The sequence below is a fragment of the Parasteatoda tepidariorum genome, chromosome 1, assembly GCF_982258835.1.
Source record: "Parasteatoda tepidariorum strain Cologne lab strain chromosome 1, Ptep-v5.0, whole genome shotgun sequence".
NCBI classification, from domain to species: Eukaryota; Metazoa; Arthropoda; class Arachnida; order Araneae; family Theridiidae; genus Parasteatoda; species Parasteatoda tepidariorum.
In genome coordinates, this window is record NC_141755.1 from 136,124,208 (window position 1) to 136,196,296 (window position 72,089).

Genomic DNA, 72,089 nt, shown 5'->3' on the forward strand with positions numbered 1-72,089 from the left:
TAACTTTACTCTCAAGAAAACAGTATTTTCTTCCTTGTATTTATTTATATTTTCGCATTCAATCAGAATAAGCTGTCCCTTAGTTTAGTTATCTCTGTTTTTACTCATTATCAATGTATAATTAAATTGGTCACTAGGAGGTAACAGTTTGAATGAAATATGAATAAATAACTAGTATGACTCCTTATTCTTCTAATTAGAGTGAAATCTGATAAATTTTCAGAATTATAGCTTCTGAATTAGCTTAAAGGAAAAAATATTTTCATGCGTCTTCATTACTTCTCCCTTCTATAAGTAAGTTTATTTAATATTTTATAATTAATCATTCTTCGAAAGGTTTTTTTTTAAAAAAAAACTTTGTTATTACGCCTAAATAGTTTTTGATTAAATACTATTTTTCAAGAAAGATTTTGGCAATTTTGTCCCGGTCGCTACTACCTCATAAAAATATGTTTTCCCTTCTTTAATTAATGTTGCCGTCGGCCATTAAGGTGCCATCCAGTGGAGCCATCTACGGCCAAGAATTAGACTTCTGCTACACCCACGCGTCATACCCGTTTATAGGGCATTAATTTATTCAAAGATAGTAATTTTGACCTGAACCAGAGAACGATCCATCTCCAATTCAGTACACCCAGAGGTATCGGTTTGTTATGGAAGAATGGAGGACTTTGTGACCCTACAGATTTACTGTGAACCAGCCACCATTTACTACACGGGGAGTCTTCGGCCGGCTGTTTCTTTTATTTATACCAAAGTTATATGATTCTTCAAATATTTGTAATGCGTTTTCATTATGGTCAATAGAGTGTGAATTAGATTTCTTATTACTATCATTATCGAAAAAAGTGCTTCATTAATCATTGTTTACTACTAATTGAATTATCACTCTTTCTCAAGATTCATACTTATATGTTCTTAGATTCCTTATTAAAAAAATTATAAAAGATTACAGATTAGGATCAGCAAAATAATATTTCAGGAAAAGGAAAGCGATCGTGAAGGTGGGACTGAATGAATCACAACTTGTTTCGATTACCGGAAAAAAACACGAGAATAAATTTTTTTTTTTGGTAAAATTAAGTTTTGTAATGTACATTAAGTAATTTAGTAATGTCATTTCTAGTAAGGGAAAAAACGGTATTTTGGTAATATTTTAGCATATATTGTAAAACCATATTTTATATAAAAATTGTCAATCAATCAATTGTCAATGTATTTCATATAAAAATTGTCAAAATCATCTTAGCGCTTCGGTAAAAACTATTGAGCTCTTTGGTGTTAACATAGAGCCAGGAACATAGTAAATTTTACCAGATTCTGAAAGTTTTGACCATACCTTCTTCCAATTGTAGAGTGTAGTTTAAAGGTAATTATTAAAAACACCCACGAACTTTAAAGTGCAATCAAACAGGTTTTCATGTTTCTTCCTCACTGTAGATTCGTTTTTAAAATATACCGGCACCCTTGCTTTTTACCTTAGTTTGATCCGAGAATTTTCACAGTGAAAGCTTAGACAAGGATAACTATCCCAAGGTCCTGGTACTCCTGAAAGCTATTTTCAACTTCCTTGCAAAAATATAGTGTTTTGAAATAATTTTTATGAAAAAAAAATTGCCGAGAATTTTTTAATAAGCTTTATAAACTACAGTTTTAAAAAAGGGTTTCTAAAACTTTGTGACTCTGTTTTTAGCCCTCAATAAAATTTGTCCCGGGATTCATAAACAGGACCCGACTTTGCCTAATTATGGCCCGGGGCAAAACCTTCTTTGGGGGTCCCCCGCTGCTTCACTTTTTCAGTAATGAAGAACCGAACTTCATGGAGGTATTTAAATTTTTCACCTCATTATAGATAGCATAACAAGAAAAGTTATTAGAACCTATTAATAGCTATAAAGTTCCCCCCCCCCCCCGTTCATTCGTTAGACGAAATATCGTTCCATCTATTTTATTGATTGACAATTTCATGTTTATCATGCAGAATGCAGTTTCCTGATTGTCATCAAGCTTCGAAAAATTCATATCCTTGCTGACGGAATAAAAAGAGACTCTCCTTTGTCCCCCCTCCATCTCACCATACTGCACAAACAAACACTTTTTATTTCAATTATCACAGTATTTCCACTTCCTTACCCGCTTCTAAACGTTACGCCAGTTTGGAGAATGAATGGAAGGAAATGAGGCAAATTAGAATTTTGCAAAATTCTACTTTTCTACGTATAACAAAAGTTGTATTTCGTAATAAGCACACAAACCTGCTTATGCATGTGTAACAATAAATAAATATGATTCATTTTAAAAAGAACGAGGATTTAAATAATTCATTTAAAAATGTCTTGTTGAAAATTTCGATTCCCTTTCCCGCCTTTCACATGGCGATTTCCCTTCCTTAATCTGTAAGAAATTAACTTAAAGCAACCCTTAAAACAGTAGAAGAGTTTTCACTTCGCTCTGCAGAAATTTGGCAGATGCAAATTTTCTTTTAATCGTCCTTCTATTTCATTGGTTATCAACTAAGAGGCGAAAATGAAATGAAATCATCATGTGATGGAACAATTTATAGAAAGGTGATCGTGCTGCATTTAAGACGGTGATTGGCAATTCTCCTGATAGAGGTAATAAATATTCATTCAATTTATATTCATGATACATTTTATTTGATAAATAATTTCCCTTTACTAATATTTATATTAAAATCTTTGTATTTTATGGATTTCTTTCCACATCGAAAGAGAAATGTTGGTGTATATCTTAAGACGCTTTTACCAAACAGTTCTTTCAGAATGGAGCTCTTTACGTTCGAGACACTTTTAAATTGTATTTTAGATTCAATATTTAAATTTAACGTGATCAGAATTTATTGTTTATATGAAAGCTATACGACAGAAATTTGTTGAATAAACAAAATTAACGTTTTTAAAATTAACTGGAGGAAATTCTAATTTCTTTTAAATGTTACATTAATTCAAAACTTACTATTTCCTATTTATTTAAAGTTCTTACCATGTATACATACTCTATAAACAAAAAGAAAATAACGAAAATAAATCTTACAGATAAAATTAAACAAAAATGCACGTATTGAATATTGATATTTTTTTTTCTCAGTTGATTTAATTCATATTTTTCGTGATAAAACGATTGTGTGAATTAACAGATTATTTAATTTTTCTTATCCGAATTTCAAACATTACATTAAGGACTTGGAGTATTTGATAATATTTAATAATGCAATTTAAAAAATATTTAATTTTTAAGAAATATATATATATATATATCTACACACACATATTGAAGTTGAACAGTTATGGTTAAAAGTTTAGTTGTCCGTATTTAATGTATTATTCTGTATACTCACAAACTGTAATTCAAAGTAATGTATCGGATATATATGTGTGAAAATTTTCGAAAAAAAAATACCAGGAAAAAAAACCAAATCATTACACCTCTTTTATTTTTGTATATAAATGCAAAGTCCCATTCGTTTAGGATCATTCAACCCGAATTTAATGAGATTAAATTAGATTTCGAAGCATTTTAAAATTAATTACAAAATTATTGTTTTTAAATTTGAAAAAAAAAATAAACTGTGCAATATATGAGTATTCAATGCATCTCGTTATATTGCACATGCACAAAAAATTAAATTTTTCATAATTTTCATAATTTTGTAGTGAATTATAATTGACTAATGAAAAAAGTTTTAATTTTCACATTGTAAAAATTTTAAAAGTTTTAGGCACTTTACCAAGTAGTTTTTGTATTTCTTTTTTTTTATTTAAAAAAAAAAAAAACTCAAAACGATTGAGGGTTTTCTACAAATTTAATTTTGTATGTTTTGTATCATGATTTGTATTATGTAATTTGCAATGCTAGAAAATGAGATTTGTGGATCAGATTGTGTTAATTCCTGATAATTTTCAGCTTTCTTTTGAAAAGTACACGAACTACTTAGAAAATTGCTTCAAACTGAATAAAATTTTTATGATATTAGAATAATACTTTTTTTATTTATTTGACAAAAATATTTTTTAATTGAGGTAATTTTTCTGCACATGCGCAGCATGAAAAACTACTTAAAATGCTCATAGCTTGTGCAGTTTTTAATTTTTTTTCTCCAAATTTTTCTTTAATTTTTATTAAATATTTTTTTAGTTTATAGTTGAAAAAAATAATAAAATAAAACAAAAAAAACTGCCTATATTTCCATGTCGAAAATTGAAAGAGCATTGACATTTCATATATATGGTAGAGCAAACAACTTAGATTTATCCGTAATTATTACGATGTCATGACATGACTGAAATTACGGTCTGACGTTGAGTAATAAGAATTATGGATTTTGATAATTTCCATACTAATTTCCTAAACATAAGTTGTTTCTCATAACTACCTAGAACTATGAAACTTTGTTGTCCCCAACTCATTTACTTATCTTTTTTAAAAGCTAAGAAATCTTATAAATCACAGTCAAATGGACTGTTCTAAAATTTTATCTTCACTCCTTATCAAAAAAGCTAGAAAACATGAACCCAAATAAATGCTGTAAACAGAAATTTCTATTGCTTCAAATTCAAAATGATAAAGAATTCTAGTGTTAATTTTCCCCCAAAACTAGAACATTGATTTCTAAAAATCACACTTATTTCATCATTTTACATAGAAGTATAAAATTTCAGTGTAGTTTAATTTTTAATTTAGATATATCTAAATCCTATATCTATATATAGATTTAGGATTAAGTAAGGATATCTCTATATCGTTTATCTAAATATTATGTTTTTATTCAATGGTAAATATATGCATAGTTTTATGAATGTTATATTCCAATATAAAATGAAGTAGTATAAACTGCTTAAAATTGAGTTAATATGAATTTTGTTAAGGTTAACTGAATATATATCTATGTTATTGTACTTCTGATTATTGATCTCTGGGGTACAGGGGATAAAGCACTTGCCTCCCAGTAAGGTAACCTGGGTTCGAATCCCAGCAATGGCGGGTCGAAATAAATTTCGCCACGACTAGAGTGCTGGAGTAAAATATCCTCAGTGTTATACGAATCATGGGATAGAGATTCTTCGCCGTCAGTTTAACTGTGGAAGGTTTTCGGGGTTTTTCTCCTAATGTAACGCAAATGCGTGTTAGTTCTATCTAAATGTCCTCCACAAAGGCAAATTTCTCTCAATCAAGGAGTTTCCTTGTCTTTTGGTTTGGATTCAAAGTTACAAATCTATGGAGTTGAACGTTAGTTTCATAAACACAAAATTGAGTCTGCTGTTCAACTACGATTATAAAATAAAACAACCGCTATCAGCATTTTTATGCCTCCAAATTTTGTACAATTTGATACAAGGATAGAAATTACGAAAATCAGGCGCTATATAGTGAGTAATAATCTCTTTACATTTTCACTGGTCTGTTTATGTCCCGATTAAATTTTTGTGAACAAAAAAGTACTAAAGTAATTTTAAATAAAAATTAAAATACAAAGAATGAGTAATGTTCGCAATTATGATGAAATAAAAGTTTCAAAATATCAGGTCGTCACCCAACTGCCGCAAAAAGAAATCAAATATACAGGATATATAATATTGATCGCAGTTTCTCAGAACCCTCAAAACTTAAGTGAAAACAGTATGAGCATTAAGGTTTGAAAATTAATAGTGAAACATTGAAAAAAATGAATAAAAAGTTTTAAGAAAAAGTTATTGAAATTTAAGAAATCTAGAGAAAGAGAGACAAAGAATCAAAACCTGTTTAGTTGCCGGAGAAAAAAGGAGTTCAACTGCGATCATTGGAAAGTTATTATCAGGCTATCAAACTGGTTTTGTTATTTTTTATCCAGTCTTTTTCGCTAGTGATTCAACTCTCTGCTTTTAATAATTAATTTCAATATAATATTTTTTGGTCACTTTAGCTTGCCAATTTAGAATTTATTGGGCTTATATTAACTGTTTTATGTTTTTTTTCAAAAAAAGTTTACGAAGCCAGCTAATTAGACTGCTTAAAAGGAAACTGATTAGCATGTTAGTCAACTTTTATACAAAAACGTATAAAGTTGAGAAAAATGAAAGGGCTACCAGATATACTCGTATATTTAAAATCATATTAACTTGTCAATATTTATTTTTCACACCTCTCGTCATTTATTAGATTTTAATAAATCAAAAATATTTTTCTTTACTGAACTTAATGAAAGAAGTTGGCTTTTGTACAAACTGATTCACTTTTTAACTTGTCTTTAAATGCCTCTTTTCATTAGAAAATCCGAAGTATTTAAACTCGCAAAGGTAGAGATTAAATCTAAATTTTACTGTATTTATTGATTGTTTAAAAAAGTCTATCTGTGGTAAATTTTTTATACTTTACACAATGGATTTATTATTTCATAAAATGTAATTTTTTTCTCTCCTTACTCTTTGTCAGTCATAGTACGAATGCACAGTATTTAACCGCTTCCCTCTAGTAGAGTCGAAATCGTTCATAATGAACCCAGATTTAATGAGGAGCCGGATTTAACGAAGAAAGCAAAAATACTTGGTTGGCAGACCCAATTGGAACTTAGTTCGCTTTTAAAGAGCAAACCCCGGTTTCAGCAAACAATATTTTTGTGATTCATAAGCAGGGGTCTGTTTAGAAGAAATTACGGACCCTTCACAAAATAATTTCTTTTAATCGGACCCTTCACAAATTTGTTTATCTTCATTATTGTTTTATATGTTGCATCGCTAAATCAGTAGCTGTAATTGCTGTTTATTTTATAAAATTTAATTTTTTTAGTTATATATTTACAGTGTTGAGCATAATCTTGTGTGTCTTTATAATTTAAAAACACCTTGAAAAAGTTTTGCAATAACGGATCCTATTTGCACAAATTCACAAAAGCGAACCCAGGTTGAAAGAATGTGTGACTTAACGTTTATTTTATATTCACAAATTACGAGTAATTTTGTCACAATTTTACGAGCACGGACCTTTCACAATATGTCTGGACAGACCCCTGATAAGAATTACATTTAATTCCAAATCTCCAGCTCAGTTAATCCCTTCTTAGAAAAATTCTTTCTTGATATTGATGAATTTTTTTTAACGTTTTTTCTTTATTATTTTTTTATTTTTATTTTTTACTATTTGAGCCATGAAGCTTATCCGAAGAACTGTAACGCTATAATAAGAATAGTTCAAATCAATTTAATTACTTTTTTCATATTCTACACAGAAATAAAAAAACAAAAGAAATAAATACTGTATTTCTAATTTAGTAAGTAACATTGAACGTTTTTGATTTTTTTACAACCGCTCGATTAAACAGCATATATACAGTCCCTTCGTGCCGATTATATACTTGCTATAGATTATATGCTTGCTATTTTGATGTGTGAAATATTGACATTAATATTATCCAATTTCTCTTTTAAGGTCATGAAACTAAGGAAATCGTAGTATAAGCTCGAAGAATTTTGAGGAAAAAAATGATAAGTACCGATTTTATTGCTCGATTTCAATTCTCTTTCTCTCATTTATATATATATATATATATATATATATATATATATATATATATATATATATATATATATATATATATATATATATATATATATATATATATATATATATATATTATTATATATTATTATATATATATATTATTATATATATATTATTAATTTTTAGTATTTATTTTACTTTATTTTACTAATATTTATTTTACTTCATTTATAAATATAATTGTATATAAGCACAATATAAACAAAACGAAATAGGGAAGGTGGATATAGTATCGAAAGGTTTATTAACTATCAAATTATTTTGCACGCAGCTTATAGAATATTAGTAAGTCTTATATTGCTTTAATTCATATTTTTTTAAGTATTTAAATTTTGAATATGGAAACGAATTTACATACAATAACTTTATCATTATTTCTCTTGATCAGAAGGTCAATCCAAATTAATTAATAATACTCTCGATATAAATTATATTATGTCCTGATTATGATTCAGAAATTATGTGTCGTTATCGGCACGGCTGCTATCGTGATAGTAAATATTTTTTTAATAACTATTCTCCTTTGTTTTTCTTTTTTTCTACTAATATTTTTATAAACGATTATGTTCCTGCCAGTTCGATATCTTTTCATTTTCTTTTGAGTCATTATGCCCCAACCAGTTCGAGTGATGAACTGGTTGATGATGGGGTATGTCTTCCAGAAAGTCCGGAATATGATTGAGTAATTCTGTATCGCTAGCGGTAAAAGAATTACTTGATCTATGTGCTTGTATTGCCGGGGCCGTAGTAACGATTTAGAAATTCATCTGCAGAGTGTAGTTGCAATGAATTTCTTAATCTAGGACCTGTCCGCCTTCCGGACACTGGAAGCTTACTTGCTGTCGAGGTAATAATGCTTATTTCTTTCTAACATTTTTCTTTGTTTTGCTTTCTTTCTTTTCTATGATTTTTCTAGTTATTATGCCCCAACCAGTTCGAGTGATGAACTGGTTGATGATGGGGTATGTCTTCCATGAAGTCCGGAATATGATTGAGTAATTCTGTATCTCTAGCGGTAAAAGAATTACTTGATCTATGTGCTTGTATTGCCGGGGCCGTATTAACGATTTGGAAATTCATCTGCAGAGTGTAGTTGCAATGAATTTCTTAATCTAGGACCTGTCCGCCTTCCGGACACTGGAAGCTTACTTGCTGTCGAGGTAATAATGCTTACTTTTTTCTAACATTTTTCTTTGTTTTGCTTTTTTTTTCTATGATTTTTCTGGTTATTATGCCCCAACCAGTTCGAGTGATGAACTGGTTGATGATGGGGTATGTCTTCCATGAAGTCCGGAATATGATTGAGTAATTCTGTATCGCTAGCGGTAAAAGAATTACTTGATCTATGTGCTTGTATTGCCGGGGCCGTATTAACGATTTAGAAATTCATCTGCAGAGTGTAGTTGCAATGAATTTCTTAATCTAGGACCTGTCCGCCTTCCGGACACTGGAAGCTTACTTGCTGTCGAGGTAATAATGCTTATTTTTTTCTAACATTTTTCTTTGTTTTGCTTTTTTTTTCTATGATTTTTCTAGTTATTATGTCCCAACCAGTTCGAGTAATGAACTGGTTGATGATGGGGTATGTCTTCAATGAAGTCCGGAATATGATTGAGTAATTCTGTATCGCTAGCGGTAAAAGAATTACTTGATCTATGTGCTTGTATTGCCGGGGCCGTAGTAACGACTTAGAAACTAATCTGCAGAGTGTAGTTGCAATGAATTTCTTAATCTAGGACCTGTCCGCCTTCCGGACACTGGAAGCTTACTTGCTGTCGAGGTAATAATGCTTATTTTTTTCTAACATTTTTCTTTGTTTTGCTTTCTTTCTTTTCTATGATTTTTCTAGTTATTATGCCCCAACCAGTTCGAGTGATGAACTGGTTGATGATGGGGTATGTCTTCCATGAAGTCCGGAATATGATTGAGTAATTCTGTATCGCTAGCGGTAAAAGAATTACTTGATCTATGTGCTTGTATTGCCGGGGCCGTATTAACGATTTAGAAATTCATCTGCAGAGTGTAGTTGCAATGAATTTCTTAATCTAGGACCTGTCCGCCTTCCGGACACTGGAAGCTTACTTGCTGTCGAGGTAATAATGCTTATTTTTTTCTAACATTTTTCTTTGTTTTGCTTTCTTTCTTTTCTATGATTTTTCTAGTTATTATGCCCCAACCAGTTCGAGTGATGAACTGGTTGATGATGGGGTATGTCTTCCATGAAGTCCGGAATATGATTGAGTAATTCTGTATCGCTAGCGGTAAAAGAATTACTTGATCTATGTGCTTGTATTGCCGGGGCCGTATTAACGATTTGGAAATTCATCTGCAGAGTGTAGTTGCAATGAATTTCTTAATCTAGGACCTGTCCGCCTTCCGGACACTGGAAGCTTACTTGCTGTCGAGGTAATAATGCTTACTTTTTTCTAACATTTTTCTTTGTTTTGCTTTTTTTTCTATGATTTTTCTAGTTATTATGCCCCAACCAGTTCGAGTGATGAACTGGTTGATGATGGGGTATGTCTTCCATGAAGTCCGGAATATGATTGAGTAATTCTGTATCGCTAGCGGTAAAAGAATTACTTGATCTATGTGCTTGTATTGCCGGGGCCGTATTAACGATTTAGAAATTCATCTGCAGAGTGTAGTTGCAATGAATTTCTTAATCTAGGACCTGTCCGCCTTCCGGACACTGGAAGCTTACTTGCTGTCGAGGTAATAATGCTTATTTTTTTCTAACATTTTTCTTTGTTTTGCTTTCTTTCTTTTCTATGATTTTTCTAGTTATTATGCCCCAACCAGTTCGAGTGATGAACTGGTTGATGATGGGGTATGTCTTCCATGAAGTCCGGAATATGATTGAGTAATTCTGTATCGCTAGCGGTAAAAGAATTACTTGATCTATGTGCTTGTATTGCCGGGGCCGTATTAACGATTTGGAAATTCATCTGCAGAGTGTAGTTGCAATGAATTTCTTAATCTAGGACCTGTCCGCCTTCCGGACACTGGAAGCTTACTTGCTGTCGAGGTAATAATGCTTACTTTTTTCTAACATTTTTCTTCGTTTTGCTTTTTTTTCTATGATTTTTCTAGTTATTATGCCCCAACCAGTTCGAGTGATGAACTGGTTGATGATGGGGTATGTCTTCCATGAAGTCCGGAATATGATTGAGTAATTCTGTATCGCTAGCGGTAAAAGAATTACTTGATCTATGTGCTTGTATTGCCGGGGCCGTATTAACGATTTAGAAATTCATCTGCAGAGTGTAGTTGCAATGAATTTCTTAATCTAGGACCTGTCCGCCTTCCGGACACTGGAAGCTTACTTGCTGTCGAGGTAATAATGCTTATTTTTTTCTAACATTTTTCTTTGTTTTGCTTTTTTTTTCTATGATTTTTCTAGTTATTATGCCCCAACCAGTTCGAGTAATGAACTGGTTGATGATGGGGTATGTCTTCCATGAAGTCCGGAATATGATTGAGTAATTCTGTATCTCTAGCGGTAAAAGAATTACTTGATCTATGTGCTTGTATTGCCGGGGCCGTATTAACGATTTAGAAATTCATCTGCAGAGTGTAGTTGCAATGAATTTCTTAATCTAGGACCTGTCCGCCTTCCGGACACTGGAAGCTTACTTGCTGTCGAGGTAATAATGCTTATTTTTTCTAACATTTTTCTTTGTTTTGCTTTTTTTTCTTCTAAGATTTTTCTAGTTATTATGCCCCAACCAGTTCGAATGATGAACTGGTTGATGATGGGGTATGTCTTCAATGAGTAATTCTGTATCGCTAGCGGTAAAAGAATTACTTGATCTATGTGCTTGTATTGCCGGGGCCGTAGTAACGACTTAGAAACTAATCTGCAGAGTGTAGTTGTTTTTTTGTTTTTATATTTCATGCCTTTTAGATAATATCTTTAGGTATTTTAATATTATTTCAAAACTGTAATGGTTGTTAATTAATTTATTGTTGAGTTATTTTAATACACTTTTTTGGGTTATTTACAGAATTCTTTTTATGTTTAATGCCTTTCCAAGTTTTTTCTTAGTTTTATTAATGCAGTAAAGCTTTAGTGTGTGTTTTGCTTTTGCAACATTGGTACTGATTTTTTCTTATTTTTTTGGTGCATTATTCTGTCTACGGAGTTTTTTTAATCTTTAGCTTTATAAATAATATATATTCTTATATTAGAGTTTAAATTGTTAACTACGTTCTTTTTATCCTTAATTACTTTTAGTTAAGTATAAGTTATTATCAATCAATTTTTTTGTTATATAATTTAAGCATAAATTTATATTAATGCTTTTCTCCTTTTTACTCTTTAATTTTTTATGCATAAATTTTTGTTCGCAAATTATAGAATTTGATCTATATTTTTTGATGAATGTAAAACTCATATATCTTCATTTTTGCATGTTATGCTTTTACAAAATTTTTTGATTTATGAATAATATGTTAATGTTTCTTTTTACTTTTTTTTGCGAAATTTACACGCGACTTTTTTGATGTAGCGCAAAAAAGAACTTTTGATAGGAATGTTTAAAATAATTAGAAATAAAGATAGAAAACACTGACTAACTAACAGCTATTTAAAAAGAAAAAACTAAAGTTTCATGTGTCTTTCAGAACATAAATTAACAAGTATTAGAACTTAATAAATATGTATAAAAACTATTTCTAATTATGCATAGCAAAAAATATTATTTCTGATTCTTTTTTTATTAAATCTTTTAAAATTTCCCCCAAGAAAACTTTGTCGAACTTTGTTACAAATTTTTATAATTTACCAAATTTTATTCGGCTTAATATTTGGCCGAATGTTCGACCAACCGAATGTTCCACAAAAAGGCTGAATATTCTTTACATCCCTGAAGAAAAAACTATTTTCAACTAATTTTATTTTACATATTTACCTTACCTTATATATTTATCCCATTTTGTATTATGATATTATATTGTAGGTAAGAGTAATATAATTTTTTCATTTATAAAAATTCTTTTTACAGAAATTTGCATCCTTGGAGAAGAGCTCTAAGTTTAAGAAGATCTGTTGAGGTAAATAAATAATTTTTAATAAGTCTTTTGCTTTGTATTTGTTTTATAATTAAATTTAATATGTGTAAAAGCTCTTTTTTTTGTATTTGGAATACTCTTTTGATGCTATTTCTAATATTGGTCTCAACTCTTACTTTTTTTTATTGGAGGCCCCTTATTTTTTGTGATCACTCAAAAGCTTCTTAAATTTTACATACGTTCTTATTTTTCACAGTAATGTAAAATTTGTTTTACAAATAGGGACATTTGTTCTTTCTGGAAAACTTCTTTTTCATTTACAGAATGACACGTTCTTTTGCCACATTATAACTATTTCACCTTTTTATATTTTAAGATTTTTAAAAGTTTTTTCTTACCTTAATTTTTAAAATAGTTTTAGGTTACGATAGTACTAGTTTTTTCTTAATTTACATTTTTTGTTTAGTAATTTTTTTTAATGATTTTTAAAAATTTATTTACACTAATTTTTCTATGAGTTTCAGTTTAGTATTAGTACATGTTAAGTATAAAACATTAATATTAGTTTTTGTGTTCATTTAATTTTAGTTTCCAAGTAAATTTTTTGATGTGATTTACGAAATTCTGATTTTCTATTACTTAATCCATATTTTATTATTTTTGTTTTTATATTTCATGCCTTAAGATAATATCTTTTTGTATTTTAATATTATTTCAAAACTGTAATATCTGTTAATTAATTTGTTGTCGAGTTATTTTAATACACTTTTTTGAGTTATTTACAGAATTATTTTTGTGTTTAATGCCTTTTCAAGTTTTTTCTTGATTTCTTTTATGCAAAAGTTTACTTTAATCTGTGTTTTGCTTTTGTAACATATATTGATTTTTGATTTTTTCGTACATTATTCTGTCTACAGATTTTATCTGTAGCTGTATAAATAATCAGGGAATTTTTTTTATACTGGAAAAAACCTGGAAATATCAGGGAAATTTGGATTAATGCCTGGAAAAAATCAGGGAATTTTAAAGAAAAGCTGGAATTTTTTTCTTTGATAATTTTTTTAGTTTCACTATTTTAAATTATTTACTAATTTTCTTAATTTAAATTATTTCCTCCATTATACCCATTTTTTTAAACAGAAATGTATCTCCAAACAGTTTAAATATCATCAACTTAGCTATACTTTGCTTGCATCAAAATTTGCTCCATTACAGCTCTGTTAAACTAGAATGCCACATAAAATTCTCCCTCGGTTGCTAAACGAATGCAGAAACCTTTGACCGCTATGGGACTGTGCAATTTAGGAAAGATTCTGGTGGGAAAAGGGATTAGGACATTAGCTTCTGTTTTTAAATTCTTTCATGGACTGAATCCATTTATGGCTCAATTTTGTTCCTTTGGTGGTAATTTTTTTTCCTATTTTGACAAAATGTTTTTGTATTTTTAACTTTATAAAATTCTCCAAAAATTAGTTGGCTATAATTTAATAATAAACGATTTTATGTCGCACTCTTTTTCAGAAGGCTTTTCTACTCCCATTCAAAGAAATCTGTGAATTATTTTTTCTCAGCAAACCAACCAATCACACATTTTTTTACAATCGCTAACAGCAATGTTTGTTGACAAATCATTACAATTGTTGCATTAATGCTAATTTTTTCTATTTCGTTTTAACATTTCATAACATATTCTAACTTTAAAAAAAGGTTTTTTTAAGAGCCAACTATATATTAATATTTAATTTTATTCTTATGTTTGTCAATATATGATTTTTGATTCAAAATTTTGTACCAAAACATTAAAAAATAAATAAAAAATCTTGCCAAATTGTCAAAATAAATTATTTTTTTCAAGATGATATGTTAAAAAAATAGCATTTTGAATAAAATATTTTATAATATAGACACTTTTCTTGTACACATCCTATATTTTATAAGAAAAAAGAAACAAAAATCTGGAAATTTTAAGATTTTTATCTGGAAAACCTGGAAAAATCAGGGATATTTGAAATCTGATTTGAGTGGCCACCCTGTTATTGTATAAGTTTTTCTTGATTACAAAAGACAAACTAAGTCATGTGTATCTTTTTTGCATGTAATTAAATTTGGGTATAATTTGAAAAATATTTTAGTTAACTTTTCAAAAATTTGAAAAGAATTTAATAATTTAAATTATTTTGTCTTAATATAAAACATTATGATGTTTTAGAAATAATTGATGACATTGTGGACCATGCTGAAGATACCAGAGAACGTCTTATTAAAGAAACTAGACATGTTGCCATTGTTGATCGAAAGTCTGGAGAATGTTGTGAGTTTTTAAATATGTTTATATCAGTTTCTCTTGATTTCAATGAAAGTTTCTTCTGTCTATTTCAGTACATTTTTATGATCAACTATTTTTTTTTAAAAAAAAAATCATGAAAAGTCATGGATTTAAGTAGCTGTAAAATCAAATTTTTGAAATGGAATTTACCCCCCCCCCCCATTTCATGGTGTTCCGAATATCTGAATTTGTAACAAAATCCCACTCTCACAGTCACATTTTATAAAAAATGGAAAATGTTTTTATCATGTTTTTTAAAAATTATGGTGCTCTTTCAAGAAATGAAAGAAAAAACATCATTTCTAGAATCAAATTATCTTTTAAGCTGTTTCTTTATCCCCCCCCCCCAACAAAATGCGAGAATATCACTCATAATATTAGAATAAAAATGTTCAATTTAAAAATATATAGAGAGATTTTTGTAAACCCAGTGCTTTTGTTATTTTAATTTACTAACATATATGTTTGTTATTATTAAAATATCTTGCAAAAAGATATTAGTGCAAGAGAGTTTTGTCTTTGATAGTTCGGAAAATTCTGCAACAGGATCACATCAAAGTTAATAAGTTAGTTAATTAGAAATCAAGTTTTTACTACTCATTTAAGTCCTGACTCATTTGAGATGAATACCCTAAGGAAATTGTTACTATTTTCATTATGAAACATGATTAAAGTCTAATAGAATCACAATATAAAATGATCAGTATAAAATGGGGTAAACGTAAAGGCAAAATTAAAAATAAATTTAATTTGGTACTTTTCAAAATTTTGTTTTTATTGTATGTCAATGAATTTAACATTCAAAAGATTAGGAGTTTTATTTTTAGTATTAAAAGTTCAGTGTTAAAAAGAATGATTAAAGAACAATTAAATTTTCTACCCCTGAATTTAAATATATTGCTTTAGATCTTATTAAATTTAAGCTTGCTATCAACAATTTTGATTTATTAAATGTTTCAAAAATTAAAAAAGAATTTGGTGTTATTTATTTTCTTGGTAAAGATTTTGAAAGGGGTTTACTACCTTCTATGACTGTTAATAAACTTTCTGAATATTTCCCAATTAAAGAGAAGATCAGAGTTTCTGTTTGTTTTAGATATTGTAAAACTTTAAAGAAAAGAATTTGTAATTATAATTTCTATTATAAAAATTTAAATAATTTAAAAGATATTTATTTGAGTTGTTAATAATTATTTTATGCACATTGTCACGGGTGACCTTAACTTTATTAATAATAAAGATTTAAGATTTCTCATGGGACTTGGGACTAAGTTTAGACAAAAATAAAATTATCACTTAAATTTTATTCTTGCTTCAATCAGCAAGAATTTAGATTGTTTTATTGCGAAAATGCTCAAAAAAATTTAATTGGCCTGTAGAAGGATTTAATGAGTGGAAATTTTATGTATTGTATAATTTCAAATTGAATTTTTTGAACAATAGTATGAAAAACCAGGGTTATTATTTGTGTTGTTGATAAAGCCTCTAATAATTATTGCTTGATTTGCAGAAATTTTTTTAAATTAGTTAATGTGAAAAGAATGTGAAAACAATAATACTTTTCTCAAAATTAATAATTCTAAAAAAGAAATTGATAATAGAATTTTTACTTTTTCCAAGAATATAGGATTACCCTTATTTATATCTACAATTAAGTTTCACAAAGCACCAGTTAAATTTAGATATGTAACTTGCAGTATTGGCAATTATAATTCTGTTTTTGGTAAAAGAATTTTTAATTTTTCTTATCTAATCGAATATCTAAATATAAAATGCTCTTAATAAAAAAATAACCCTTTTTTTCAATTTGAACTTTCCTGAAAGAAACACCACAAAAAACTATTTACTATTAATATGGAAAAACATAAAATATCTGAAACCTTATCTGTATGTTTGCGTTTTTTAAATTGCTTTTTTTTTTTTTAATTGTCTCTGAGTCACAATGCATGTTGTTTAAGCAGTCACACTCAAAATTTGGGGTTCTAACTATATTGTGTGTTCAATGCATCCCATGAAGTAGACCTGTTACCGCTACATATATATACATAGCTGCCAACTCTACTAGATTTTCCAGTAAACTACAGGATTTTGCTAGTTTCTCCTGGTCTACTAGTTTAATAAAAATTCTCCCGATTTTTGTACATTTTCCAAAATTCCCTGAAATTGAGAAAGTTTCTTAAAAAAATCTCTCTTGAAATAGAATTTTTGCATGGATTGTTGCTTGCTTGAATATTTATATAAATATTACTAATATGTAATGAAGCGAGCCTCATTTATACAAATCTGCTTTTTTTGTTCTAAAATGTTCAGTTTATTTTTATTCACAACTCCCTCTTTAAATTAATTAAAAAATTTTAAATTATTTTATATGAATTTAAATGCCTACTACTATTCAAAATTATGAGTAAACAAAATACATAATATTTCAAGCATATTTAATGCCACTCATGACTGGAAAGTATTGCAGTTTTTCTTTTTTAATGACTATACCAAACCCTAAACTTCCCTATGTGTAAAATATTTAGTACATTATGCAACAATTATCGTAAAATTTATTTTATATTTTGTAAAATCTACTGGATTTTTTTCTATCTAAGTTGGCAACTATGTATATACCTAAAATTGCTAAAAGTACCCCACCGTTGGAGTACATTCACCCACACTTAAGGGCTCTTTCGTAAAAAAAATTACATTTTTTTTTTATTACTTTTTTTTAAATCATGAATGGTGTGCAGAGATTGTCTTGTAGGGAAAAAAAATATTCAAAAGTTATTGATAATTTTTTAATGAAATAAAAAAAATTAGAAGCTAGAGAATGTGTAACTAACTCCTGTTTCCCCAAATAGTTTTTATCAGGGTCGCCACCCACTTGGAATTATCAGGGAATTTTTTTACACTGGAACAAAACCTGGAAAAGTCAGGGTGGAAAATTTGGACGAAAACTTGAAAAAATCAGGGAATTTTAAGGAAAAGCTGGGATTTTTTTCTTAATTTAAATTATTTTACCATCCGTTATATCCACTTTATTTAGACAGAAATTTGTCGTGAAACAGTTGAAATATCATCAACTTGGCAATACTTTGCTTGCATTAAAATTCTCTCCATTATTACCTTGCTAAACTAGAATGCCATATTAAACTCACCCATGGTTGCTAAATGAATGGAGAAACCTTTGACCTCTTTGGAGGTTATGGGACTATGCAGTTTAGGAAAGACAAAAATTGTGGAGGAGGTGGAAGATATTAGCTCTTTAGTTAGGATATTTGCTTCTATTTTTAAAATTATTTATTTATTTTATCTTCTAGTCTGTGGGCTTATTTCATTTATTGTTCAAGTTTGTTCCATTGCTTTGAGGGTATTTTTTGTTTTGAACAAAATTATTAAAAATGTTTTAGTATTTTTTACTGTATAAAATTCTCCAAAAAATAATTTTTTATAAATTAATAATAGATTTTTTCTTGCATTCTTTTTCTGAAAGCTTTTGTTCTCTTATCCAATGAATTATTTTTCCTCAGCCAACTAGTCACTCATTTTCTTGAATCACTGACACTAAAATTGTTTCATTGATGCTAATTTTCTGGATTTCATTTTGACTTTTTATAACATATTTTATTTCTTTTATGAACCAACTAGATGTTTACATTAAATTTTACTGTTTTGTTGTTAAATATTTTACTTTTGATTCAAAATTAGAATTGTGTGTTAATCACAATGTTGAAAGTTTGTAAATGTTGCTTATATTCCAGAGATAATATTTCCAAAACTGTTTCTTCTTTTACTCTGAAAAACCAAGGAATGTATGAAAAATATGTTTAATGATTTAAAAACTTAGAATATGGAATTAAGTTATTTATATTTGTTTATTAGAAAGAAGAAAAATTAAACTTTTTTTCGTTCTTCTGCACTGTACAGGTACAGGTTTTAAGTTGCGCAACCAGTTGACCAAAATTTTAAACTTAATATTAAGTAAAGAAGGTATCATTTTCAAGGTAAAAAATTTAAGATTTAGAAATAATGACTTTAACTTATAAATATCAGTTATCAATAAGTTATAGGCTGTTAAATGATTACATCATTTGAAATTTTTTACCATGATTAGTGAATCTCAATCAAAGTGTAACTTTTTTTAAAAAAAAATCAAAAAAATGGAAACAATAGTAATTGAAATGAATTGTTAAAATACATGTTATCTTGAACAAATGTAGAGAATCATTTCAAATTACGATATACAAAAACAATTCTCAAGATAGACTTTTATAATTATGTAGACAAGATAATTATGCATAAAAATCGTCATTGTTGTAAAAAATTGTTTTTCTTTTTCCTTTTTAATATACAGTGACAATTTTTTCAATAGTTTTTTTTATTGTGCATAAAAAAATGAAACTTTTTGCATCTTTTTCTGATATTTTTTTAAAAAAAGAAAAATATTCAGCAACTGTTTTTTTATTCTAGGATTTTTAAAATTACTAAATTTAAGGTAATATTGCTTAGATATGAGTTTTATTTACATTGTTGTCAATATATGTTGCACAGTTAAAATTAAAAGGAGTGATTTTTCGACAAATTTTTTTCACAAGATGTTATGAAACACATTCCAACAATAAATAGAAGACAATTTAAATTCAATGAAGCTAATAAATTGTAAAATAATGTTTATAGTATTAAGATTAAAGTAATTTTCAGTCATTATAAATAGAAGACAATTTAAATTTAAAGAAGCTATTCAAGTGAAAAATATTGTTTATAGTATTAAGATTGAAATTAAAGTAACTTTCAGACATTATAATGGTTACCATTAACTTATATTTATGTCCAATTTAAAAAATTGCATCTGACATGGAAGTAAAAAAGTTCAAATTAATTATATATCATATTTTAGTTAAGAACTGCATAGAACTTTTTATTCAAATGTCAGCTTCAAATTTCGGTCAAGTTTATATTTAAATTACAAACAAATTCACAGAGCTTAGACAATTTGTAAATGATTAATAATTTTTTGCTTTTGTGCAATTTACATCTAACACCAACAATTTAATCCATTTAATTTGAACTTATTGCTATTAATTTCTATGAAACAAATTGTTTTTTGATAGGTTATGATGTACTAAATATTTAATATTAAAATTTGATGATTATAAACCTATGATTTATTAGATAGTTCTGAAAAATTTATGTTAATTTTTTACGTCCAGCACCCTGGAATTGCCCTGTTGTAAAAACAATTAACTAATCTAAGCTAAGAAACCATGTAGTTAGCAAATTCTTTAGATATTCTAATTTCTAATAAGAAAAAAATAATGAAATTTAAAGAATTTTATCTAGTTTTTTTTCTATGAAATATGCAACAAGAAATTTGACAGTTTTGCCTTTTTGAATACTTAATATCTCCTACAATAATAATTCTAATTCAAAACAAACAACATTATTTAAACATTTGACTTTAGATATTGGTTTAAAGAAAATTATATCAATGAATTTTATTAAGAGCACTGTTTGGATAAAATATAGTATAAAATGGTTCTATGTTGAAATGTAAATAAATATAAAAATTTATTAGTGCATAATCAGCTGGAATTATTTGCTTTTGCTTAAGGAAAATATATTAAACAATACTTATCCATGGTTTTTTTTGGGTTACTCTGTATTTGCTATTTGGTACAGTTTGTGCTTAAACTACTCAAAACTTTAAAACATTTTTTTATTCATTAAAAGCAAAGTATTCTACTGGCTAACTATATTATTTTCTCCACATCTTTTCAAGATGATTCATTAAAAATAAAATACTTCATAATATATGCTCTTTTCCATCCACCTTTACTTTATGAGGTAAAAGAAAAACGCGCTGACCTGGAAATGTTAAGATTTTTACTGGAAAACCTTGAAAAATCAGGGAAATTTGAAACCTGATTTGAGTGGTCACCCTGATAATATATATTTTTATATTAGACTTTAATTTGTTAACTTCGTTTTTTTTATAATTAATTACTTTTATTTTAGTATAAGTTATTATCAATCAATGTTTTTATTTGTAAATTGCATTTTTTTTATAAAGTTTAAGCATAAATTTATATTAATACTTTTCTCCTTTTTACTGTTTAATTAATTTTATTTTGTATATATATATATATATATATATTGTAAATTGTAGAATTTGATCTACATTGTTTAATGAATGGTAATACTCGTATACCTTCATTTTTGTATGTTATGCATTTACAGCATTTTTTTGATTTATGAATAATATGTTAATGTTTTTTTTGCATGTAAAAGTTTTTTCTTACATTACTTATATATGAATTTAATTTAAGTATTAGTACACTTCACATAAGTTTATATTATTACTTTATAGTATTACTTTATTTACATTTTATTTTTTTAGTATGTTTACTTGTTTAATTTTCGGAGTTCGATTTACTTGAATTTAAATAATATATTTAAGTTTCTGTATTCTACGTATTAGCAACTCTTTTTTTTATTTCATAAAATTATGTATTAAATTTAGTTTACTGTTAAAACATTTAATATTAGTTTCCATTAATATTAGTGTACATTAATATTAGTCTCCATTAATATAAGTTTCCATTAATATTAATTTATCTTTATAAACTGTTTAGTTTCTATAAAATTTTATTTCTTGATTTACAAGATTATATATTTAAATTTTTTTGGCATATTTTTCACTCGTTTTTAAAATAATTATTACTTATTAATAATTATTTTTTCTACGTTTTTTTCTTTAATTTACTAAATCTCATTTTATTTTGCCAATTAAATAATATAATAAATAATTTGTGCTTTATGTGTTTACAATTTATCCTTTCCACTATTTTTCAGTGTCAAATTTAGACTACCCATTACTTTGTGTTTTGAGAATTAAAAATCCAAATCTGTCATATTTTTACTTAGAGAAAACACACTTTGGTGTCTAATGACATATTTTAGAAATAGATATACTAATTATTTAGCTTATTTAAAGCATTCATTAAAACAAAAATTATTTAGGGTGATATCTCTTTTTTCCAGCTCACTGTAAGCTGTTTACATTAATAGAAACATTATTATTTCCATCTATTGTTATCCTATTTTTGTTTAAGTTTCAAAATTTTTTATTTATATTTTTTCAAAAAAAAATTTTAATCTGATTTTTAAATTATTTTTACTTTAGAATTTCATTGGTATTCCGAATTGTAAACAGTTTTATTTAATGCCATTTAAAGGTAGAATTGAATTGTTTAACTTTCAGAATTTGGTTTCCTCTTACTTTATAGGTTGAAAGTTTTCTAAACTTATGTTTGTAGAAGAAAAAAAATGTACATACATTTTTATAAGGTTTAATTGAATATTACTACAATTAATATTTGTCACCAATTATTAGTTCTGTCAAAATGTTACTACCCTTGTAATGTCTTACTGAAGAATTACTTTAGTTGTAGTCTGAATATATTGTTAGAATTTTCAGTTAATCTTGTTTGATTGCAAAATTAAATTATTTTGCCTGAAGATTTTAGATTTGTATGCTATTGTTTAATTCAAAAAATGTAATTTTATTTTGAATTGTAAATGATATTTTGAGCTAGAGTATTTTGTGTACTTTTTTCTTTAAATACTTTTAATAACTTTACGCTTAGCTTTAGTAAACTTAAAAGTGTGGCCCTAGCTAGATCTCGGGGGGTTTAAAATAAGGGAAAAAGCTTAGTGCCAAATATTTTTATTAGTATACACATATAGCACACGGCCAAACAAACATAAATTTAGTTAATTAAGAAAAGGAGAAATAAGTGTAAGGTCCATTCAGTTCGATGTCTGAGCATCTACTGCCTTGTATATGGTGGAGCTGTTGTAGCTTAGCTATGTGGTTGCTACAAAAGTAGTTACTATGTAGTTACTACAAAAGTAGTTGCTACAAAAGTAGTAGTTTTACAGTTAGCCACATGTGACATATTCAATAAGTTGTTTTTAACAGTGCCCTGATTAATTTTTATTTTAATGTGATATTTGAAATTTTGAATATTCTTTTTTTTTTTTTTTTTTGTATTTTACAGGATTAACTGCAGCCTCTATAGCTCTATGAAAGAGAAGAATTTGTGTACTACACAACTTTTCTGGTAAGAATTTTATTTTCATGCTTTAACCATCTTAAAATTTCTTTAAATTGAATAAAATGTTTTAATATTTCCTAGGTTATTTATGAAATTCTAATCACTTTATTAGAAAGAAATTTTATTATCCAGTTTAATAATTTTCAAACAAAATATTAAGAAAAAATACTTTTCAAATTATTTCAGTTTCCACTTAACACTTTAAAAACAAAATCAAACTATTAATATTATGTATAAAAGAAATTAGATTAAAATAAGCATGTTTTTTGTACGCATGCTATTTAAAAAAAGTATTTTGTACAAGTTAGTACTAAATATAATAAAAAAAAGCATTGCTTTTTTGAAATAAAAATAAATTGATCCTTTCGGCCTTCCCTTCCCTGTTTTCGAATTACGGTAATATATTATCATGTATATTTTTTTTCTGGCTATGGGACTCTTAGGTAATAAAAATTCTCTAGACGGAGATTTAAGAACAGTAATTAGCATTCGTGAAAATATTAATCAACGAAAGACTATAAATTATATTTTTCGAAAATATTAATTGAATGTAAAGAAAGTATTAGTGTGGTATATCATTAGTGTATTCATAAACTAAAAGTAACTCTTGCTGTGCAAATTTTTATCAAGGAATATGTTATATTTATGATTCATAGGCAGTGTTTAAGTACGAAAAAATAGATATCTCCCTTAATGACTTCCGTTCTTATAATCGGATTTCCAAGTACTAGCGATAAGTACTCTGATTCACTAATTTTAAGCAATTTCTTTAAAAAAAATTATGAAACATAATCTCTTAATTACCTGACCGTGTGTGTTTTTGCAGCTAACTATTTTACTAACTATTTAATTATATTCTTAATTTTCAAAGTGTTATTCTCTACACAGGGGTGAGATTTTTCCGCTTTTTAGCTGATTTCCGCTTTTTTCACCTTCGTCTCTCGAATTTCAGCCTTTTTATCAAAAACTCTGATTATCCAAAAGTTAAACTTTTTTTAAAAAAATAAATATTCCGCTTTTTCAGAGAATTCAGCCATAGAAATAAAATAATTATATTTATTTCTGATTTTCAAAGATAAACAGAAAATTCAAACTATATAGCAGCCAACCTTTCGCATTTTTACTTATTTTAGCTATTTTCTCCGCTTTTACGCGCCGAAGATAAGATTTTCCTCACTTCTGCCCTGCCACATAGCTCGTATTTTCGTAATTCAGACTTCCCTGCGTCAAACAAACCTTTTAGAAGTCCCGGAATCTGCTATCATTTCGATTCTCATTCACGCAATTTTAATATCAAACATAACTTTTCGTAATTACGTGATTCAAAAGTTGCGCCTTGGGATTGTTATTCGCGCGATTTGTATATTGTACATTGCGATTCTTATTTACGAGATTTAAAAATCTAATATCACGATTTGTATTTACGCGTTTTTAAAAACCTATGTCGTGATTTGTTCATGCGGCTATAATATCACACAACGATTTTCGTATTTATACATGATTTTAAAGTAAGGCGTTATAGGATTCGCATTCACGCGATCTAAAAATTATGAATCGTAATTTGTATTTACGCGATTTAAAAATTCTATAACGCAGAATGTATTTTCTCATTCATATTCACGTGATTTTAAAATCCATTATCGCGATTCATATTCACTCGATTTTAAAATCAATTATCGCGATTCTTGTAAAAAGTAAGTTTTTTTCTTGAATTAGTTACTATAAAGGTGCCTGTTTTTCTATCGACAACGTAAAATTTACTCACTTGGAAATTCAGCTTTTTTGCCCTTTGGCGCCAATCTCATCCATGTCTACACTACTCCGTATGTTATATATTCAATAATGTACTAATATATTGTTTTAGCTTTTTCTTTAACCCTCGTTCGTTTTTAAATTATTTTATATTATAACCGTTGGTGAACAGCCGACCCGATTTTTAGGCTTACGACTACTAACGCACAACTCCGTAGCCTTGAAATTTTAAAACCAATCCAGAAGATAAGGGAACTCCTGGATCGGGAGAAATTTTGTCTTTGTGGAGAGCTTTTTGATGGAACTCACCTGCATATGCGTAACATCGAGAGTAAAGCCACGAAACTTTTTTAAAAATTATTGTCAAGTTTTTAATAAAAGAAAGCTTGGAATTATTGCCAGTTAGTTGAAAATTAAACCCTATTAAAAAATTATAAAGATTCTGCTGCTTTAAAATTACTCAATCTATTACTCGATCTAAATCAGCAGGCTATATTTTCGAAAAAGGAATTTAAATTATTGTTTTTTTTTTATATTGTTTCCTATTTAAGTAATAAAAAGTAAATGCATGTATGCGCAACTCAAAGTGTGTATACTTTGTTTTTTAAATGGATAAAAAATTACGGAGCTACAATTTTTTTTTCTTTTTTTTTTGAAATTCAGACTTACTATTGCCCGTTAACTTTAAGAAGGTTGCCTTTTTAAAAAAATAACGAGGAAGAAATTTGTTAAAAGAAGCTTTTAATCAACTTTTAACTAAACAATTCTCAATTTTAGAATAATTCATAAAGTATTGTTATAGTAGGAAAATGATGCTCGGTAGGCTTGATTTTGTTTAACAACAAATACTAAAAATAAAAAATTGTAAAAAAAAAAAAGAATTCCAACCCCATGCTAATTTTAGAATCATCTCAAAAAAATTGTTCTTTTTTTATAACTTTAAGTTTTTCTTTATACTTAAATAAGTTATATTAATACGTTTTAGGATTTCAAATTATTTTATAGCTGTATTTAGTATGTCCAGAAAATTGTTTCAATATACTTTTTTTCATAAATTATGAAAAAAATTAGTTCTTATTTCGCAGTAAAGGAGACAATAATGTTAATGTTTCATTAATGTTCAATTGAACTGTGACTGATTTTATTATCCCTAAAATTGGCATCAGTTTGGGCTAATTAACTTATTGCTTGAAACAAATAGAAACAATTTAATGTATTAAAATTATTTCTTTATTTTGTTAAGACGGCAGGAAAAATGAGGGTAAGCAGTGAAAACCATCATACTATTCATGCATTTAATCATATAACTTGAGCAATTTTAAGTAAAATAAAATATAATAATAGGTGTATAATAAAACTCTATCGAAATATGCCCTTAAATATACCCTAATATGTATCTAGAATAGTTTTTAGATTGATTAGTAAAAAATATATTTTTAAACTTTTCTTTTTTAAGTTGATCGAAGTAATTGACGTTGTGGTTATTTAACTTTGATTCATGGGAAGAGTTATTACATTGTCTCATTCGACTTTTAAAATTTCAACTGTAAACGGAATTGTTTAAATTCCTAAGAAATGTTTTTTCCGATTAGCACTAAGAAATAATAATAAATGAATAAATACAATTAAAAAAATAAGTAAATTGCACTATTTTATTTTTTTTTCGAAAGTTGCGATGAATTATAAGTCATTATTTTTTTCAAATTAAGAGCGAAAACGATTATCTTACGTAAAACTTATTTTAATATCGCGAAAACTTATTTTCATTTAATATACTTTGTTACTAAGTGAATAAGGCCAAGACTCTGAAGTGAACAAATGAAAAATTTCAGTTATATTCCAAAAACATGAAGATGTAAGTAAAAGTCGACATGTTTTCAGAGAGCCAAAATTCAAACCACGTCTTTCACGTTTAGCCAGTTCTGTGTTGGGCAGTGTTTGAAGCAAATGTTTAGCTCGTTAAAATTAAGGCACCCATTTTCAAGACTTGCCAGACGTGAATGAGGAAAACGAAACTGTTTTAAAACAAAAAGTGTTTTTTTTCTTCTTTTTTTTTTTTCCTTTTTTTTTTACCAATGGAAAATAAAAGTAAAATACAAAATGAGAAACACCGTGTTAGCCGAGAGTAAAACAGAGAATTCCAGTGCAACTCTTGCTCAACCAGACGCGCTTTGAAAATTTAAATAAATGAAAACAGTAGATAAAACAGCTATCAAAAATGCAATAAATCACCTTTTTGCCGCACATGTTTTCAATATTGGGGATACATTGAATTTCGACAATGCCAACATTTTTAACCACCCGTGTCACATCAGCGCATTTTGATACTCATAAATCTTATTTTATTTATACGAATGCTTAATTTCCCTTGTAGTTTCTCAACATTTCTCCACACGTCAAAATGCATTTTGCCTTGTTATACCTCTCTCGGCCACTGCGGTTTTTCTATTATTATTATTTATTTTTTTTTTTTTTGTCTTTATTCAATTTTTTGTTGTCTATGTCACTCTCGGGTACTGTGATTTTTCCTTTTTTTTTTTTTCCTTTTCATATTTTGCTGGCAACTTCACGTTTTCTGTTTAGAATCGCTTTGGTTTTTTTCATTCACGTATGGCGATTCTTTAGAATGGGCTTCTATTTCTGAGTGCTCCAAACATGTCCACTTTTATTACCATTTTCATATTTTTAAGGCCAATGAAGTTTATACTTTTAGTATACTACATTCGAATCTCAATCGTTATTTTGATAAGAATTTTATGCTGACTAAGACAAACATTTGTATTATTTTAACAGATGCGCTCCATAAAACATTAAAAAAATTGCATCTATATTAAAATTAAGAAGTTATTTGAATTTCAAGTAATCTTTTACGTTATCTTAAGTTATCTTTTATTTTAAATTAAAGTTTCAAAATTTTATATTCAGATATTTGGAATTATTGAAATTTATAATTGAATGTTGTGGAGAATATAAACGTAATAAAATTCATTTGCTGCCACGATTCACTTTCTTAAATACCTTACGAACTCAACTTTTAAAAGAAACTATCATATTAGATATATGTATGTAAGAATCATAATGTAAGTTCACATAATAAAAAGAACTAAGCAAAGAAGCAATATTCTATGATAAATACAGCAGATCGTAATTAAAGAACATGCTCTGCAAAATGTTATGGAAAATTTACGAAAATTCGTTTTAGAATGTATAGAAATATTAGTATGCTCTTTGCAAATTGTCTTTACCGCAAAAAAAAGACACGTAGCTCACATATTTGGCAAAATAAAACGATTTAAAAAAAGTGAATCATACAATATTCTTAAACATTCATATTTCAATACTTTTGAAATGCCATGAATAATGAGCTAATTTTTTCAATAATAGAAAAAAGAAATATCGTGAATTGTGTAAAATCTTAAAAATGTGCATTATAATCTCTTCCAGATGCTCTACATTTTTACGGAATCTTCTTAATGATTTTCCTTACAATTATGTATAAAGAACTAATGCAAATTTGGTACAACGAAAACTTTAAAAAAGTTGAAAACAACTTATAATATATACTCATAATATACAACTTGCCACATTAAAAGTTCAGGTGTTCAAATCTTGTAAAATTATAAAAAATTTATGTATCGATTAAATTTTTTTAAAAGGAAAGCAGTCTTTGTCTTTTAGACAGAAATAAGCCCAAAAATTGTCTGTTGCCTAGAAACTTCGAGATATTTTTGTATTAACTACTGAAAAAAGTGTTCTCGATCTCAGCGAACACAATACAATTAAATAATAAGGTTTCTTTTTTTTATTATCTCAACTTCCTTGTTCAGCAACCGAGAAATACTAAGTAATTCTATCTTGTCTATCAGACAGTTAGTTTATGGTTATTAAATTACTCCTCCTAATTGCTTTCCCTTATTTTAGGACTACACTAAATGTAGCTTCCTAGCTCCCCAATTTTTTGAAATTTTGTCTACACCCCTATATTGCGGGTCACGAATTAAAATATTTTATTTCATTACGGTTGTTGAACAGCCGACCCAATTTTTTTGTTTACTACTACTAATGTTCAAATCCGTATCCTCGTAATAGTGAACCCAATCCAGAAGACGAGGAAACTCCTGGATTAAGTATAGGGAGAAATATGCCATCGTGGAGAACTTTTTCTAGGAGCTAACCCTCATTTGCTTTACACGGAGAGGAAGACCACGAGAACCTCCGACGGTTAGCCTGACGGCAAGGGGACTCTAGCCCATGATCCGTCTACCACCGAGGATATTTCAAGTCAGCACAGTGGTCAGTGCTAGCCGGATATCGACCAGCCGTCGCCGGGATCGAACCCGGTTCTCCTTATTTGAAGGCGAACGCTCTATCCCCTGAGCCATCGGGCTCACGAATCAAACTATGAAAAAAATCATAGATGCGTTAATTCAGAGAAAATACGTTTTTGTGCCTGATTTTGTAAAGTAATTAATAATAACAACTAAAGCCACGATGGCTGAAAGGATAGAGCGTTCGCCTTTCATTGCGGTGAACCGGGTTCGAATCCCACGATATCTGGTAGCTACGAATTCACATCCGGCTTGCACCAACCACTGTGCTGACGTGAAATATCCTCAGTGGTAGACGGATTATATGTTAGAGTAAAGTGACCACACGTCCCGATTTTGGCGGGACAGTCCCGCTTTTTAGTGGACTGTCCCGCTTTTTAGTGGACTGTCCCGCGTCCCGCCGATTTTTAAAAATGTCCCGCTTTTTAGAAAATATTTGCATTTCTTATTTTAAATGTACTGTAAAAATATATTACCTATTATTTATTAAGTATTATGGTGAATATAAAGAAATGTAAAATGCATGCAGAGTAAACTAAATTAGGCAATGTACCGAGTTTGATTTACTCGGTGGTGTTCGATCATTGTCGTTACGTCTCGGCTTAATTCAGATAAGTGCAGACAGTGCAGTTTGTTGTTTTCAATTTGACGTGCGGTTTGACTCATTATTTGATTGACGAAGATAGTGGTAGAGCAATAGTCGCCACAACGTAACGGTCAATAAGGCAAAATTTAATACTCTTTTTTAGCCTTTGTAGTAAATTTTTTATTCATTTCTAGTATTTACCCACAGAATAAAAGATGAGTAAAAAAAGAGAATGCAAATTTAATGAAGAGCTAAGCAGAGAATTTCAATTTATTAAAAAAACCAAAATAGACTATATGGTACGGTGTGATAAATGCAATGCTGAATTTTTGGTCTCAAATGGTGGAAAAAACGATATTACTAAACATCTAGCGACAAAGAGGCACAAAAGATTTTTGAATAATGCCGCTTCCTCGTCTGAAATGGAACAGTTTTTTCGCACTGCTAGCTTTGGCAACACGGAAAAACAGCTAGCACTAGCGGAAGGGCTATTTGCTTTCCACACCATAAACCTTGATCTCGAAATCAAAATTTCAGATCAATGAATTCGACGTCGCAAATGATCAAAACATTATACGACAAAAAATATGCATGTGCAGGGACAAAAACCGAAGCAATTATTTGTAATATTTTTTCACCATATTCGTTTTCATAATTGCAGAAAGAATTTGAAAAATGCGCATTTATATCCATGAATTCTGATGCTTCCAACCACGAAGATTTAAAATTATTTCCCACAATTGTTAGATTTTTTGATCCAGAAACAGGAATTAAATATAGAATATTAGATTTTGTTTCATTGCCGAGTGAAACTTCAAATAATTTTTGATTCAGTAAGTACTATTTTAAAAAAGAAAAATTTGAACAAATGAAATGTTACAAAAAATTAAATGTTGGTTATCTGCAAATGGGGAAACAGACAAAAAAATGGACCGAGTTATTCCTTCATTTTAAACAGAATAATATTCCTTATCAAAATATTTTGAAAATTGTCGAATTCGCGCTCTCCCTTCCAGGAACAAATGTAGCAACAGAACATGTTTTTTCTAGTATCAGTAAAATATGGACAACTGAAACAACGCAGTTGAACATTAAAACTTTAAAAATCTATTTTAAGTGTAAAATATAATTTGACCGATTCATGTGAAATATTTCACGACATTTTAATAAATGATCCGAATCTATTGCTAAGTATTCACTCAGATCAAAAATATGACCGTGAAAGAAAATCATACTTTTTTTTAAATAAAAAATTTAATTTGATTAAAAATCATGATGTTCAAATTATTATTTTTTACAAATATTTCTATAGTTACCAATAATTAATAATAAATACATTTTTGTATAAGTATATGAATGTATACAATAAAATGTATACTATAACTAAATTGTAATTCTCATTTCATCCCATTTGTCCCGCTTTGTCTCAATGAAAATGTGGTCACTTTATGTTAGAGTCCTTTGGCAGTCAGGCTAACCATGGGAGGTTCTCGTTTTTCTCCTCTCCATGAAACGCAAATGTGGGTTAGTATCATCAAAAAGTCCTTCACGAAGTCAAAATTTCTGATCTAGTAGTTCCCTTGTCTTCAAGATTTTATACAAAATGACAAGGCTACGGAGTTGAACATTAGTAGTCGTAAACCTAACAATTTGGCCGGCTGTTCAACGACTGTTATAAAATAAAATAGCCAGAACTAGTTAATTAACATGTTTGAAATCCTTCTCTGGAACCTTTAAGATTGACACTTAGCTCGTAAAAATCGGATCATTAGAACAAAAATTATTCAGGATATCTTTTTTTTTTCTCTCTTTTTTTTGGCGCATAGAAGCATTAACTGCAATTATTAAAAGTTAAAAAAAATCGCAAACTGAGATCGGACAATTATTGGCAACCACTTTGATTTTATTTAAGTCAAAAAATCTGCCTTAATTGAGACATAAAAGAATTTACAACTGTTTACCTGCAATAGGAACTGAATAGTTGTAATATAGCTCGTATTATTGATCCTAAAGTATTATTGTGTCCTATTTTTAGAAAAACCAATTATGAGTTTCAATAATTTTGGCTTTATTTCATATAGATGTTGTATAGTGTGAATCATAATTATATTCGTAGTTATAATGAAATATTATGCATGATTTAACTTTGAATAAAAAGCATCGCAATTAATCAAAATAATGTATTTTAGGAATATATGATGAGGAAAGTGAATAATGCAGAAAGCTTATAGAGTTTTTAAGGAATATTTCAGTTAATTTATAGTCTCTACATCTATGTTTCTAGGCTGTAGATAATATAAACATGAATTTTAATTATTTGTTTATGTTTACCTATAGTTGAGAAAACCATATTTAGTAATTATTTTTATTTAAGGCCAAGTGATATCTAATGAGATAATGCAATCAAATGATATCGAGACTGGGATAGCCTGGTTAGTAGGGCACCGGGCCCATGTCTAAGAGAGAGTGGGTTCGATCCCCGTCTGCCGAACACTCCCCATGAATTATATGGTGACCGGTGCACGTTAAATCTGTCGAGTCACAAAGTATGGTGATGTTCAGTTCATCACCACACACATTAAGATAAGAATAAAAATGAATAACAATTAAAAATAATATGCTCTTAAGTAAGAGAACAAGATCATTAGAATGATCACTAATTGCAAGGTGTTAAAACTATTTATTAAAGTAGATCATTTAAGATATTTAGAGTTACAAATTTTGTTCCAGGAAGGCATTCACACTAATTAATAATAGGTACATAAAAATGAATTTACATGAAATTATACATTATAAAGCTGCACTGCTAACAAGTAAAATAAATAAAAAAAATAATTAAGGGGTGATAGAAAATTTTATAATATAACTTAGCTGTTGAGGATCCTCATATTTTTATCTCTTAACCCCAGCTCTCCAAAAACCATGTGTGTCCTTCCCTTTTCTCTCACCTCCTCTAACCAAGCCCCCAAAGCATACTCAACTCTTATTGGCTGTTACCACCATCACAAAATAAGTAGGGCTATACTTGCTATTTCTTTTTTTTTTTTTATTTTTGGCTAAATTATTTAAGGGCAGAAAAGGGCAGGTGAAAACTTATGAAAGAGAAACTAAAACTTAAAGTAATTATAGCAGTGCAGAGCAGTGCAGCAAAGATAAAAGTAACAAACATCATAAAAGCAATACCACATATATATAAAAGTAACAAAACATCATAAAAGCAATACCACATATATCTTTCCCCCTGGGGAAAAAAAATTTAATAAATTAAATTTTTTTCTTGAAAAAGGTCACTGACTAGTAGGATCTTTTGGAAGAAGTCACTGATTAGTTATTCTTGCATAAGGATGGTTACCGTTACAACACAAACTGTGGAGTCTGATGTTGAAGAGAAGTGAGGTGGGAGAACTGAGTGATCAGGATGAGCAGTGTGTCTGTTTGAAAGTTCAATTCAGCAAATTAACATGAAGGTGTTGTGTTTTATGGATGAGGTTGCAGCAGGGATCAATGATGCATATAGGTATCATGAAATATTATTTTTTTTTTAAGACAATGGCTACCACGCAGCTGAGCATTTACCAATGAAAAGCGAAACAATCAAGAGATATTTGTGGCCTTATGATGCCTCAGGAGTACCTATCTTTCACACGCCATTGAAGAGTTCAGAAGTTAGAGTGGCCGGCATGATTTTCTGACGAGGATTCAGCAAACACTTCCACTTTGAGACAGATCCACTCACAGGCAACAACTCAGCAATCACTTCCATAGGACTGATCCACTCAGCCTCCCAACCAGACTAATTCTGAAAGAGTTCCACTTAAACGTCCTTAAAGTTCACATTAAATTGCTTTTAGTTCAGTAACATAAAGAGATTTAGTCACGAAGCTTTCTTGATTATCATGATAAGCACTTTACACATACACAACATAAAGAATTATAATATATATATACAATGACAAAAACATAGTATAAAATAGCACATTACATACACATTATTACAAAGTAGTTACACCCTTTTATTTTTTTACAAATCCCTGAGGATCTCTAGGTCTGAGATTATATCTCGGTTCTACCACATCTGACGAATCAGATTCCGATAAAGAATCATTTAAAAATGAAACGGGTGAAATAGATGTATCACGAAAGAAATCATATGAAGAATTACTTTCTTCACTTTGAACATCTGTTTGTACATCACAATTTAATTGAGCCCTACAGGGCTGTGATACAAAATAACCAAAACTTAGTAATTCTTTCTCATTAATGGGCTTCATTAAGGCAGGATATAATTTTTTATCCGCAGCAGGGTGTCTAACCTCACACCCTTTAAGGTTATCACTAATTACAGAATTTTCTTCCTCAAATATGGAAGACGATGGAAATATTTCTCTCTCTGGAATTTTTATTATACGATTGACATGAGATGTAGTAGTTTTTAATGGGTTAGCTACTAAAGTTAATTCAAACAGGACAGGGGAACATTTCCTTGACACCCTATAAGGACCATGGTTTAATTTTGAGAGTTTTTTCGAGGTGTGAACCTTAATTTTAGGTGTATGAAGATAAACCAAATCACCTAATTTTATATCTTTGATATGTCTAGTTGTGGCAGTAGAAGCAACCTGGTTGTCAGCAGCTTTCTCTAAATTTTCTTTTATAATGGCAAATGCCTGTTGCAATCTAGGAATCAATTCTTATCACCACACACATTAAGATAAGAATAAAAATGAATAACAATTAAAAATAATATGCTCTTAAGTAAGAGAACAAGATCATTAGAATGATCACTAATTGCAAGGTGTTAAAACTATTTATTAAAGTAGATCATTTAAGATATTTAGAGTTACAAATTTTGTTCCAGGAAGGCATTCACACTAATTAATAATAGGTACATAAAAATGAATTTACATGAAATTATACATTATAAAGCTGCACTGCTAACAAGTAAAATAAATAAAAAAAATAATTAAGGGGTGATAGAAAATTTTATAATATAACTTAGCTGTTGAGGATCCTCATATTTTTATCTCTTAACCCCAGCTCTCCAAAAACCATGTGTGTCCTTCCCTTTTCTCTCACCTCCTCTAACCAAGCCCCCAAAGCATACTCAACTCTTATTGGCTGTTACCACCATCACAAAATAAGTAGGGCTATACTTGCTATTTCTTTTTTTTTTTTTATTTTTGGCTAAATTATTTAAGGGCAGAAAAGGGCAGGTGAAAACTTATGAAAGAGAAACTAAAACTTAAAGTAATTATAGCAGTGCAGAGCAGTGCAGCAAAGATAAAAGTAACAAACATCATAAAAGCAATACCACATATATATAAAAGTAACAAAACATCATAAAAGCAATACCACAAAAGTTCTCCATGCTAGATCAGTACCTCCTCTGGAGGTACTGATCTAGGAATTTCCTCGTCTTCTGGATTGAACAGAGTTGAACATTAGTAGTCATAAACCCAAAATTGGGTCGGCTGTTCAACAACGGTCGTAAAATAACAAAATCTAATCATATCTAATGAGATATCTAATAGTATATCTAAATGAAATGTTTATTTTATTTCGTTCTATCGGGAGAAAATTTTGCCATGTAAAGGAAATAATCTGGAACTTGCAGGGAGGTCTATATTAGCAGAATTTATAAGAATTTGATTTATTTTACATATTTACCTTACCGTATTTATTTATCCCATTTTGTGTGATGATATTGTTTTGTAGGTAAGAGTAATATAATATTTTTATTTATAAAAATTCTTTTTACAGAACTATGCATCCTTGGAGAAGAGCTCTAAGTTTAACAAGATCTGCTGAGGTAAATAAAAAAAATTTGATATGTCATTTGATTTGTATTCGTTTTATAATTAAATTTAATGTGTGTAAAAGATCTTTTTTTTTGTTACTCTCTCATAGCTATTCTAATATTGGTCTTAACTCTCCTTACTTTTAACGGCAGCCCCTTATTTTCTGTGATCACTCCAATGCTTCTTTAAACTTACATGAGTCCTTATTTTTAACAGCAATGTCAAAATTTCTTGTAAAAAGGGACATTTGTTCATTTTTCTCTGTTTGGTAAATTTTGTTTTTCATTTACAGAATATCATTATCTTTTACTATATTAAAACTATTTCTCCTTTTTATATTTTAAGATTTTTAAATGTTTTTTCTTAAATTAATTTTTAAATTAGTCTTAGGTTACGGATAGGGCTAGTTTTTTCTTAATTTAATTCTTTTGTTTTTTAATGATTTTTAAAGTTTTATTTAAATTAATTTTTCTATAAGTATCAGTTTATCATTAGTGCACTTTTCAGTTTTTGTGTTCTTACAATTTTTAGCTTCCAATTTTATTTTCTGATGTAATTTACGAAATTCTCAATTTCTTTTACTTAATCCATATTATATTTTTTGTTTTTATATTTCATGCCTTTAGATATTATCTTTTCGTATTTTAATATTATTTCAAAACTGTAATGTCTGTTAATTAATTTATTGTCGAGTTATTTTAATACATTTTTTTGGATTATACAGAATTCATTTTGTGTTTAATGCCTCTTCAAGTTCTTTTTTAATTTTATTTATGCAATAGTTTCACTTAACTTAGTGTTTGTTTTGCTTTTGTAACATTGGTATTGATTTTTTATTTTTTTGGTACATTATTCTGTCTACGTAGTTTTTTTAATCTTTAGCTTTATAAATATAATATATATTCTTATAGAGTTTGAATTGTTAACTAGTTTTTTTTTAATTACTTTTAGTTAAGTATAGGCTATTTTCAATCAATTTTGTTTTGTAAATTGTATTTTTTTGTTATAAAATTTAAGCATAAATTTATATTAATACGTTTCTCCTTTTTACTGTTTAAATTTTTATGCATAATTTTTTATTTGCAAATAATAGAATTTGATTTATATTGTTTAATGAATGTAATACTCGTATACCTTCATTTTTACATGTTATGCTTTTGAAAAAACATTTTTAGATTTATGAATAATGTGTTAATGTTTTTTTCTACTTTTTTTTGTGACTACTTTTTTTTCTTCAAAATTTACACACGACTTTTTTGATATTGTATAAAAAAGAACTTTTAATAGGAATGTTTAAAATAATTAGAAATAAAGATTGAAAACACTGACTAACAGCTATTTAAAAACAAAAAACTAAAGTTTCATGTGTCTTTCAGAACATAAATTAACAAGTTTTAGAACTTAATAAATATGTATAAAAACTATTTCTAATTATGCATTGCAAAATATATTATTTCAGATTGTTTTTTTATTAAATCTTTTACAATTTCCCCCTAGAAAACTTTGTCGAAAAATAATTTTTATAAATAATTTAACAAATTTTATTCGGCCTAATATTTGGCCAAATGTTCGACGAACCGAATGTTCCACAAAAAGGCCGAATATTCGTTACATACCTGAAAAAAAAAACCTATCTTCAACTAATTTTATTTTGCATATTTATCTTACCTTACCTTATATATTTATCCCATTTTGTATGATGATATTGTATTGTAGGTAAGAGTAATATAATTTTTTTATTTATAAAAATTCTCTTTTACAGAAATCTACATCCTTGAAGAAGAGCTCTTAAGTTTAAGAAGATCTGTTCAGGTAAATAAATAATTTTTAATAAATCTTTTGATTTGTATTTATTTTATAATTAAATTTAATGTGTGTAGAAGTTTTTTTTTTGTATTTGGAAAACTCTTTTGATGCTATTTCTAATATTGGTCTCAACTCTCCCTTTTTTTTATTGGAAGCCCCTTATTTTTTGTGATCACTCAAAATCTTCTTAAAACTTACATAAGTTCTTATTTTTCACGGTAATGTAAAATTTGTTTTACAAATAGGGACATTTGTTCTTTCTGGAAAACTTCTTTTTCATTTACAGAATGACACGTTCTTTTGCCACATTATAACTATTTCACCTTTTTATATTTTAAGATTTTTAAAAGTTTTTTCTTACCTTAATTTTTAAAATAGTTTTAGGTTACGATAGTACTAGTTTTTTCTTAATTTACTTTTTTTGTTTAGTAATTTTTTTTAATGATTTTTAAAGTTTTATTTACATTAATTTTTCTATGAGTTTCAGTTTAGTATTAGTACATGTTAAGTATAAAACATTAATATTAGTTTTTGTGTTCATTTAATTTTAGCTTCCAAGTAAATGTTTTGATGAGATTTACGAAATTCTGATTTTCTTTTACTTAACCCATGTTATATTTTTTGTTTTTATATTTCATGCCTTTAGATAATATCTTTTCGTATTTTAATATTATTTCGAAACTGTAATACCTGTTAATTAATTTGTTGTCGAGTTATTTTAATACACTTTTTTGAGTTATTTACAGAATTTTTTTTATGTTTAATGCCTTTTCAAGTTTTTTCTTAATTTTATTTATGCAAAAGTTTCACTTTAGTCTGTGTTTTGCTTTTGTAACATATATTGATTTTTGATTTTTTCGTACATTATTCTGTCTACAGATTTTATCTTTAGCTGTATAAATAATATATATTTTTTTTATATTAGACTTTAATTTGTTAACATCGTTTTTTTTTATATTTAATTACTTTTAGTTTAGTATAGGTTATTATCAATCAATGTTTTTATTTGTAAATTGCATTTTTTTTGTTATAAAATTTAAGCATAAATTTATATTAATACTTTTCTCCTTTTTACTGTTTAATTAATTTTATTTTGTATATATATATATATATTGTAAATTGTAGAATTTGATCTATATTGTTTAATGAATGGTAATACTCGTATACCTTCATTCTTTAATGTTATGCAATTACAGCATTTTTTGATTTATGAATAATATGTTAATGTTTTTTTTTGCATGTAAAAGTGTTTTCTTACATTACTTATATATGAATTTAATTTAAGTATTAGTACACTTCACATAAGTTTATAATAGTATTACTTTATCTACTTTTACATTTTAGTTATTTAGTATATTTACTTGTTTAATTTTTAGATTTCAATTTACTTGAATTTAAATAATATATTTAAGTTTTTGTATTCTACTTATTAGCAACTCTTTTTTTTTATTTCATTAATTTATGTATTAAAGTTAAGTTTACTGTTAAAACATTTAAAATTAGTTTCCATTAATATTAGTCTCCATTAATATAAGTTTCCATTAATATTAATTTATCTTTATTAACTGTATTGTTTCTATAAAAAAAATATTTTTTTGATTTACATGATTATATATTCTAATTTTTCTTATACATATTTTTCACTCGTTTTTAAAATAATTATTACTTATTAATAATTATATTTTCCACGTTTTTTTCTTTAATTTACTAAACCTCATTTTATTTTGCCAATTAAATAATATAATAAATAATTTGTGCTTTATGTGTTTACAATTTATCCTTTCCACTATTTTTCAGTGTCAAATTTAGACTACCCATTACTTTGTGTTTTGAGAATTAAAAAGCCAAATCTGTCATATTTTTACTTAGAGAAAACATACTTTGGTGCCTAATGACATATTTTAGAAATAGATATACTAATTATTTAGCTTATTTAAAGCATTCATTAAAACAAAAATTATTTAGGGTGATATCTCTTTTTTCCAGCTAACTGTAAGCAGTTTACATTAATAGAACCATTATTATTTCCATCTATTGTTATCCTATTTTTGTTTAAGTTTCAAAATTTGTTATTTATATTTTTTCAAAAGAAATTTTAATCTGATTTTTAAATTATTTTTACTTTAGAATTTCATTGGTATTCCGAATTGTAAACACTTTTTTTAATGTCATTTAAAGGTAGAATTGAATTGCTTAACTTTCGGAATTTGGTTTCCTCTTACTTTATAGGTTGAAAGTTTTCTAAACTTATGTTTGTAAAAGAAAAAAAATGTACATACATTTTTATAAGGTTTAATTGAATATTACTACAATTAATATTTGTCACCAATTATTAGTTCTGTCAAAATGTTACTGCACTTGTAATGCTTTACTGAAGAATTACTTTAGTTGTAGTCTGAATATATTGTTAAAATTTTCAGTTAATCTTGTTTGATTGCAAAATTAAATTATTTTGCCTTAGATTTTAGATTTGTGTGCTATTGTTTAATTCAAAAAATTTAATTTTATTTTGAATTGTGAATGATATTTTGAACTAGAGTATTTTGTGTACTTCTTTCTTTAAATACTTTTAATTACTCTACGCTTAGCTTTAGTAAACTTAAAAGTAATTTTGTTTCAATTCGCTGTTGAGTTTTCTAGTAATTTTGTGCTTCTATAACACAACTTTATTTTATTATTTAGGTTATTATTATTTATTTAATTACTAACACTTTTTTATCTATAGATTGGAGTTTTACTTAAATTTGTATTGTATAAGGTTTTGTATTATTAAAATTAATTAATTTTAGTAAAATATTAGCATAATTAATTTTTTTTATTTATTTTTCTTTTTATTAATTTTTTTTCTTATTTACTTTATTTTGCTTATTTATTTATTTTATTTAGTTAGTTAATTTATTTATTTATTTTTATTTATTTATAGATCTATTAATTTTGCTTAAATGTTAGAATATGATTTACTTTCTTTTATATATATTTTTTATTTCATTTTTTTTCATTTTAGTTTTGTGAAAGTTTATATGAATTTTTTTATTAATTTTAGTTGGTCTTATTATTTTATGTTAATTTTTCTTAGTTTTTTTGTTTAATTGTTGCTATTATCTTTGTTTATTGTTTCTCGTATATCATACAGAATTAAATTAAAATAAAACTTTTATTTTATGACTTTAAAATTCTTTTCCTTCATATTTTTTTTTGTTTTGTTTTAATTTAGTGTTTGTTTGCTTCAATAATGAGAAAAATCCTGCAGATTTTCTTGCAATTCTGAATGTCAACGGAAAAATAACATCATCCATAAAAAAAGGAGTTATTAGCTTTGATTTCAGCTAATATATAATAGCCAAAAATTTAAAACATAAATTGATAATTTCTATATTTATTAATTGCGAATTAAAAAAATATAATGTTAAATATAATTTCAGACGAACTAGAGTGTGTTTTGGAGGAAATGAGTGTTTTGGAGCAAATTTAATATTGAACATTTATATCAATTATATAAATAATTTAAAGCTTCTTTAGCTCATGACCTATTTACTTCTAGATGTTATATAATTATATAACAATTTTCTGATTCAACGAACATTTTTCACTAAAAATTACATTTACTGAAGGAATCTTATCTGAAATAAATATTTTTTTTCAAACTTATAACATTCATATAAATTACGCTGTTTTATTTATTTATCTTTTATCACTTCGATGTTTTTATTTTTTCTTCTGCATTTTCACATTGATTATTTTATTAAATTGGATACTTTTATTGATGTATTATAGCAATTTAGAAATGAAGAAGTTTGAGGTCAACCTTTTTTCGAACACTTTTTCTGTTTCCAAACATAACTTCGAATTTATAAGTCTTCATAATGAATTTAATCTACATCTATGCATTATAATAAAATAACATTTGGGCAATATCAGAAGGAAACAATATTAATCAACCCTTTATTTAACCCATCCTCCTTTTTCACTATCTATGAGAGATCATTAATAGCTAAGGCAGGTGTTTAACAGCTTATTACTAAATAGATCTTTTTTTATGTCCAGACATCAGTAAAGCAACAACCTTGATTTTGTTTCACTGATAAGAAACAAAGGTCTCTGTAATCAATCTATAGTTTCAAAAAATTATAAATTTTAAAAAATCTAGTTTGAAATTGATATAGATGGAATTGTTTAATTCTGTAGAAAAATATTATTTAAAAAATATTGACTCGTTTTAGAGCAAAAAAATTTAGATTGTTAAATGATTTATAATTTCTTTTCATTTATTCAGAAAATGAATGAAAAGAAATTAGAGAAATATTTTGGAGAATTTTAAGCAATATTTTAATTATTTTCGGTGCATAGTTTAATTTATGGTAAATAAATTTACAATATGACAGGGTGGCCACCCACCTGGAAAACCTGGAATTATCAGGGAATTTTTTTATACTGGAAAAAACCTGGAAATATCAGGGAAATTTGGATAAAAACCTGGAAAAATCAGGGAATTTTAAAGAAAAGATGGAAATTTTTTCTTTGATAATTTTTTTAATTTCACTAATTTAAATTATTTACTAATTTTCTTAATTTAAATTATTTCATCCATTATATCCACCTTTTTTTAACGGAAATGTATCGCTAAACAGTTTAAATATCATCAATTTAGCTATACTTTGCTTGCATCAAAATTTGCTCCATTACAGCTGTTAAACTAGAATGCCACATAAAATTCTCCTACTGTTGCTAAACGAATGCAGAAACCTTTGACCGCTATGGGACTGTGCAATTTAGGAAAGATTCTGGTGTAGGTGGAAAAAGATTTAGGATATTAGCTTCTATTTTTAAATACTGTCTTTGGGCTGAATCCATTTATGGCTCAAGTTTGTTCCGATGCTTTGGTACTAATTTTTTTTTCTATTTTGACAAAATGTTTTTGTATTTTTAACTTTATAAAATTCTCCAAAAATGAGTTGGTTATAATTTGATAATAGATTTTATATTGCACTCTTTTTTTGAAATTTTTTCTACTCCCTCCCATTCAAGGAAATCTGTGAATTATTTTTTCTCAGCAAGCCAACCAATCACACATTTTTTTACCATCGCTGACGGCAATGTTTGTCGATAAATCGTTATAATTGTTGCATTAATGCTAATTTTTTCTATTTCATTTTAACCTTTTATTACATATTTTTAAAAAATGGTTTTTTTAAGAACCAACTATATATTAATATTTAATTTTACTCTTTTGTTGGTCAATATATGATTTTTGATTCAAAATTTTGTACCAAAACATTTGAAAAATAAATAAAAAATCTTGCCAAATTGTCAAAATAACATTTTGAATAAAATATTTTATAATATAGACACTTTTCTTGTACACATCCTACACTTAATAAGAAAAAAGAAACAAAAACCTGGAAATTTTAAGATTTTTATCTGGAAAAATCAGGGAAATTTGAAATCTGATTTGAGTGGCCACCCTGTATGAAAACAAAAGAACCGTCTTCCTCTTTACTACTTAGAAACGAAGGCCCTTGTTATCATTCTATAATTATAAAAAATGTATTATAAAGAGGTAATAATAATGTACTTTTTATTACAGTGTCTACAACAAGGGAACTCAGATCTATGGGACTGCTTTACTGGAAGTCGTTATACAGACGTTCAATTCATTACTACAGAACGAACGCTCTATTTATGATCGCTTGAATTGGATTTGCTTCATTATGAACTTGATCCTCTATGTATAGATTCGAACATTTTATTTCAGTATTATATTGACAGTATTATGAGACAGTATTTATTATATTGATGGTATATTCATATACCGGTATATATTCATATACTGGTGGATGTAATTAAAATAATATTTCGTGTTGGAGTCATCATTTACCTCCAAAACAAATTTTAAAATCAAGTCTAGTCCTAGCAGATACATTTAGAGAAAGTCATTTTTGTACTCAATATATTCATTTTATTTTTTATTCATATATATATTACCTTGACCAGCACAAATACAAAATGCTGTGCTGAACATAAGGTGATAAACTGTTACAACGTCTTATCATTACTACAAATTCGAATAATGGGAAAGAAAACTTTTTCGGTCTAGAAAAGTCTAATTTAATTTACCCATATACAGTTTTATAAAGTCACTTTTCATTTGCACTTCCAGTGAAGGAACGTATTTTTTTTTTCCTTATTTTTGTGTTACTAGACTAACATTTAAATGTTTGAATTGAGTCTTCGGTATGCGAATTGACAAAACATACCGTAGATTGTAAACTAGGCGATTGCAAGTGGAATTGGCGATGGATTACGCTCAAATGTGGTGTTAGAACGAAATTACATTAACCTAAACAGTGAAATTCGATATTTTTTTTCTCCTCCTCGACTAGCCATGATGAATAAAAATAACTCATTAATTCATTTTAGTAGAGAATTAAAAAAGAAAATAACCTTTTTATTCTTAGGATCACGTTACAAATAAACTGTATTTATATTTTATTAAACGCAATAATCTGTATTTTATAAAACGATCTAGCTTTTTGATATAACAGATTTAATTTTTTTTATAAGAATTGTGTTTGTGAAGAAATAAAAAATAGTTTATTAATGAACCAATCACAAAAAATAACGTAACATTTTAATACCATGTTTTATTGGAACGCTATTTTAAAGAATTCTATTTAACTTTTATTGTAAGAAAACATAACGTGTTTTAATTTTGTGATTTTCTCTGTTAAATCAATCTTGATAAAAGAATAATGTAAACTTTTTTATGAACATTTTTTTTTAGAAATTAACAAAGACATTATTTATTAGAAAAAAAAATTGGAGTATTCAAAAATGTTATCACGCTTTAAAGTAAAAATTTCTTGCAAATGAAAAAATCGATATTTTTAAAATTTTAAAGTAATCGGAAATTCGCTAGTGAAAAAAGAAATATGTGAAATAATTTCAAGAAGGGAAAAACGTACAAATGAATGGATTTTTCTTCAATGACCTATATCGCGTTTATTTTATTACTAGAAGCATTTATTGTAAAAAAATATTTATTAAATAACTCTTTTTTCAATGGGATGAGATCTTAAACTTCGTGAAAAATTGATTCAATTCCTTAATATACATAAAAGTCCGTAAATATTTCATTTATTATGGAGGTCATAGATACCTTGATACTCTTTCAATATAAGAATAATAAATGCAATTAATAGAAAATGCACAACAATTTTAAAAATATATTTTATTTACATATATTGGGTGCAGGTTATTCTGCAACGATCATACGTAGCATAAATTTATAGATTCCTAAATACTGTTATATGAATTAGGTAATTAAAAACATAATTAAAAAAATAGCAGAATTAAAAAATAACATAATTAAAAAAATTTTCAACCTTTAATTGAAAACTTCCTGTTGTCAAGTATTAATAATAATTATAATTTTTAGCAACTTTTTTAAATAAAAATTTTTAATTCTCAAACTTAATACTATCCTTCATATGAAAATATCCGACAATTAGTAAAAGAAAAACTATATTTTAAAATTGAGCCATTGGCGACAACAGAGGTCAGATGTATATTCTGAGTTTAAATAAATTATATATTATAGAACTCACATTTAGGACTTAGATCAATTTATTATCAGTTCATAAGAGTGTTTTTTAATAAATAAATGTAGTGATTGTTTGATTTATAATTGTAAGTCCTGAGTGTTAATGTTAAGCTATGTTTCCTTTGAAATATTTTTTGAACTATGCAAAGCAGGGCGACATTCATTTCAACTTAAGAAAAATACCTTCTAAATAAGATTTAAATAAAACGCAATCACTTCGCCTGAGTGATTTTGTAAGGAATTCTAAACTTTTTAATTTTACAAGTTAGGTGAAAAGTAAATATCTTACAATAGTGGTAGGGAATGAAGGAAATTCTAAATTAAATGAACGTTAAAACATTGAGTGCAAAAAATTTTCAATTCACTGGAAAGTTCCTAAGATATGGTGAAATGCGCAAAAAGTAAGGTTAACACTAAGGGGTCCTAACATTGCATTGCTTTCCTGACCAAACTATTGGGATAATATTTCCAGATTGCGGCAACCCCTATATACTGGGGATCAAAAATCCGAATATGCAGGAAAAGAATTTCTCAAAGTAGGCTCGTTTTAGTGTCTGATTTCCGAACTTAAAATATATTGTCTGCTATAATTAAGCGGCATATTTGAATTCACCCTCTCGATCCATTAAGATTGAGTCCTAGAACGTAAACATCTCATCATTAGATCAAAAGTTAGTTTTAGATTTTTGTTTACTGCTCACTGTACACTAAAACGAGATTTTTTTTTTCTTTTGAAATTTCGATTTTAATGCCATTACTTCAATCTCCTTCGGGTTGTGCTTACTTTATAAATTTAATCTCAACTATATTTTTCTCTTTACTTTTAAACTGTAAAGACTTTTTCTCCTCTTGTAAATTATGAAAAAAATTATTAATCTGATTGCGTAAACAGTTAATTCATTAAAATTGGACATTCTCAATTAATTCCTTTCAATAGTCATTTATATTATTAATAATAATTATTTACACAAAATTATAATGAAGGAAAGTTTCAGTAGAAATTTAAAAGTTTTTGCTGCTATAATTAGGGAATTTCTATCGACAAAATTCAAGCAATTTTTTTTTTCCTGAGCAAAATGCATTTTTATTTAAAAGGGAACAATACTGACTTAATATTTATACGATAAAGGACTCTCTAATCGCTAACACCGATGACAGGAGAAATTTTAAATTTTTTCTTTTCCACAAAAAGTTTAAAACTTAAATTGTTGTTCTTTCATTATAAAGCAATCGTATAATATTCTCGTATCATGTATCTTTATAACGAAGTTACTTATCTACCGTTTTGCAGTTATAAAATGAAACAATTATTAAATTATACTTGCATTTTAAAATGTAATACTCAATTGTTCAATGAATTTTACGATTATTATTATAAAACTGCGTATAATGAACATTTCAATTAAAATAATTAATGCAAAATAGTTGCTAAAAATTCTCTTAAATATTTATAAATATTATACATTTATAAATTTCAGCTTTTCGCATTATTGCTAAATAATCTCTACGTCGAAAAATATTTAAAGGATTTCATAATAACAGAAAATTAAATAAAATTTTAAAAAAATTGTAAATGGTTATCGAGCAAAACCATTAAGTTTAATTAATGAATATAGAATCGGAAACAGTCTCTGCTAAACAATAAAAAAAACTTTTTTTAATCTTTTAAGTAAACAAACTTTATTATAATAATCATTTCATTATTAAGGATTAAAGGTTATTGTGAAATTATTAATTCGAATTAGTGGATGAGTAGGAAAAGAATTTCACTACTCGAAATACATTTAATGAAAGTTATGAAACTATAGAATATGTAATAATGTGTAATTTTTCTATCTTAGTTCTATTACGACCTTTTAGCAATCAAAATTTTAAGCTAACTTATTTTTTTTATTTTTACTTGCCATAATTAAGTATTTAACATCAGTATATTCTGACTATTAAAATACAATTAATTATAGTGAGAAAAATTTCCAATATTGATGACAAGCATTTATATTAAATAAATAAAGTATAAAATAATTGCTTAAGAGAGGAGAAAAACGTTCGCTAATTCACTTTTTCAAAGTGAGAATTTAAAACATTTCATCATGACAGACTTCATAACATGTAAAAAAACTAATAAATTATTTTTAAAAATGGTTAATCATATTAGTAAATGAACATACAATAAATTCAAAATAACTTGTACGTGATGGATACATAAAATTGTTTTTTTTTATTAATTGCAGGATTATTGGCTATGTTTTTTTCTACCCAGAATAATAACAAATATGAAAACAATTTTGTAAAAACTTGCTCATCAATTCACGATTAATAAATATACAATTCAGTTAAGTTGATTTTTTAAAACAGCCTATTCTATAAATTGTAGTGGTGCCATCTATCAATCAATCTATAAAGTAAAACTCCGAAACGGCTTTATAATTTTATTTAACATGAACTTGATCTAATTATATCATTACTTCCCTATTATAAAAACTAAATTTAAATTAACAATATTTAAAATATGTAAATTTAGAAAAATAATTCTCATTTAAAGTAGTCATTCCTTTAATTATACTACTCATTTACTAATGATAATTAAAGTATGAGTATTTATAAGATTTTGCTGTGCAGTCACATAACAGTCATTCAACTGAAACAATTATTCATTTAAATATGTCCCTAAAAACCAAGGTTATAAAATTTTTTAAACTGATTTGCTGATTTATTGCTTCAAACACAGCAAGATCATTTTTTTCTTCTCAAAATTTCCATCAGATTGTAATTAAAATTCTTTTTTTTTTTTTGTTTCAATTACTTGATACTTTAAATCACAGATAGTTAAAAACTCAGATAAATCCCATTGCTTTAAGAAACTGCTAACATTATTTAAGTGAATATGGTAGCTTGTGTTAATTCATTTTAGTATGGGAACTTGTTTCCTTATCAGTAGCTTAAATAAACTCGGGCGCGTCCCCTGCATGATTTTTAAACTTCACACAAATTTTTAAAAATTATAATATGGAACAAGAGACTTTCTATTTTAATTTATTAAATTAGTTTAACATCAATTATTAAGGAATTAATAATTGGAATGGAAAGACGAAATCAAAGCATTGTGTACACTTACACTTTAAAATGAAGTTTATCTAATAGATATAAGAGAAAAGCTTATTTTTATTGTAATTCATTCAGTAGAGAACCATTTTTGACTGATGGTGATTTTAAATTAAACTTTTCTCTATTAAATTTGTTAATTAAACTTGACATTATCTGTTTTAATGTCTAAATTCCAAAAAGAGGGAGACACAGTTTACCCGCTTGAATTAAATTTCAAAAGAAGTTTTCTTTTCGAAAAATAGCCTTCTAAATTGCATTTTTTTGTTGTTTTGTTCTAAAATTACCAATTTTTTTTCACGAATGTCTGAAGTTCAGAACCAAAAAAAAGCAAATTATTCGCCCTCTCAATTAAAAATCAGAGGTAAAATAAAGTTTTCAATTTTAAAAATAACTTCAAAGTTGACTTATTTTTTTTAAATTATCAATTTAACTTGGCATTATTTTCATAAATGTGTAAATTTCAGAAAAGGCGATGCACATTATTCGCTTCCTTAAACAGTGGAATAAATTAAAATTATGCTAAAAAGCAAGCTAATATTGAAATAGAAAATTTATGCGAAACCAATCGTTTAGATAAAGAATTATGAACAAAAAAAATAAAATTTCTCGTCATAACGGGTTAAACGAAGATCTGTTTGCCAGATCCCCTCAGAACAAAGAAATAGGTTAAATATTTTCTTAAAAGCGGGTCTTTGACGGAAATTCATTGTTAAGAAAAATAATAAGAGTTTTCAAATTTTAACTATCAACGCATTCAATTAAAAAAAAATATATATATACATTTCTTTTTAAAAAAAATATTTTTTTTTTTTTGTCAAAGGGAAATTCTTTGTGCCGACTTTACGAACGTAGTGCAAACTTTCACATTCAGGAAAAACCTTTATCAAAAAATAGTTTTTATCAAATGTTAATTATTTTTATTACTTAAAAATTTGGGCAAAATGGGACAAATATTTTCTAAAATATCTCTAACTCAGTGGCGCGACAGCCCATCTCAGTTTTCTGGGGTGAAGAGCAGATGTTCCGTTCAGGTGGTCAGCCGAACGCGGAACCCCCAGTGTTTAGTTCCCAAGCATGCTTGGTACTCATTTATCGACACTGAAGGAATGAAATTTCTAAATATCAAATTTTAGAAAAATTCGCATTTTTAAATTTGACTTCAGAAGAACACAGATTCGATACATTCATACTGCCCTGCTGACCAATATATTCGGACGCTATTTCCTAGATTGCAGCTACTCTCAATATTTGAGCTTCAGGAATCCGAATGCTTCGAGAAAAAAAGTGGTATGTTTTGTTTACTCGTCTAATTTCGTAACTCATGATAATTGCTAAGAATCAATAAATAGTATAAGAAAAGACTTTTTACTCGGCCTTTCATCACGGAAACCGGCGTTTTTTTTAAAGGGTATATGGAGCCCAATAATAATTACAAATTTTTTTTAAAAAAATAGAATAACCAAAAGCTTTTTTGTTCTAAAGATTGGCACGTGATGCTACCTTAATAGTTTCAGCGAATTATAAATATTTTTATAAAACGCTACAGAGGGATATAAAAAAAAAGGATATAAAATCGTACGAAAACATATTTTCCCAATTCTTTCCGGCTACAGAACTCGAAATGATTGATGTGGCAGAACACCGATTTAATAAACACAGAATGACTTTGAAATGAATAATTGATTTTTGCAATTGTTTCAACTTTAATAATATTAAAATTAGGTGTTGTGTCAGATCGACGAATTCTTCTGGACAAATCTAGTATAAACTGAAAATGAGCTGAATTTCAAGAAAAAACAAACAAATGATACAAACATTGAAAATGGTTAAAACACTTTTCTTAACAATTAAACTTGTTTACTCTCTCTGTAAAGTTTGTCGGAAACTACTAGTGCATTCATTTAATAAAAATCGCAAGAAGCTGAAAAGTTATATTATTACTTAATTAAAACTTCATTTGCTTTAAAACTACACTGAATAACAGTCGACATGTTTCAAGCGCTCAAAAATAGGCGCTCATTTTCCAGACGTGTGTGACAAACGTAGACTTAATTACAAAACGTAAAGTTACCAACGAAAAATGGGAAATACAGATCAGAGACAAAACTAAAAGACTTCAGTAGCCAAGTTATTTTTTAGAAACTGCTAACTTTTTCTGTGCCATTTTGCTTAAATAATTTAATAGAAATAACCGACATATTAAATAAATAATAATTGGATGTAAATACAATTTGAAGATTTCAAAAATTGTTACTAATTTAATTTAATTGTCTAAATTCTCGGAACCCTAGGATACCACGAAACACGTTTTATGAGCCTCGCACGCCGAATTCAGATTTTTGACTCAACTCTTAAGAAGTAACCACAATAATATTTGAATTTTTAATATACAGTCGAACCCCGATTTAACGAATTCATAGAGACTAAAGATATTATTCGCTAAAATTGGGACAATTCGTAATATCGGGGCAAAATTAAATAAAAAAATTGTCCAACCTTATGAAATATTCGAACATCTCTAATAAGCAAATACACGAAATAAAAAGAAATCTTAACACTTTTTATTTAGGAACTTATACTACAGCGAATGATTACACGCTGATTATTTCGAAATTTTAAAGCATTTCGTGAGTAAGGTTTGCTTATTTGTTACTTTAATAAGTTCTTTTTCGACGTCAAGAATATACTCCTACATTCGGTAAGTTTTCACTTTTTTCAAACCGTGCAAAACATCAGAAAAAGTTACAGTTTTCACTGGAGATTCAATATCATCGACTTCTGAGTCATTATCTCCTATAAATCTACTTCATAAAATTCGATAAATCGCAAAATTCGGTATATAGGGGGTTCGTTAAATTGGGATTCGGCTGTATCACAATGGTGTTAGATAGAAGGGAAATTAATTCTCGTTCTGATATTATAAATGTGAGCAAAATATAAAAATTCCGTGGAGATGGGATTGGTTAGAAAAGAAAGTGGATGGTGTCCTAGAAGTTAACAGAAAATGTGGTAAAGATGTGGCGTCATGTGCTGTAATGAGGTATCGCACATGACTCTACAGTACTGGCTAAATTATGAGATTCTATGATAATTACCAGGTGACACATACAGCTTATTGTTTCTAGGCAATTGAAACCGGTTTGCACTTGGTTATGTTCGTCTACCAATTCCTTAAATTCGACGATAGGATACATGAGACAATATTTATTATATAAATAGAGAATATTTATTATATCAGGTATTTTATAAGTACATTATAATTATTAGACGTGCTGTAGTATTTCATTAATTACATGTTTTTCACGAGTTTTTATTCAGGAGATTTTTTTTTATATACTTCCTATTTGTATTTATTTTGCATTAATTGATACATAAACAAGTGCAAACCATAATGCTGTATAAGAGTATCACGTGATCATTAAGATTTTACATAGAATCTTAGAAAGCGTCTCATAATTTGTCCAGGTACTGTAGAGTAGTGTGAAAACGAACGAATCGATATTTTAATCAACTCTTATGTGAATCGAGTCATCAAGTTTAAAAAAAGAATCAGTTTTTTCCCCCCGCCTAAATAAGGTTAATTATATAGGGTTCGGTAGGTGAAAAATATTGGGAACCGCTGACCTAGATCAACTAATTCAAATACTAGAACAGTCTTAACTCATTATATACGATCTCCTCTTACAATGACTCTTCCATTATAACGAGCATTTAAAAAAAAGAATCGATTCATAAATTTGTTCAGTTTAGTAAATTGATTGGCACTAGTCTAGAAAGTTTGCGGTACATGTACCAGTAACTTCTGTATGTTATCAAATTCGATTAAGATTTAAATGTAAGATATATTTAAAAATAAAATAAAACCGTTATGTTGAAACCAACACTTAAAGTGAAACATAAACCTTTAAACAACTCCTGGTCCAATTCTTTCAACACTTAATATTCACTGTTTGTTTTATTTTATTTCTCTTTAAAGGAAACACTTGATTGTACAGTTTGAATCTTAAAACAAAAAGTAGAATAGCAATTATAAAGTGCTTTTTTAATAGATTTTGCTTGTCTTCTTTTTTAATTGAAATAAAAGAACATAGTTTTGTAAATCATCGTCTACTCATATTTACGCAGTCTTTTTTTTCTTTTTCTTCTTCACATAACATAAATTTTTAAGAAAACCAACCGACAACGAAGCATGATAAGTATATCAATAAATCTGAAAAGAAATCTTAAGTAGCCATCACTTATGCAGGTGTTCAAAGAAATAAATTAAGGGCGGTGTGGGAGTTTTCCATTAATTCTTATCTTCCCCTAACAAGGGTGACATGGGAGGGAAAGGAATTTTTAAAACTGTTTGCAAAGTCTCGTAATTTTTCCCAACAAGCTCAATATTTATTTGATTGTTATGCTTTTATCATATATTAATTTGATTTAATCAAATATTAATTTTATTAAATTGATTTTTTTCGCTAGTAAAGAAGTCTTAATTTATCAACGAGTTTTCGTGGTATGTAAAAAGTCCTCAAAATTTTCGTGTCTCTTATTCGATTAAATATTGATTTAAGAATTTTAAAAAGTTCCATGTCGAATTTTTGTAGTTTACGAGCTGTTTTTATTATTTTAATAACCGTAGACAGCTCAACAATTTCTTAATTAAACTTAGTAAAGTTTAAACATAAAAATTGAGGGGTCTATTTTTAAGAAATATTTATTTTTAAACAAAAAAATTTTTTTCTCCATATCGTTAGTTTTTGTGTCTTTCATATTTATTAGATTTAATAATGATTTAGGAATTTTAAAAAATTGTGAAAGTTCCATGTCAAGTAAAGGGACCGTCTATTAATTCCTTAAAACTGTTTGGTCTAACTTACGGATTTTCTTTGTTTCGGAATTTTTTTAAAGTAGACAGCTTAACATTTTTTTAATTTCCTAAAATTGAATCTAAGAAATTGAGGGATCATTTATTTTCAAAAAATGTTATTTTGTACAAAAATACTTTGATTTAGTTCATCTGATTAGACAAAACAATTCAATAATTTATCACAGAATTTTTAAATGAAAATTATAAAATGGGATCAACCACTAATTACTTTTGCCCTGCTTTTTCATTTCTTTGATATTCTGTTTCCATACCAACGTTTATATTATATAAATTAAATTCGATTTTAATTTAAAGATTTTTTTTCTTTTCCTTCTTATCAGATAATAATAATAAATAAAAAAGATGTTTTTCTCAAATATACAATTGAGAGCATAACGATTCTGCTGAAAAAAATGATATGTATCTAAATGGAAAAGAAAACAACGAAAAGCACACACTGTTACTTCGACCACTGGTCAGAAAAACCAAATTACTCTTGCAGTTTACTGCAACTATTTTGTTACAAATGTAGTTAACTACTTTAAGAACACGAACTTTGCTGGAGAACTTAATTTACATATTATGTTCAAAATTGTTTTGAATAAGGCTGACATTAAATATGAGAGAATAACAAAGAAATAATTATTAATGTGTATATGAGCCAGTTTGTTACTCCAAAAAAAAAAAAAAAAAAAAATTCGAATTTGTTCATTTAACCTTCAACTTTTTATGCACTTTTCGATTAAGAATGTTTTTTTTTAAGAAATGCGAAATTATCAAATAATTGCAATTTCTTATTCTCTAAGAAATTAAGTACATACTACATCGAAAATACACTCCATTTTTTAAAAAGAACATCAATATTTGTGTGCATTTGCGTTTGAAGGTGTGACCAAAGTGGTTCATTATCTGTTTTTCGTAATGGCTAGTTTGAAATATTAGTTATACTTGATTTTAAATACATAATTTTTCTATTACAGCTGCATTTTCATTGCATCCATGGATGGACCTGCCTGCCAAAATTTGTACCCATCAAATTCGAAAAATTTGTTCCGATAGAGCAGTATTTTTTTTTTCTAAACTGACATTAAAAGTAGTTGCCAGGAATCGCTACAAACTATTGTTTTTTTTTTTAATCGCACTACTTACTACACTACTTTTCTTTACACTACAAACTACGAAAAGAGTAGCGACTACAGTAGTTTCATTATCTCGTAGTGTGCTACCTCTGAGTTCGAAGGATTTGTATACAACCTATGAAGAAAAGGCCGGGATAGCCTGGTGGGTAGGGCACTGGACCCATGTCCAAGAGGGCGTGGGTTCGATCCCCGTCGGCCGAAGACTCTCCGTGAAGTAAATGGTGTCTGATTCACGTTAAATCTGTCGAGTCACAAAGTCCTCCATGTTCCCATAAACAAATCAATACCTCTGGGGGTTGCTGATCCAGGAGTTTCCTTGTCTTCTGGAAAATTACGAGGCTACGGAGTTGAACATTAGTAGTCGTGGACCCAAAATTGGGTAGGCTGTTCAACAATAAAAAAACCTATTAAGAGATTTCATATATTAATTGTACTTTGTTCGAATTGAATGGAGTGTTCGAACCTGTTTCGCTACTAGTTTACCGAGTACAAGTAATTACAATCTATGATAAAAATTGTAATCAGTCACGAATATGATTTTATTTTATGTTCAGTGTTGAAAATTCCTAGTTTTGTAATTTCGAACCCAGACCGGAAGACAAAGAAACTCCTTGGTCAAGCATTGAGATAAAACGAAAGAAATGTTATATGGAAAGGAAAACCATGAAAATCTCCTACGGAGCCTAAGAGCAAAGGAATTCTAACCCTTGATCAATTTATTTAATTATAATTGTACATGATAATGATGTTTGTTTTATTTATTATAATCGAATCTTATACCGATCAGAAAATCAGTTTGACCAAGTCTTATGCAAATCAAGAAGGCCCTATAGAAACAAAAACTGCGCATTTCGGTTATTCTTTTAATAAAACTTCATAAAAATCAGAATTTCTTTTAATTCTATCTACTGTATGAAACTAGAAATTAATATTCCAAAATATTAAGTTAATACTTTCCAACAAACTAAGTATGAGTATTTTTAAAAAGAACTTATTAAAGTTTTCTTTCTCGGTATTTGCATTATATAAACCTTGGCGAACAATGAGCTCGTATCCTTTGGCCAAGATATAAACGCTGAGTTCTCATCTTTCGTTAAGGGGTGAGGCATCGAAAAGAAAAGAAAAAAAAGGCCGGTTTGATTAAAGTTAAAATAATTTTTTTTGCCTCAACGTGTGATATACATATATAAATTGAACATACTAAATTCAAGAAAACTTTGGTTATACATTTTAAAAACGAACTTATAAATGTAAACGCCTTTTTTCCACATAAAGATAAAAGAATTTTTTAAACTATCAGACTTTGTTTAACATCAATAACAAACCACAAAGAGATTTTGAAAGACGCTTTTTCATTTTATCGATTTAAAATGGCAAAGTATAAAATGCCGTAATTTTAATTGCTAACACTCATTGCAAAGCTTTAAAAATAATTCGTACTCTTACCTATGAAGCGCGTTAAATTGAAGATAATTAGCGGGAAAAAATACTTTTTAATAATTATTCGTTATTTTTAATTATTTACAGCAAAATTTAAAATACAAAATTATTTAAAATGACTAAGTACAAAATTCGAATGAAATCTGCACAGTAGTTCACAAGAAATTAAATTTTAAGTATACGACTCTCTTAAATTGGATAACTCAGAAACTGTTCAACCGATTTCGTTTAAATTTCATCATTTAAGCTGCTCAACTAATTTCGTTTAAATGTCGTCATTTAAAGTTACATGCTTTAAAACGGTGTAAAAATTTACACACCTGTTAAAAGTGTTCGATAGTTACTTAACAAAACAATTAAAAAAAATTTCTTTGGAAAAAGAAATTTTATAATTATATGTAAAAATGTTTTGGTTTGCTTGAAAGATCCACGAAATAGTGAAATGAGCAAAAAGTAAAATTAACATTAAGGATCCCAAACATAAGACTAAATAATTGGACCCCTATTTTACACAATTCCGGCTGCTTTGTGCTAAAATCCCTATCAGTCAACAACAAAAAAAGTTTCATTTTATATTCGAAGAAAGTGCGCTTTTGTTTTTTGCCTAATTCCGTAACTTAATAGTTAACACTAATTAATAAGCATATTTAAGTTTACTCCTTTAAACCGGTTTATAATTCGTTACAACATAACATATTCAGATTGATACTTTTTGCTGTACTATCATCATAGATGTAGGTAGATAAATGCTTGAAACAAAATGCTTTTGCTACTTTTATATTCCGATTCAAAGTACTGTTAATTTAAACTAAGAATTAATACTTTAAGTGTTCAACCCTTAAAGAGTAAACATTTCTACAGCGTGTGTATAATATTGTTTGTAAAGAGATTGCCCCAGAAAAGTTATAATCGCTCAAAATGGTTGATTCGATTATGATTTAGTGTTGCTTATTTATCAGATTAGCAATCTATTTAATCTGACACAACTCGTGGCTAATCATTAGAAAAAAAGCCAATTTAAAGTACGTTTATTTCTTTTTAAGTAAGTTCGTGAAATCAGCGTTTTTCAAGTATTCATACGAAACTCGTATTTTTGATAATTCGAACATTTTTTACCTTCCCTTCTGAGTTCGAAGTACTAAGAGTGTATGTGGTGTAATCGTTAAATAAATGTAAATATATTTTGATACTTTAAAATTGAGGAATATCATTACTATTTTGAATACTTTTAATTCTCTTTTTAAGCAAGCACTTTAAAAGAAACTTCGATTTAAGTATAATTATTTTTAAATGTAATGCCAAAGAAAAGTACATGTTCTTTAAGAGTTATAAAATCGTTTTAAAATTGTTTCATACAAAGAAAAAATTAAAAGAAAAGTTCTGTTGGAGAATGAAATCGATTTTTTTTTAAAAACAACTTTAAATGAGTAAGAAAAACATCTGCTAACAAAACAGGTGTTATTGTAATTACCCTTTTATAAAGAAATGAAGACCCCGTTTTGAAATGGAACAAAACTTGATGCTTCATTAAAAATAGTCGTCAAGGGTGAGAATATGGTTTCACAAAAACAAAAAAAAAAGAAAGAAAAGAAAACTAATTAACAAATCATTTTTCTTTCTTTGTTAAGTTAATGCAAAACTTCTTTAAATGTGTTTCAGTTGTACCACAAATAATGAATTAAAATAGATTTTAAATAATTTTGCCCGCCATGATATATAAATTCTCTTTTGCTATAAGATTCTATCACCTCAAGGAATTTATCGTCAATACTGGTAGCTACTAAAAATTTTTTTAATTATGCATAATTTATAAATGCCGTATTTTATGCTCATTGAGTTTTTGAGGTGTACAAAATATTTTTTAATTAAAATTATTGCTCATCTGAAAAAAAAATTGATTTTTTTTTATGTCAGTAAAATTTATATTCTCAATTTCAAACAGTATGGCCATGTTATAGGGGCCCCTTCCTGCTTAGTTCAGTTCTTATCAATTAAATTCTAGGAAATAATCATCAAAAGCAATAAGTCATAGTAAATACAAGTATTTAGTATTAATAATAATTTTACTATATAACAATCGTTGATGAGCCGATCCAATTTTTAGGGTTTAAGACTTCTAATGTAACTCAGTAGCCTTGTCATTTTGAACCCAATCCAGAAGACAAGGAAACTCCTGGTTCCAGTATTGGGAGAAATTTGCCTTCGTGGAGGACTTTCTGATAGAACTAACCCGCATTTGCGTAACATGGAGAGAAAGACCACGAGAACCACCCTGACGACTCAAACCCATGATCCGTGAGGATACTTTACGTCAGCACTGTGGTTGGTGCGAAATTCGTATTGACCAGCCATCGCTGGGATTCCTATCCGATTCTCGACATTGGAAGGCGAACGCTCTATTTTATTTTTTATAACAATCGAACCAATTGTTGAGCTTTGTAACTGAAATATTATTTCTTATCATTTCTTTATAAGATAAGGCCTTCACATTTGTATTATATTTACTGATAAATCGGAGCTTATAGATTATGCAGACACATTTTAGGAGGTTGCAGTAGACATAACGAAAACAAAACATACACTTTTTATTTTCTTCCTTTCCATATTTCAACGATAGCTAAGATTTAAGATAAGTAACACATCAATTATAATTAGGATGAAATAATTGCACTAACTAAATGCCAACTTAAGTCCGGGGAAAAATTCATTCATTCGTAGTTTATTTTTAAACCGTCGTTGAACAGTCGACCCAATTTGGGTTTATGACTACTAATGTTCAGCTCAGTAACTTTGAACCCAATCCAGAAGACAAGGGTTGGGAGAAATCTCTCTTCGTGGAGGACATTTAAATGGAACTAAACCGCATTTGCGTTACACGGAGAGGAAAACCACAAGGTACCGGGGCTCTTATATTTTTAACTTCATTTTCAATGCACCGAGAAGCAAATTGTGGTTATTTTTTATTGTTACTTATTAATGATGTTAATTATTATTGATAATTATTAATTGCCTTATTAAAAAAATAAAGCATTGAAAAATATTACTTGTGTGATTTGGTTATCTCTCTCTCTGCATTCAGGCTACCAAAGCAGGGGAGCCTGCTTCGGATCATCCTCAGGGATGTTTTCCAGATCGTCGCCAATAGCCCACTGCGCAGCTTAGGGTGACGTCAATTAAGTACCTACCAACCATATATTTCATACTTTCACAAAATTTACGATTTAATGATTCGCGTTTAACTAGCTCGAATAAAATTTAAAAAAAGAGGAAAAAATTAGACGTTGTCACATACAAATCTGAACATTTAAAGAGCATAACATAATTGATACCTGTTATTATTTTTTTCCTGATGCTTACGAACCTTGTATGCGTTAAAATGTTACATTTCCAATGAAGAAAAAATTTTAATTGATGAATTTAGCTCATATATTTTTCTCAAGACTATTGTTGTAGTTCATGTACATCGCACTAAAGCTGCACAATGGGCTATTGGCGACTGTTTGAGAAACATCCCCGCGGATGATCCGAAGACATGCCATCACAATTTTTGATCTTCTACAGAGGGGATAGCACCACCGCTTCAGTAGCCCGACAACTTGCAAGCACGCGAAGTCGGGTACTTTAAGGTAGAACAGTTTAACGAGGACCCATAACGCACACCCTCGGTTTCTAGGCAGGCTAGACAAAGTGGTCAGTGATGAATGACTTCGGTGATCTGCTGGGAACCGCGTCTTAAGGATCAGTCCACTGCGAGAATTCTCAAGTCCAATTTCAGTCCCCAGGACAGAAGAATGGCACCCATGCTGAAAATGTCACTTTCTTGCATCTTTCACTTTATTTATTTCCTATTTTTAGAAATGTAAGAGACTCAACAGTGGTAGAGATCGTTTCCAATCTAATACTATAAGTAAGGCGTACGTTTTGACATAATGTTAGAGCTACATATTGTTGACAATTTACTTCTAGTTTATAACTTCACATTGAGCCACACTATTTTTAACACATTCTGTGGGTTTAATTTTGTCTAAATTATGGCTGATTTTTAAAAAAAAAATAATTCAAAAAGTAGCATTAATTTTACAATGATTAACATATCAACAAAATATTCTTACCTAAAATTATAATAGTTAAGATATTTTATTATATAAAATGTTTTTTTGAAAAATATAAAATGAAATATATGTGTTACCGGCAAAGTATAAAACGGGCATGGTATAGAATGCTTTCCGGCAAGGTATGAAATAAGAGAAACATACTTTCCCTAGGCATTCTATAGAATGACAAATGGTATTCAGGCAAAGTATGAAAAAAACGAGGGATCATGTAATTGATGAGTTTATTATGTAAGTGATGTGCATATGTCAAAAATAAAAATTTTATTCTGAAAAAATAATGAATGTGCCATTAAAAAAATTTATTCAAAATGCGTTTAAAAGTTGTACAAAACATAATTTATGCCTTTCTTATTAAGGGAAACAAAATTTTCGTACAAAAAAAAAAAGACATTAACTTACTTGCTGCAAGATAGCAGACTTGAATGACATTTTGACGAATCGGAGATGTATTATATACTTGGCCGGTTTCTCATTTGGAGGAAATGTGTGAAACAGAAATTGCTTCATACATTGTCGGTTAGTTTTAAGCATTATGGCGGATTTCAAACTTTGTCGGTAACATATGAATTGAATGATTTGAAAAATATGAATTCAGAAAGCTAAGACAAATGTGAGAGAACTTAATTATACTAAATAATGAGGCTATAATGTAGAATTTTTCCTTTATTGCTCAACACACATCTTTGAAATAACAAAATACGTTATAACAGTAACATATTTCTTTCAAGTACATACTTCATTTCACTGAAAAATCACTTCAAATGAACAAAAAGGATTTTATTTTTCCTCTTTCAATGATGAGAAGTTAAAAGTATTTAAAAACCTTTAGGTACTTGATTATTCTGCCATCTGTGCACGCTCTGTCTTGTATAAATGATCGACTTGCTTCTCCATTCAAATCGTTCACGGAATTAGTTACTTGAACAAAACTGTTTTCTAAATGGGAAAAAAGTGTGCCCCAACCAAAAGAGAGGGACCAACAAGGAAACAGTGAAAAATGTTACGTTTTAATTGAGTCTAAATGAAACATTAACATTCTTGTCCTTTTACGGCGAAATGAAAGAACAATTTTTATTTATAATTTATATAAATGTATATCAAAATTATTTTCCAAACATATTAATTACGGCTTTAAAATTATTTTTTAAGGAAAATTCTTTTTGAAGAATGTATGTATATACTCAGTCGAACTTCCATTTTGCGAATTTTTTTGGGGGTGAACCAAGAACATTTTCGACTTCCAAACAGCGAAGTGAATTTTCTATTTAATGAACTTTTCTTTGAGATCCACTTTCTCTATTTCCTACAATATTTCAAATTTATTGACGCATTATTTGGGGGGGGGGGGGGAAATGAACAAAAAACTCAAAACAAAATGAACGGATTTTAGCAGTAGCAATTTAACTTAAGAAGACATGACGTAATGTTTATGGAAAGCATGAGGCATGTTTAAAATTACTTCTTATAATAAATGCAACAATAATTTTATACATAGCCTTTTTTTACTTGAAAATGCATATAGCATGATAGTGTAACACTGGATAATGTTTTGCTCTTTTCTTTCTTTCCATGCAGATTTCTTTTATGATTAAGATTTATAAAATAAATAGCATCAAGTGCTATTTTAATTGTGTCTAGTGTTTATGAATTTATAACCTGCTTTATGATGTTTAAGTATTCTAAAAGGTCCATTTAACGAATTTTTGATAAAACGAACTTATTATCGGAATTGAACGACTTCGTTAAATAGAGATCTAACTATTAGCCTTTTCTTTTGAAGGGCTTTTTGAAAAGTGTTACTAATATGAAGGAACATTATTTTAAAAGTTATTGGAGTTTACCAACATTTGGAATGATGTCTGAAACGAAATATTAATGGTCTAAAAATAATGGCTGAATAAATAAGACAAGTTAAGGGGAATCAAAACAACCTCTGATTTATTCGCACAAAAATGAGAAAAAGAGATCAGTAAAAAGTATAAATGCGAAACTTTTGGCGCACCCTTTAAATATTGAGTTTTGCCAAAAAATGTAACCCGGAAAATCATGGCTTTATCTCCCTCCCCTTTCACGCCTCTCTTCCAATTCCACCATTCCAGGTGTTGTCTGGTACAAAAACAGCCTTTACAGCATCCGTCAAACACCCACTAGATTTGATGGTAAAATTTCAATGTATCTCAGTGCCATCTGTTGACGATATACATCTCCACTAACTAGAAAGAAACTATTATTTATTTTAAATAACTGGTGCAGAACATCGATTAACAGAATAAACAAATATAATGCAAATACCCTTTGCATATTCTTTAATTCCTAGCAAGGTTTTGGAATCTTATTACAATTTTTCATTTTTAGCTGTTTAACAAAATAAGGCATATCGAGCAAAAAATATTGTTATTTTTCTGAAATAACAATATTTTTTTTGAATTGGGTTCAAGTTGAGAAACATAATTAAAAACTCTTTCAAGCAAATTGTTTCAATTTACCCTTTTTAAAGGGGACGAGAAAAGTTTGAACGTCAAAATAAAATTGTATATCCGTAATTTTTTCTTTATTATATAAAAAGAAGCAATGCATTTACTTTTCAATACTGAAATAAATAAGAAACAATTTAATCTTCATCTTTCGGAGCCGTTTAGTAAATATTCAGCTGTTTAGCATCGAATAAATTTAAATAGTTTTAATTTCCAAACAAGATTTAATTCTCAGTTAGCTGGTTATCATTTTAAGTTTTCTTTTAATTAAAACGTGACAATCATTTATTTGAAAAGGAATTTTACTTTAAAAGAAAACCTAAATTAAAATAATAATAATAAAAATAAAAAAAAATAAAAATGATTAGTATATATTAATGAAAAAGAGATAAGATTTTGAGAAATGTAAAAATGTAATTAAATAGTTGGTAAAATAGTTCTGCGAAACCTGCGAGGACAGGTAATTAAAAAGTTTATTGTAAGGCTAAGAGGATATGTTTAAAAATTTTAAGATGCTTACAAATGTTGAGTACTTATTCGTTTTGATAATTGTAAGATATATATATTAAGAAATTGATAAATATATACTAATTCCAAATCTATGCATAAGTATGTATATTATTGAAATTGTATCAATTATTGATAAAAAAAACTAAAATTTCCAAAAAAAAAAAAAAAAAAAAACTGATTTATAATTATTTGTTCTTGATATATAACATTCTATCAGAAAAATGATTTTATAAAACTAGACGTTCATTGAATAAAATTTTATTACTCAAGGAAAAATAATTTATTCAAAACTCTTCATTAAATTATGAATAAATTTTCAGACGACTAAAAACAAAACATCGTATTTTATAATTGAAGGGAAAAAAAAGAAAAAAAGATTAGCAATTTCGTCTTCGGCGACAAAAAATATGAATTAAATTTTACCCTACAAGCGTAACAACTTAGTGGAAGTGGATATTAGTGCGAATTAGACAAAGTGGTGAATATTAGTAACAAATTAACAAGAAAAAGGAACAATAGTTAGTTAAATTGGTACAAAGGATCAAGGTTAGGGCTGCATGTAACTCATTGGGTTTCCCTTGAGGGACGCCATCTTACACCGCCCAATGAGCTTTAGACAAAAAAGTGGATATTAGTATAAATATTAGTATCAAAATTAAAAAAAAAAAAAAAAGATGACTTTCGGTTTTGGTTTCTTAGAAGAAAGACCGAATTTTTGAGAGCTCTGCTAGGATCCCTCGATCCGACCTTCTATTACGATGAAGAAAAAAGACAGCTACACCCTCATCATGAAGAGGAGCAACAATGCAAAAAAGAAAGCCCTTGCACGACATCGGAGCATCGCCGCCCCTGCTTCTGAAGTGAAGGATGATGGTGAGAGAGCATGGAGGAGAAGAACACTCGGATCCAGTTTCCCTAGGGATGCTCTTTTCAGAGCGCCTTTGCTTCCCTTCGTAAGGGGGAAAGCAGCAACTGGGGCGTTGGCCGGATCAGGCGGTGCTACGGGGGATCTTAAATCCCCCCCCCCCCCGCCTACACAGCCACAACACAAACAGGCGGGTGCCGAGTATTGTATGGATACTTCCTCCCTAAATGATAGTAATTCCAAAAGCGATCGCGAGTTAAATGATCTTAAAAATCAGTATATAGAATTTTATATGCTCTCAAAAAAGAATATTCCGCACTGGAGACCCAGAGATACAAAGCTTCGACGATTCTCTCTTTTGAAGATATGGCTTTCATTCAACTTGAAGAGAAATCTCTCAGGGATAATGTCTACGCGCAGGCCAATGACATTAAATTATTTATGATCCCTGTGGACTTCGCGTCCATGGATATTATCCTAAAAGATAAAGAATCAGCCGTACTCGCTTGGTCAAAAGCCTTTCTCAAGGCTACTAAACCTACTGAAAACGACGAGTACGGTTTTAAAACCATTAACAAAAAGAAGAGAAAGAACAATTCAACAGTCAGTGGAATATTCTCCCCCCAGAACTACTCATCTCCGGTTTCTGTGGGAGAAAACCAAGAAAACTCCGTTTCGCAGGAAAATTCCTCAGCCTCCCGGCCACGGAACCCCCCTCCCTTCTTAATTAAACCGAGGCAGGATTGGCCACTACTCCTCTCTCTCTCTCTAAAGAGAGAGTCCGTGCGTTCAAAACTCGCCGGACAATTCATCAAAATTAACGTTAATAATTTTAATGAGTCAGTCTCACCAGAGGTGTAGAGTTCAAGAGGAGCGACGACTTAAAAGTCGTCAGTACCTTCTCTTACACTAATTGATGAAATCAAAGCCCAAATAGAGGTAATGGGCTTTGAGGTGCATAGCCTCACTCAGCTTTCTAGACAATGTGCCAAAAAGACCCCAATGTCCCTATTTTACCTCCAAATCAATCCCAATTCCGAGAAGATCTTTGAAATTTCAGAACTTCTCGGAACCGAAGTAAAATTTGAGTATTAGAGGTAGGAAGGGTGTGCTACCTCTGCCAGGGATTCAACAACTCTTCCGATATGTGCCAGTTGCCTATTAAATGCCTACGTTGTGCGCAGCCACACCAGGTTAGGGACTGCACTCATCCCTTTAACGCACCGCTTCTGTGCGCTAACTGTGGCGGGGAGCACGCCAGTAATTAGCGTCAATGCCTCATATTTCCCGGAAAAGGAAAAAATAATTATTCAAAAACTCCAAAACCTACCCAAAACAAGGGTAGGAACACTAAAAATAAAAATTCCCAAGTTAAACAAACCACACCAAAACCGGGGAATTTTCCTGTAACATAAAGTGTTACTCCCAACATCAGCTATGTTGAAGGGCATTAAGCCAACCCCCTCACCCCCTATTAAAAAAATTCTATCCAGAGTTCCAACATGAGTGAGTTCTCTGAAATGATCAGAGCACTCATGGAACTCGGTAGAGAGTTCGGAAACGACGAGCACTTATTGCAAGCTATGCAGCTCAGTTTCAACTCTTTGAATGCTACACACACATATGCTGACAGAGCATATCTCACGTACATTAACTATCTCAAAATTAAAACGGCCACCACCGTCCCCACTCCTAAACCCTGACGATTTGTTTGTGGAATGCAGCTGGGTTACGCTCGAAATTCCGAGAATTTCGAGACTATACCCTAGATAAAAACTTTGATATTATACTAATTCAAGAAACCCACTTCTCTAATAGAGGTGCCCCCCCCCAAAAAAAAAGAACTCCCCAATTATTTTATCTATTTTAATAATAGAAATAATGCGCGTATCGCCTCTGGCGGAACGTGCATTTACATTAATAATAGTATCATTCACCAAAATATTCCCACCAATCATTCTCTTCAAAATTTAGAGGCGACTATCATTAAAATATTTATTCCAAATTCACCGCCACTAACAATAATATCTGCTTACCTCCCCCCCCCCCTCCCCCAAGAAAAGCAGGATACCCTTTCCGGCTGGCGATTTTTCTAAAATATTCTCCCTCTCAGCAAATATCATTCTAGCTGGAGATGCCAAACACACCTTTTGGAATAATTCTTCTAACAATGTGTATGGTAAAAATCTGTTAAAATGGGCCCAAAGCACCGGCAACAGCTCCTTTTGACCACACCCTTCAACCTTGGACATTGCGTTATTCAAAAATATCTCTTATAATTATCAGATGATCACTATCCCGTTATTTTAACATTAGACACAGTAACGCTCAATTTGAACACTCCGGGTCAGCTCAACACTGACTGGATGAAATTCACGAGCTTACTAAAAGATAAACCTCTTCCCCCAGCAGATATCCATACACTAGAACTTACTACCATACACTAGAACTCACTTAACATTTTAAATAACATCATTAACGACACTAAAATAGAATCCTCCACTCCTAAATTCAGGAACAGTCCTAAAAAACTACCCCCTAATATTAAGGAAAAAATCAAAAACAAAAACTATCTACGTAAACTTTGGCAAAAAACTAAAGACCCCAATATATTAAGAAAATTACGTAGACTCCAAAACGAGATCAAATCGGATATTAAGGAATTTCAAGAAGAATCCTGGATTGATTTTTGTGAAAGTTTAAATGACGATCACACTGCATTTTGGAAGGCCCTTAAGACCAAGCGTCGGCCATTTCAAAGAATGCCCTCCCTCAATAGTCCCACCGGTACTGTTTTTCTCCCTAATGAGAAAGCGGAAGTTATTGCGGACTCGCTCCAGCAGCAATTTAAACCGCATAACATTCCCGATAATGATAATACTATCATTTTCCAAAATGCAGTGAACGACTTCCTTGATTCTCCCTATGAAACAGAACCTGTACAAGTTACAGAAGACTTTATTCAAAAATTAAATATTACTATAGCCCCCGGCCTTGATAATATTTCAAACCGCATGATCAAAAATCTCCCCCTTAAATTTATTCTTCTTATTACTTTCATCATAAATTTCATGATGGAGCGGTCACATTTTCCAAATACTTGGAAGACCGCACTGGTAATATCTATTCCAAAATCAGATGAAAATCTTGAAGAGGCATCGAGTTGTCGGCCGATAACCTTACTGCCCTGCATATCTAAAATTTACGAGTTTGTCCTCCTAAAACGCATGAAATGTTTTTTGTACGGACAACATCCTTATCCCAGAGCAATTCGGTTTTCGTGCCAGACATAGTAGGGTGCACCAATTGCTCAGAGTAACAGCATCAATTCATGAAAGTTTTAGAAAAGGAGAAACCGTAGGAGGACGTAGCAAAAGCTTTCGACAGGGTTTATCACCCTGCCCTCCTCTACAAGCTCATGCAACTTGGTTTTTCGGCTCATTTTATTCACATTATCAACTCCTTCATTAAAAATAGATTTTTTCGAGCAAAAGTTGATAATCACAACTCAAATCCCAAAACTATTGAGGCCGGCGTCCCACAAGGAAGTCTTATATCCCCTCTTTTATTTTGTTTATACATTAATGATATCCCCCGCCCCCCCCCGGGCTCACAATTGCGTGCTACGCTGATGACACCGTAATATTAGCTCACTCTAGGAAACTTTCCATAATCATAAAGGATCTCCAAAATTACCTAGACGATTTGATGCTTTGACTCGTTGATTGGAAAATCAAAATTAATGCCTCTAAATCCGTCGCAGTCATTTTTAAAAGGAAGATAAGAGCTAACTCTTTTCCCGCCCCTTTAACTATCTTTAACGAACCCATTCCTCAAATATCTTGGAATCACCCTTGATCCAAAATTGCATTGGAACCCCCATATCACTATAAAGCCCTCGACAGAGCGAAAGCTGAGAGAGGAGCAATTAGTTGCCATATTAATAGTAATAGCAAATTATCCTAAAAATCAAAGTTATTATCTTGCACTACCATCATTTGACCTATTCTAACTTATGGTATTCCGATTTGGAATTCTCACTTGCGTATTATTACGAAAGCCCCTTGGTATGATCGGAATGAAGTCATTCACTCCGATCTTAACATGCCCACAATTTTCTCTTTCGCTAAAAAATTAACCAATAATTTAATTAAAAAGCTCTCCCAAATTCCTAATGAAGCAATTCAAAATATCCCTGTCTATGATCCATCCAAGCCCTCCTCAGCCAAAAGGCCAAGGGCGATCCTAAATTTAAATGACGATACTATCCCAATTTAAAAAATACGAAAGTAGATTATTTTCCAAATTCTTATTTTTCCTCTCAGACGAAGAGAGAACATCTTATTTCGAAAGGTCCCCTTTTTTTCACCTCTTTAGGAATTTCATTACCCCTACCATTTCCTCTTTCAGTGTAGCTGCAAAGGAAGCCGCACCCTTTTTTTGGCCGCGGTTGCTCCTAGCAACGGCGCTTGTTTACAGAATGAAAGAACATTTTCTCCCAGTAGAATCCCCCCTACCTCCTCGCGGAATCCGGATCCGCCCAGGGTTAAGATGCTCGCCGCCCCTCGGTGAAGAATTCCACGCCCCTGCATTAGGGATGCGATGGAAAATAGCGAAAGGATGCGGCGAACGTGGCGCCACCCCCTCCTCCTCCTTTGATCAATTTGAAAGCGTGCTGACTTCACACTTTGTGTTTTGGTTTCTTCACTGGCTGCTTTGACATTTCTCGCTTCATATATTATATCGAATGGGTGATTTTAATATTTAATTTAACTTTTAATTTTTTATTTAACTTTTACTTGAATATTATTTTTAATTCAATACAATCTACGATTGTATATCTGGGAATTTGTCACCTACATTAATTTACTGCTACCAATTATTTGAATTTAAAGTTATTTTAATCTTTTAAAATTAATTTAACGTAAATTTAAATTATTCTGTTTTAAGTACTCTAATTAAGAGTACGCCATACAGCGGAAGAAAACGCAAATTTTTCTCTTTCTAGATTATTAATTTAAAAGAATGAAAAAGTTGTTTCAGAACAAAATATATAGACCTCATTAAACAGCTGGCCCATTAAAGTTTGATTTACCTCCGCAACCTTGCAGTTTTGAACCCAATTCAGAAGACAAAAGAACTCCTGTATTAAGTATTGGGGGAAATTTGCCTTCGTGGAAGACGTTTTGATGGCATTTCTCACGCATTTAAGTTACATGAGGAGGAAAACCTAACACGGTTAGCTTGACGGTAAGGGGACTGCAACCGTCTACCACTGAGGATATTTTACGTCAGCTCTGTGGTCAGTGCAAGCTGGATGCGGAATTCGTATCTACCTGCCATCGCTGGGATTCGAACCCGGTTCACCTCATTGGAAGAGTCATCACGACTCCCCTATTTGGAAAAAGAACAACTGGCTAATGCTGCTAAGCCAATAATTGGCTACTGTAGTTTTGGCTGCAGACCTTCGAGTGTTATCAGGGTTGATTGTGAGCCCAACTCAAAAATCCTGAAAATTTCTTTAGTAAAATCATTAATGAAGCATTTCAAAAAATTAATGTCAGTATAAATTTAAATCATTGATATTTTCAAAACACGAAATTCTAAATAAATTATATGCAGCATAATTTAAATGAATAATTATGTATAATTTTATTTTTATTTTTAATCACACTTATTATTCTTCCAGAAAAAATATCTACAGATGAAAGAGATGCCAAGTATAAATTCCAATATTTTTAAATAAAATATACAAGATTTTTTATACATAAATGTGATAAATGATATCGTGGAACTTCAGGACCTTAGATTCCCGAAAACTTCCGGATCGCAGTTGGCGAAAAATTCGGATTTTTTCCGGAACACAATCATCTCTGGACCCATTCCAGAAACAAACTCTAATTATGAAATGGCTCTTTTATTCCGCAGAAAATAAATTTAATAAAAATCCCGAATTCCCCCCCCCCCAATGGCAGGCACTGAATTTGAATCTTTTGCCTATACTATGCCAGAATTGTTGCTCATTTCGCGTTACCCAGTGGGCACCTGTGAACCAAAGTCACGGAGGCGAGCAACATTGCCCACGCCACACTGCCACAAACCCGTTTATAGGGTGGGCCACATTCACACATCATACACACACGCAACAGAGGACAGCACAAAGAGAGAGAAACATCCATGCCCAGAGCGGGATTCGAACCCGCAGCCTATGGCTTCGCAGTCAGGCACGCTAACCGCTCGGTCACCAGGCCGGCCCGAAATTTTAAATCAGTCTAAACTATACTACTGTAGTTGTACAGCATTTTATATTATAACTTATTTGTCCTTATTAGGAATTATAACTTATTTGTCCTTATTAGGAATTTCCTCTAGTCATGATTTAGGACTGGGCTCGTTCCATAATAACCTAAGCACATGTCCAAAGCTTGGAAAAAAGAAAGAAAAAAAAAGTCATGATTTAGGGTTTGGATATACAATAGACCTCTGGTTGATGTGCCCAGCTCTTTGGAGCTGTCCATTCTAAGTCTAACTACAAAGTTCATTGGACTTATCCAAAGTAATCGGAAGTTTTTTTTTCGTTTTGCATTAACCTGTTTTTACGAGGAAAAATTAAGAAAGAGTGTTGAAGTACTCAAATGTCTGGACAGGCAGCGTAGTTAAATCTTTCAACAAAAAAGTACCTTTTAAGTACTTTTTAAGCACTGACAGAATATTTTTAAGCACTATATACATTAGCAAAATAATTTTCGAAGACTTTACACGATCACGATAAAATAACTAGTTTCTGACCAAGAACTCTTTTCTTGATTATATTGACCATTATAAAATGATCGGGAGATTTTTCGGCCCGATTTCAGAGGGAGGAAAATGAAAGCCGGAAAGAATGTCTTGCAAAATGCAGCGGAGTTGCACATGAGAGTGCAATGATCTCACTGAATCCAGCTCAGCAAACCTGTAAAACGATTGGAGCTTTCATAAGCTATGAACCGAAAAACTCATTTTCGGAAGAAGAAAAAAAACTAATTTTCGAACCTTTTAAAAACACCCCTTGAAAAAGGCACCTTTAAGGGATATAAGAAAGCGAAAACAAGCACCTTTAAGCACTTAAAAAATAATAATAATAAACGCTAAGCGCCGTGATGAAATGAAAAATAACAAAAATGAATTTACTATTAATAATTCATTTCATTGAAAATGAATGTTTCTATAAAAAATAACAAAAATTAAAACTTTTGTCTTATTTCAATTTTCGTATTGTTCCGAAATCGTAACGACGTATGGAAAAAGATGAGTTTTTCTAATAAAGACAAAATATATGTTTCAAGATGGTTATTTTTTCTTCCCTTTTTTTTACGTATGGAAAAAGATGAGTCTGTCTGATACATAAGAAAATATACGTTTTTAAGATGGAACATGTAGTATGATGGTTCAACCACCATGTTATGTTGTTGAACCCATAACAACCATCAAAATAAGATGTTGCTCACCATTATGATGGTCAAACAGCAAGCTATGTTTTTTACTGTTGGATCTATCAAAATATAATAGAAGAAAGGTCATTTTGATGGTTTACCAACAGTTGCTTTGCATGCTGTTTATTATAGTCGGACTGGCAGCAGCCATTACATTTAGGTGGAGCATGCTGTGCTTCTAGTAGGATGGTTAAGATTAGCAAAGATATTTTGCAGATCATTGAATAAGATATAAAAAATATATTCTTAGGAAAGCATTACAAATTTTCTTAATTACTTTTAGGATTATTTTATACGTAATTGTATTTCTTTTCTTTTGCAAAAAAAGTCAAATATCTTGCAGCATTTTTTTAAAAATATTTAACATTTATTTTTAAATATTATGCATTTTTAAACAGGCAATGTTACTTTAATCTTATTTTATTTTTGAATACATACGTCACAGTGATGCCACATAATTCGCCAACCTTGGATCTCTGCTCTATGCTCCTAACTGTTCGTTGGGAACAAATTCATTCTCTTTCAATTTGTGGCGTCTGGGGGTGTCCTTTTGGCCCAGTCGAATATTATTCAACATTATGGGCATTTTCAATATTTAATCAATAAATTTTTCTTAGACGATTTTATTCATTTTCTCTGAGACAATTATCATTTTATTACATCCAAATTAAGATGTTTATGTGAAAGCCAAAAGTCAATGATGATACTTCAACTACCACTAAAATATCAGTAATGGCGATAGACGTCATCATAGTCACTTTTCAAAATTAACGTTGATGAAATGTAAAGGAAATCAATTCTACATAAAAAAAACGTTAAATTGGCATTTAACGTTATTTCCACAGGCTTCTAATACTAGAGTATTAAACTGCAAAGAATAAAATGGGCAGGCTACGTAATCAGAATGAACAAAGACCGCACTACAAAAGGAGTTTTTAATGCCAGACCAGTTGGCACACGAAAAAGAGGCAGGGCGAATGGATAAATGACCTAAAAAAAGACCTTTTGGTCTTAAAAACTATTAACTGGTAAACACTAGCAGGAAAAAGGTTAGCCCGGAAAAAACTTCTTGTGAAGGCCAAGGCCTACTCAGGATTGTCGAGCCATTGATGATGATGAATACAAGAATAATTAATAAAGATGCATTTTAACAAACATTAACATTTTAATTCACAATATCATTACTATTTACATCAATAATATTAATTTTACAAATTCAAAAAAAAACAGGGTGCGCAGCAAAATTTTC

The 72,089-nt window shown here is 29.0% G+C and overlaps 1 long non-coding RNA gene across 5 annotated transcripts; it reads left to right on the top strand.

Moving 5' to 3' along the window:
* Positions 1-2,095: 2,095 nt before the first annotated feature.
* LOC147817050 (uncharacterized) lies at positions 2,096-44,943 on the top strand. Of its 5 annotated transcripts, XR_015430068.1 has the most exons (7): positions 2,127-2,615; positions 12,561-12,609; positions 14,777-14,878; positions 22,939-23,001; positions 35,422-35,470; positions 37,222-37,271; positions 42,850-44,943. It is a non-coding gene; the product is annotated as an uncharacterized LOC147817050 (long non-coding RNA). The 5 variants fall into 5 exon arrangements; XR_015430067.1 differs by lacking the exon at positions 2,127-2,615 and having other exon boundaries at positions 7,639-12,609; positions 42,850-43,903; XR_015430065.1 differs by lacking the exons at positions 22,939-23,001; positions 35,422-35,470; positions 37,222-37,271 and adding an exon at positions 7,423-7,482 and having other exon boundaries at positions 2,096-2,615; positions 42,850-43,910.
* Positions 44,944-72,089: the final 27,146 nt, after the last annotated feature.